This window comes from Salmo salar, chromosome 15, assembly GCF_965601325.2.
Source record: "Salmo salar chromosome 15, fSalSal1, whole genome shotgun sequence".
Lineage (NCBI taxonomy): Eukaryota > Metazoa > Chordata > Actinopteri > Salmoniformes > Salmonidae > Salmo > Salmo salar.
Genome location: NC_138305.1, coordinates 2,807,389 through 2,879,477, shown reverse-complemented (window position 1 = coordinate 2,879,477; position 72,089 = coordinate 2,807,389). Strand labels below are relative to the sequence as shown.

General features: G+C 42.3%; 1 protein-coding gene across 1 annotated transcript; it reads left to right on the top strand.

The window, feature by feature from the left end:
* Positions 1-26,050: 26,050 nt before the first annotated feature.
* Positions 26,051-55,791, top strand: LOC106570825 (uncharacterized). Its single transcript, XM_045695315.2, has 4 exons — positions 26,051-26,277; positions 37,446-37,597; positions 37,998-38,104; positions 55,124-55,791. Exons 1-4 carry the CDS (start codon positions 26,066-26,068, stop codon positions 55,313-55,315), a joined length of 663 nt encoding a protein of 220 aa, XP_045551271.1. The 5' UTR covers positions 26,051-26,065; the 3' UTR covers positions 55,316-55,791.
* Positions 55,792-72,089: the final 16,298 nt, after the last annotated feature.

The following is a 72,089-nucleotide window of genomic DNA, read 5'->3' as shown; positions in this document are numbered from 1 at the left end:
AAACCATCGGCACCTCACGTGGTTTAAAAAAAAGTATCTTTAAATGCTGTCCAAGGGCGTCAACTGTCTCTACCTCGCATCAGTCCGTATGTGGATTGTAAAGGGTTGTTTTCGGTGGAGGTCTGGTTTTCCAACCTTTCCCCGCTGCCCTCTGTTTCCTTGGGTTTGAACACTTTCTAGCGAAATGTCCCTCTTTTCCACAGTTGTAACAAGCAAAGTTAGGGTGTGGACAGACATTATCATCATCATCCCTGTCATCCCTGTTTCTCTATACACTCTATACGTCTATACACACACACACACACAGTATTTGCTATTTGAAAATAGTAATTTCTTTATTTTTTATTCTATGTAATGTTAAATGTTTTACCCACATGGTAGTTCCTCCTATGCACATTTCTGTGTAGGGTTTACATTTATAGCTGGTTTCACACCCAATCATAACCAAATGTTTTACCAGTACATTTAAATAAATAATTTTATTTTACAATGTTAATATTTTTTCCATAATTTTTATTTTTAAACTTTTATATTTGTTTTCCTGCAGGAATATAGAAAAAAATATATATCTAAGGATTGTGCCTTGGAATCCCATAAATCGTAACCGGGTCATATCATCCCATGGCTGCTTCTCTTCTTCATCAGAGAAACGTAAACCCTGTCTTTAACCTGGATACTTCTGCTTCAACAAAAAGATCCCAATCGGAGATGTCCCTTGCTCTTTCAGGGTCACCCTGGTTCAACAGGACGTTTGCCCTAGAATTACTTCTAGGACTTCCCCTATTCAGAAATAACTCTGCTGCAACAAAGTTTCTAACTAGGGGTGTCGTTGCTCCAACAAAGTTTCTACCTAGGGGTGCCGTTGCTGCAGCAAAGTGTCTAACTAGTGGTGTCGTTGCTGCAGCAAAGTTTCTACCTAGGGGTGCCGTTGCTGCAGCAAAGTGTCTAACTAGTGGTGTCGTTGCTCCAAAAAAGTTTCTAACGAGGGGTGTCGTTGCTACAACAAAGTTTCTAACTAGGGGTGTCGTTGCTGCAACATAGTTTCTAACTAGGGGTGTCATTGCTGCAACAAAGAGATAATGTGCACAACTTGTTCTTAGAACAAGATTTTCTATGATGTTTAAAAGAAAATCAGTCTCACAGTGAATTTATCTTATCTGTCCGGAATGACGTAACCACTCACTGACACGCCCGGCAGGTCCGAGGAGGGTCAATCTCTGGTCCATTTTACTCGTAGTGTGTGGGACCCTGAGCCACGTCTAACAGAGCCCCTGCTCACAGTTTAAACTCGGTCTCCTGGGAGCAATCAGCAAGTGGAGTTAGCATCCCACCGCTGCCACCAAATTGTCGTGGAATATCTAATCAAAGGGAAGAGAGAATGCAGATTCTTTCAAACAACACTTTATTATAAGATTTGCAAAAATGAAGCAAATCAACCATCACCAAGAATGGCTCAGAGTTGAAAAGCTTAACAAACACAGCCAGGTCTCTGCTTTTATAGAGAAAATACATACAACCCCTTTCTGTATCGGTGGCAGTCAGCAGATGGTGTGTAAGGTAATTGGTTGTCTGTGCAGACTAAAGACAACCTGAGGGCTCAACCATCTAACTGCATTCACAACAGTAAAACACTATATTGTGCTCCTTTCTGCAAGTTTCCATACATGGGACTTTCTGTAGACAGTAAACCCACAGGATGTCACACCCAAGCGGACCTTAGTCATCAGACTGGGTGTATAGCTAAGTCCCACAAAGAGTTTTTATCAGGTTAGAGAAAGACTAGCATATACCAAGAGACAATTCTTTAAACAGTAAAACACGGGATAGCGTGACTAATTATGTCATTTTCCACGATACCCCAAATCCAGAACAAATTCAAGAAAGTGTACAGTCTTATATAGAGCCATTATTGCAGAGAACTCTGTTCCATCTCATGTTGCTCAAGTGAACAGCTAACTTGGTTGAAAAAAACAGATGAGGCAACACCTCAAGGCCTCTCCCTTATTTGTCCTTGATAGTTAGTGTGTATGTATTGATATGTAGGCTACGTGTGCCTTTTTGTAATACAATTTTTTTAATGCAGTTCTGTCCTTGAGCTAGTGTCTATTAATGTTCTGTATTATGTCATGTTTCATGTTTTGTGTGGACCCCAGGAAGAGTAGCTGATGCTTTTGCAACCGCCAACGGGGATCCTAATAAAATACCAAATACATGAATGACTAGGGCATCACTACATAACTGAATGGTGGAATCTCACTGAATCCTATAACACCAGAAAGAGTGGGGCATAAATCTGAAGTAACATTAACTAGCGCCATCTTAACTAACTAAAAATCACAAACTCTTATAACTGCTCTAACACATTGAAAAGGCACACTAAAGTGGTATAAAAACCCAACTATTAACCCAACTAATAACCCAACGATTAACCCAACTAATAACCCAACTATTAACCCAGCTAACAACCCAACTAATAACCCGAACTTTGACCCAACTAATAACCCAACTAATAACCCAGCTAATAACTCAACTAATAACCCAACCTTTAACCCAACTAATAACCCAACTACTAACCCAACGAATAACCCACCTAACAACCCAACTAACATCCCGACTAAATTCCCAGCGAATAACCCAACTAATAACCCAGCTAATAACCCGACTAATAAACCAACTAATAACCCGGCTATTAACCCATCTAATAACCCAACTAATAGACCGACTAGTAGCCCAACTAATAACCCGCCTAATAACCCAACTAATAACCCAACTATTAACCCAGCTAATAACCCAGCTATTAACCCAACTAATAAACCAACTATTAACCCAGCTAATAACCCAACTAGTATACAAAGGAATACACAAACATAATACTCTGGGTGTGTAATACCTCCTTTATATAACTAAATGACTGCTATGACCGCTAATAAAGGACGCGGATGTTGTTGTTTTCACACTGTGGCAGGGATGTCGATCTATGAAGTGATCATGGACAGCATCTCTAAACCTGAGATCTCGTGAAGGGAAGGAGGGCTCGCCTAAGGAACACTAAATGTACATCTCCACTTTGTTCAGGAACTGAATGGGCATTCTTATGGAGAAATCAAATGTCTTACTCAACTGAATTAAGATCAAATGAATCTGTAATTGTTGAATTGCTCTGGCTACTCCCAGGTTTGAACAGGGCAGTGCATTTCCACAAAATCAAGGATGTCCCTGACAGTTGGAAGATGGACATGAGTGAAATCTTCAAATCTTCCTGCAGCAACGAGAAAGTCACGTAACGAAAGGAGAGTGAAGAAGAAGAGGAGGAGGTTTTAAGGATGGTCACACCATCGTGGTGTCCTACCTCTTCAACTACCCCAACAACATTCTGTTGGTCCCCATGCCAGACCTATCTCAGCCCACATCCCCTCCCATGACACCTCTCAGGTAGGGACCGCTGGTGTACTAACAGACAAACAGCTACTGTACTACAAAATTGTTTGTGCCTTGGAATCCCATAAATCGTAACCGTGTCATATCATCCCATGGCTGCTTCTCTTCTTCATCAGAGAAACGTAAACCCTGTCTTTAACCTGGATACTTCTGCTTCAACAAAAAGATCCCAATCGGAGATGTCCCTTGCTATTTCAGGGTCACCCTGGTTCAACAGGACGTTTGCCCTAGAATTACTTCTAGGACTTCCCCTATTCAGAAATAACTCTGCTGCAACAAAGTTTCTAACTAGGGGTGTCGTTGCTGCAGCAAAGTTTCTAACTAGGGGTGCCGTTGCTGCAGCAAAGTGTCTAACTAGGGGTGTCATTGCTGCAACAAAGTTTCTAACTAGGGGTGTCGTTGCTGCAACAAAGTTTCTAACTAGGGGTGTCGTTGCTGCAACAACGTTTCTAACTAGGGGTGTCGTTGCTCCAACAAAGTTTCTAACTAGGGGTGTCGTTGCTCCAACATAGTTTCTAACTAGGGGTGTCGTTGCTCCAACAAAGAGATAATGTGCACAACTTGTTCTTAGAACAAGATTTTCTATGATGTTTAAAAGAAAATCAGTCTCACAGTGAATTTATCTTATCTGTCCAGAATGACGTAACCACTCACTGACACGCCCGGCAGGTCCGAGGAGGGTCAATCTCTGGTCCATTTTACTCGTAGTGTGTGGGACCCTGAGCCACGTCTAACAGAGCCCCTGCTCACAGTTTAAACTCGGTCTCCTGGGAGCAATCAGCAAGTGGAGTTAGCATCCCACCGCTGCCACCAAATTGTCGTGGAATATCTAATCAAAGGGAAGAGAGAATGCAGATTCTTTAAAACAACACTTTATTATAAGATTTGCAAAAATGAAGCAAATCAACCATCACCAAGAATGGCTCAGAGTTGAAAAGCTTAAAAAACATAGCCAGGTCTCTGCTTTTATAGAGAAAATACATACAACCCCTTTCTGTATCGGTGGCAGTCAGCAGATGGTGTGTAACAGGAAATTAGTTGTCTGTGCAGACTAAAGACAACCTGAGGGCTCAACCATCTAACTGCATTAACAACAGTAAAACACTATATTGTGCTTCTTTCTGCAAGAGAGACAGACTCGTTAATGACCTTTAATTCTTTACTGAAGACTCATCTGTTATTATTTTTTGTTGTATTTTTCTTAACTTCATTGTTGGTTAAGGGCTTGTAAGTAAGCATTTCACTAAGGTTTGCATCTGTTGTATTCGGCGCATGTGACAAATATAATTTGATTTGATTCAGTAGGTCCTATGTTTGAGTGTAGTCTGGCCCAGGTGTGCGAAGGCGAACGGCAGGGTACTGGAGTGACGAACCGCCCTTCCCGTCTCTGCTTGGCCGGCTCCCCTCTCTCCACTGGGATTCTCTGTCTCTGACCCTATTACGGGGGCTGAGTCACTGGCTTACTGGTGGTTTTCCTTAGCTGTCCCTAGGAGGGGTGTGTCACGTCGTGCCAGGCTTTTTTCACTATACTCGACTTGAGTGGGTTGAGTCAATGACGGGATCTTCCTGTCCGGTTTTTGTTGATATCCCTCTAGTGGTTTGGTTGCTGTGCTTTGGTAAAGTGGTTGGGGTTATATCCTGCCTGGTTGGCCCTGTCCGGGGGTATCGGGTGTCCTCTGTGAACTTAAGTATTGATTTGATGATGTAACTCTGACATGGATGCTGGATGTATACTACCATTCAAAAGTTTGGGGTCACTTAGAGAATTCCTTGTTTTCCATGAAAACATACATGAAATTAGTTGCAGAATGAATAGGAAATATAGTCAAGACGTTGAAAAGGTTATAAATAATGATTTTTAATTGAAATAATAATTGTGTCCTTCAAACTTTGCTTTCGTCAAAGAATCCTCCATTTGCAGCAATTACAGCCTTGCAGACCTTTGGCATTCTAGTTGTCAATTTGTTGAGGTAATCTGAAGAGATTTCACCCCATGCTTCCTGAAGCACCTCCCATAAATTGGATTGGCTTGATGGGCACTTCTTACGCATCATACGGTCAAGCTGCTCCCACAACAGCTCAATAGGGTTGAGATCCAGTGACTGTGCTGGCTGCTCCATTATAGACAGAATACCAGCTGACTGCTTCCTCCCTAAATAGTTATTGCATAGTTTGGAGCTGTGCTTTGGGGTCATTGTCCTGTTGTAGGAGGAAATTGGCTCCAATTAAGCGCCGTCCACAGGGTATGGCATGGCGCTGAAAAATGGAATGATAGCCTTCCATCTTTAAGATCCCTTTTACCCTGTACAAATCTCCCACTTTACCATCCCCAAAGCACCCCCAGACCATCACATTGCCTCCACCATGCTTGACAGATGGTGTCAAGCACTCCTTCAGCATCTTTTCATTTTTTCTGCGTCTCACGAACGTTCTTCTTTGTGATCCAACTTAGATTTGTCTGTCCATAACACTTTTTTACAATCATCCTCTGTCCAGTATCTGTGGTATTTTGCCCATCTTAATCTTCCTTTCTATTGGCCAGTCTGAGATATGGGTTTTTCTTTGCAACTCTGCTTAGAAGGCCAGCATCTCGGAGTCGCCTCTTCACTGTTGACATTGAGACTGGTGTTTTGCGGGTACTATTTAATGAAGCTGCCAGTTGAGGACTTGTGAGGTCTTGTCGGGTATGCATGGGTGTCTGAGCTGTGTGCTAGTAGTTTAAACAGACAGCTCGGTGCATTCAACATGTCAATACTTCTTATAAAAACAAGTAGTGATGAAGTCAATCTCTCCTCTACTTTGAGCCATGAGAGATTGACATGCATATTATTAATGTTAGCTCTACAAGTACATTAAAGGGCCAGTTGTGCTGGTCTGTTCGGGCCAGTTGTAAAATCCCTCTTCATGGTACCTGACCACACAACTGGGCAGTAGTCCAGGTGAGACAAAACCAGGGCATGTAGGACCTGCCTTGTTGATAGTGTGGTCAAGATGGCAAAGCAGCGCTTTATTATGGACACACCTCTCCCCATCTTAGCTACTGCTGCATCAATATGTTTTTGACCATGACAGTTTACAATCCAGCATTACTCCAAGCAGTTTAGTCTCCTCAACTTGCTCAATTTCCACATTATTCATTACAACAGGGGCACAACTTTGGGTGTCTAGGGGAGAGAGTTGCAAAGAAAAAGCCATATCTCAGACTGGCCAATAAAAAGAAAAGATTAAGATGGGAAAAATACCACAGATACTGGACAGAGGAAGATTGGAAAAGAAGTGTTATGGACAGACAAATCTAAGTTGGAAGACAGAAGAAGACAGACACTGGACAGAGAAACTCTGCCTAGAAGTCCAGCATCTCGGAGTCGCCTCTTCACTGTTGACATTGAGACTGGTGTTTTGCAGGTACTATTTACTGAAGCTGCCAGTTGAGGACTTGTGAGGCGTCTGTTTGTCAAACTAGATACTCTAATGTACTTATCCTCTTGCTCAGTTGTGCACCGGGGCCTCCCACTCCTCTTTCTATTCTGGTTAGAGCCAGTTTGCGCTGTTCTGTCAAGGGAGTAGTACACAGCGTTGTACGAGATCTTCAGTTTCTTGGCAATTTCTGGCATGGAATAGCCTTCATTTCTCAGAACAAGAATAGACTGATGAGTTTTAGAAGAAAATTATTTGTTTCTGGCCATTTTGAGCCTGTAATCGAACCCACAAATGCTGATGCTCCAGATACTCAACTAGTCTAAAGAAAGCCAGTTTTATTGCTTCTTTAATCAGAACAACAGTTTTCAGCTGTGCTAAAAGAATTGCAAAAGGGTTTTCTAATGATCAATTAACCTTTTAAAATGATAAACTTGGATTAGCTAACACAACGTGCCATTGGAACACAGGAGTGATGGTTGCTGATAATGGGCCTCTGTACGCCAATGTAGATATTCCATTAAAAATCAGCCGTTTCCAGCTACAATAGTCATTTACAACATTAACAATGTCTACACTGTATTTCTGATCAATTTGATGTTATTTTAATTGACAAAAATTTTGCATTTCTTTCAAAAACAAGGACATTTCTTGATCCTAAACTTTTGAACGGTAGTGTAACTCTGAGCCAGACGTTGGATGCTGGATGTAACTCTGAACCAGATTCTGAATGTAACACGGAGCCGTATGCTCTGCAGGATGTGGTAACTCTGAGCTGGATCCTATACAGGATGATGTAACTCTGAGCTGGATCCTATACAGGATGTTGTAACTCTGAGCTGGATCCTATACAGGATGTGGTAACTCTGTGCTGGATCCTATACAGGATGTTGTAACTCTGAGCTGGATGCTCTGCAGGATGTGGTAACTCTGTGCTGGATCCTATACAGGATGATGTAACTCTGAGCTGGATCCTATACAGGATGTTGTAACTCTGAGCTGGATGCTATACAGGATGTTGTAACTCTGAGCTGGATGCTATGCAGGATGTTGTAACTCTGAGCTGGATGCTCTGCAGGATGTTGTAACTCTGAGCTGGATGCTCTGCAGGATGTTGTAACTCTGAGCTGGATGCTCTGCAGGATGTTGTAACTCTGAGCTGGATGCTCTGCAGGATGTTGTAACTCTGAGCTGGATGCTCTGCAGGATGTTGTAACTCTGAGCTGGATTCTCTGCAGGATGTTGTAACTCTGAGCTGGATGCTCTGCAGGATGTTGTAACTCTGAGCTGGATGCTCTGCAGGATGTGGTAACTCTGAGCTGGATGCTATACAGGATGTTGTAACTCTGAGCTGGATGCTCTGCAGGATGTGGTAACTCTGAGCTGGATGCTATACAGGATGTTGTAACTCTGAGCTGGATGCTCTGCAGGATGTTGTAACTCTGAGCTGGATGCTATACAGGATGTTGTAACTCTGAGCTGGATGCTCTGCAGGATGTAGCATCCAGCATCTAGCTCAGTTACAGCTCCTACTGAAAATCTGAGTTAGGTCATTGACGTAACTGTCGTGATTACCAGGCGCTTTAAGGCGTCACAGTATGAAGCAAAGGTACAGAGAGTTGGCTGGGATACCAGAGCCATGGGAAATAATCATTTATTTCATAGGCATGGAGCCCAGTGTAGTATTACTTACCCTTGAAATGTCCTCTCTCTTTCTCTCTGTATCTTTCCCCTCTCTTTCTCGGTTTATCTCTCCCCTCTCTTTCTCTCTGTATCTCTCCCCTCTCTTTTTCTCTGTATCTCTCCCCTCTCTTTTTCTCTGTATCTCTCCCCTCTCTTTTTCTCTGTATCTCTCCCCTCTCTTTCTCGGTTTATCTCTCCCCTCTCTTTCTCTCTGTATCTCTCCCCTCTCTTTTTCTCTGTATCTCTCCCCTCTCTTTCTCTATTTATCTCTTCCCTCTCTTTCTCTGTGTAACTCTCCCCTCTCTTTCTCTGTGTATCTCTCCCCTCTCTTTCTCTGTGTATCGCTCCCCTCTCTTTCTCTGTGTATCGCTCCCCTCTCTTTCTCTCTGTATCTCTCCCCTCTCTTTCTCTGTGTATCTCTCCTCTCTCTTTCTGTGTATCTGTTAGGAGAATAATGTTCTCAATGTTAACTTCAATTAAAATACTCAGTCTGCAACCCGGAATTGGTAAGATTCTGGTTGAATGAAACAGACAGAGTCCCAGTTTACAAGAGGCAGAATGTTTATTCACGAGAACGTTCTGAAGTCCATTGTACAGAGACATCATTTTTATAGGTCACTCCTTACTTACGCACACACACATACACACAAACATTAAGGCCCCAGATCTCTTAACACTGTTGATCATTACCCAGCCGACAGTTGCATTCCTCTGAGGTTAGGGAAACCTTGAGGGGGTACTCCCTCTCATATTTTAAACCCTCAGAGTTCAAGCTAGGGCAGGTCAACCACAGTTTAACAGTTCTTGGTGTTTACTTAAACACACAGACACATATTATTCTCGTTCCCAGTCAAACCTCGTTAGATTTATGCTTAACCCTTAACCTCTTACATCTAGACGTTCCGCTAGAGGAACACCTGCTCCAATATCCAATGATAGGCGTGGCGCGAATTACAAATTCCACAAAAATACAAAAACTAAAATTTTTCAAACATATGACTATTTCACAGCATTTTAAAGACAAGACTCTCCTTTATCTAACCACACTGTCCGATTTCAAAAAGGCTTTACTGCGAAAGCAAAACATTAGATTATGTCAGCAGAGTACCAAGCCAGAAATAATCAGACACCCATTTTTCAAGCCAGCATATAATGTCACAAAAACCCAGAAGACAGCTAAATGCAGCACTAACCTTTGATGATCTTCATCAGATGACACACCTAGGACATTATGTTATACAATACATGCATGTTTTGTTTAATCAAGTTAATATTTATATCAAAAAACAGCTTTTTACATTAGCATGTGACGTTCAGAACTAGCATACCCCCCGCAAACTTCCGGGGAATTTGCTAACAATTTACTAAATTACTCACGATAAACGTTCACAAAAAGCATAACAATTATTTTAAGAATTATAGATACAGAACTCCTCTATGCACTCGATATGTCTGATTTTAAAATAGCTTTTTGGTGAAAGCACATTTTGCAATATTCTAAGTACATAGCCCAGGCATCACGGGCTAGCTATTTAGACACCCGGCAAGTTTAGCACTCACCAATATCAGATTTACTATTATAAAAGTTTGATTACCTTTTGTTGTCTTCGTCAGAATGCACTCCCAGGACTGCTACTTCAATAACAAATGTTGGTTTGGTCCAAAATAATCCATCGTTATATCCGAATAGCGGCGTTTTGTTCATGCGTCCCAGACACTATCCGAATGGTAAAGAAGGGTCGTGCGCATGGCGCAATTCGTGACAAGAAAAATCTAAATATTCCATTACCGTACTTCGAAGCATATCAACCGCTGTTTAAAATCCATTTTTATGCCATTTTTCTCGTAAAAAAGCGATAATATTCCGACCGGGAATGTCCATTTAGCTAAACAGAAGAAAGAAAACAAAGCTTTCGGTCGACGCGGGCACGAGCCTGAGTCTCACAGTACTGTAACCAGCCACTACCCAAACGCGCTACTTTGTTTCAGCCAGAGCCTGCAAAGCCACGATTCAGCGTTTTGCCGCCTTCTGAGAACCTATGGCAGCCGTAGGAAGTGTCCCGGGACAGCTAAGATCCTCACTCTTCAATAAACAGAGACAAGAAGAACAACACCTTGTCAGACAGGCCACTTCCTGCATGAAATCTTCTCAGGTTTTTGCCTGCCATATGAGTTCTGTTATACTCACAGACACCATTCAAACAGTTTTAGAAACTTTAGGGTGTTTTCTATCCAAAGCCAATAATTATATGCATATTCTAGTTACTGGGCAGGAGTAGTAACCAGATTAAATCGGGTACGTTTTTTATCCAGCCATGAAAATACTGCCCCCTAGCCATAACAGGTTAAATTACTCATTCTACATGCTATATAGACCATTTCCCTAATATACTAATCAAAAAAATAAAGGGAACACTTAAACAACACATCCTAGATCTGAATGAAAGAAAAAATCTTATTAAAAACTTTTTTCTTTACATAGTTGAATGTGCTGACAACAAAATCACACAAAAATAATCAATGGAAATCCAATTTATCAACCCATGGAGGTCTGGATTTGGAGTCACACTCAAAATTAAAGTGGAAAACCACACTACAGGCTGATCCAACTTTGATGTAATGTCCTTAAAACAAGTCAAAATGAGGCTCAGTAGTGTGTGTGGCCTCCACGTGCCTGTATGACCTCCCTACAACACCTGGGCATGCTCCTGATGAGGTGGCAGATGGTCTCCTGAGGGATCTCCTCCCAGACCTGGACTAAAGCATCCGCCAACTCCTGGACAGTCTGTGGTGCAACGTGGCGTTGGTGGATGGAGCGAGACATGATGTCCCAGATGTGCTCAATTGGATTCAGGTCGGGAACGGGCGGGCCAGTCCATAGCATCAATGCCTTCCTCTTGCAGGAACTGCTGACACACTCCAGCCACATGAGGTCTAGCATTGTCTTGCATTAGGAGGAACCCAGGGCCAACCGCACCAGCATATGGTCTCACAAGGGGTCTGAGGATCTCATCTCGGTACCTAATGGCAGTCAGGCTACCACTGGCGAGCACATGGAGGGCTGTGCGGCCCCCCCAAAGAAATGTCACCCCACACCATGACTGACCCACCACCAAACCGGTCATGCTGGAGGATGTTGCAGGCAGCAGAACGTTCTCCACGGCGTCTCCAGACTCTGTCACGTGCTCAGTGTGAAACTGCTTTCATCTGTGAAGAGCACAGGGCGCCAGTGGCAAATTTGCCAATCTTGGTGTTCTCTGGCAAATGCCAAACGTCCTGCACGGTGTTGGGCTGTAAGCACGTCGGGCCCTCATACCACCCTCATGGAGTCTGTTTCTGACCGTTTGAGCAGACACATGCACATTTGTGGCCTGCTGGAGGTCATTTTGCAGGGCTCTGGCAGTGCTTCTCCTGCTCCTCCTTGCACAAAGGCGGAGGTAGCGGTCCTGCTGTTGGGTTGTTGCCCTCCTACGGCCTCCTCCACGTCCCCTGATGTACTGGCCTGTCTCCTGGTAGCGCCTCCATGCTCTGGACACTACGCTGACAGACACAGCAAACCTTCTTGCCACAGCTCGCATTGATTTGCCATCCTGGATGAGCTGCACTACCTGAGCCACTTGTGTGGGTTGTAGACTCCGTCTCATGCTACCACTAGAGTGAAAGCACCGCCAGCATTCAAAAGTGACCAAAACATCAGCCAGGAAGCATAGGAACTGAGAAGTGGTCTGTGGTCCCCACCTGCAGAACCACTCCTTTATTGGGGGAGTCTTGCTAATTACCTATAATTTCCACCTGTTGTCTATTCCATTTGCACAACAGCATGTGACATTTATTGTCAATCAGTGTTGCTTCCTAAGTGGACAGTTTGATTTCACAGAAGTGTGATTGACTTGGAGTTACATTGTGTTGTTTAAGTGTTCCCTTTATTTTTTTGAGCAGTGTAGTTAAGTTTCAGGGTAGAATTATTTAATCATTACATTCAAACAAGTTTCCCTCAGGATAGCTGGCGCTCGATGTCTCGCAGTTTAACATGTCTAACAGTATCTCTCGCCCTTTCTTTCTCTGTGTGTATCTCTTGCCCTTTCTTTCCCTGTGGCTTTCTCTCTCTTGGTCTCTCTCTCTCTTTCTATTCTTCATTCATCTCAGGTCAGACAGGATGCCTGGAGCAGGAGGGGGAGTGGGTGAGTAGGGGAGATACAGTCAGGTCCATAAATATTTGGACAATGACTGAATTATTATTATTATTATTTTAGCTTTCTTCCCCAGCCTATTGGAGTTGAAATTAAAAAATGAATATGAGCTTTAATTTGAGGGTATTTACATTTGAAGTCGGAAGTTTACATACACAATCACGCCACAAATTTCTTGCTAACAAACTATAGTTTTGGCAAGTTGGTTAAGTCATCTACTTTGTACATGACACAAGTCATTTCTCAACAATTGTTTACAGACAGATTATTTCACTTATCATTCACTGTATCACAATTCCAGTGGGTCAGAAGTTTACATACAGTAAGTTGACTGTGCCTTTAAACAGCTTGGAAAATTCCAGAAAATTATGTCATGGCTTTAGAGGCTTCTGATAGGCTAATTGACATCATTTGAGTCAATTGGAGGTACACCTGTGGATGTATTTCAAGGCCAACCTTCAAACTCAGTGCCTCTTCGCTTGACATCATGGGAAAATCGAAAGAAATCAGCCAAGACCTTGTACACTTCCACAAGTCTGGTTCATTCTTGGGAGCAATTTCCAAAAGCCAGAAGGTTCCACGTTCATCTGTACAAACAATTGTACGCAAGTATAAACACCATGGTACCACGCAGCCGTCATACCGCTCAGGAAGGAGACTCATTCTGTCTCCTAGAGATGAACGTACTTTGGTGCGAAAAGTGCAAATCAATCCCAGAACAACAGCAAAGGACCTTGTGAAGATGCTGGAGGAAACAGGTACTGAAGTATCTATATCTGTCACGCCCTGACCTGAGAGAGCCTTTTTATGTCACTATTTAGACTTGGTCAGGGTGTGATTTGGGTGGGCATTCTATGTTCTATTTTCTATGTTTTGTATTTCTTTGTTTTGGCCTGGTATGGCTCTCAATCAGGGACAGTTGTACTTCGTTGTCGCTGATTGGGAGCCATACTTAGGTAGCCCTTTTTCCCACCTGTCCGTGTGGGTACTTAAAAACCTCTTGACGGTCGCCTAGGATAGGGGGCGCCACAGCGCATTTTGAAAAAAATGTGTGCCCATTTTAAACGGCCTACTACTCAAACTCAGAAGCTAGGATATGCATATAATTAATACTTGTGGATAGAAAACACCCTAAAGTTTCTAAAACTGTTTGAATGGTGTCTGTGAGTATAACAGAACTCATATGGCAGTCAAAACCCCAAGACAGATCGAAACAGGAAGTGGAATTCTGAATTGCAGACTCAACTTCATCACGTTGCCTATTAATCACACCGTGAGCTATGGTTCATTGAGCACTTCCTATTGCTTCCACTAGATGTCCCCAGTCTTTACAAAGTGATTTGAGTCTCCTACTGTGAAAACTGACAGAATGACACGCTGTGGAACGTGGTCACACGGAGAGGGCCATCACCATTATGACGCCGGCGCCCCTGGCTACCCTCCCCTTTCGAAACGTTTATAAAGACAATGCAATCGTCCCCCTTGAATCTTATTGGAGCTCTGGTTGAAAAAGGCCCTAAAGATTTATGTTATACAACGTTTGACATGTTTGAACGAACCTAAATAAGAAAAAAATGCATTTTGTTGAAAGAGTAGCCCCGCGCACGTCGGAACTTTTGGTGCAGCCTTCAGAACGCGCTAACAACAACAAGCTAATGGAACATAAAGGATGAACTTTTTCGAACGAAAATACATTTGTTGTGGACCTGGGATTCCTGGAAGTGCCTAAGGATGAAGATAATCAAACGTAAGGGATTATTGACAATAGCATTCAAGACTAGATTTGATATGCGATTATTCCAAGATGGCGCTGACCTGTATTGCTAGCCTATTGTTCTGAGTATCGCATCCCCTTTTATCGCAAAGTGTGATTACCCAGTAAAGTTATTTTTAAATCTGGCATTACAGGTGCTTTCAAGAGATATTTATCTAAAAATCTTAGAATGACAATATTACATTTTTAAAATGTTTTCGAATAGTAATTTAGTAAATTGTAGCGCTGTTTCATCGGATGCATTTGAGGGAAAATAGTTAGTCAACGTTACGCACCGATGTAAAATGCTGTTTTTATATATAAATATGAACTTTATCGAACAAAAGAATGCATGTATTGTGTAACATGATGTCCTAGGTGTGTCATCTGATGAAGATTGTCAAAGGTTAGTGCTGCATTTAGCTGTTTTTTGGTTATTTGTGATGCATGTGGTTGGTCGGAAAATGGCTATGTGGCTACTTTTACGATATACTCCTCTAACATAATCTAATGTTTTGCTTTTGCTGTAAAGCCTTTTTGAAATCGGACAACGTGGTTCGATTCAGGAGAGGTGTATCTATGAAACGATATAATTAGAAAAAAAAAACGAAAAAAGAGGGAGGCCGCACAGGGGTTAACTTTGTTTGTGGCACTTTGCCCTGTAAGCTTCATGGTCATTTTGTAATGTTTATTGGTTTTGCTGGCGTTATTTCAATAAAGAGGAAAATGTACACTCACCACGCAGCACCTTGGTCTACTTCATCCGACGGTCGTGACAATATCCACAGTAAAACGAGTCCTATATCGAAATAACCTGAGAGGCCGCTCAGCAACGAAGAAGCCACTGTTCCAAAACCGCCATAAAAAAACAGACAACGGTTTGCAAATCCACATTGGGACAAAGATCATACTTTTTGGAAAAATGTCCTCTGGTCTGATGAAACAAAAATAGAACTGTTTGGCCATAATGACCATCGTTATGTTTGTAGGAAAAGGGGGGAGGCTTGCAAGCCAAAGAACACCATCCCAAACGTGAGGCACGGGTGTGGCAGCATGATGTTGTGGGGGTGCTTTGCTGCAGGAGGGACTGGTGCATTTCACAAAATAGATGGCATCATGAGGGAGAAAATTACGTGGATATATTGAAGCAACATCTCAAGACATCAGTCAGGAAGTTAAAGCTTGGTCGCAAATGGGTATTCCAAATGAACAATGACCCCAAGCATTCTTCCAAAGTTGTGGCAAAATGGTTTAAGGACAACAAAGTCAAGGTATTGGAGTGGCCATCACAAAGCCCTGACCTCAATCCTATAGAACATTTGTGGGCAGAACTGAAAAAGCGTGTGCGAGCAAGGAGGCCTACAAACCTGACTCAGTTACACCAGCTCTGTCAGGTGAAATGGGACAGAATTCACCCAACTTATTGTGGGAAGCTTGTGGAAGGCTACCTGAAACGTTTGACCCATGTTAAACAATTTAAAAACAATGCTCCCAAATACTAATTGAGTGTATGTACATTTCTGACCCACTGGGAATGTGATGATAGAAATAAAAGCTGAAATAAATAATTCTCTAGTATTATTCTGACATTTCACATTCTTACAATGAAGTGGGGATCCTAAATGACCTAAGACAGGGAATTTTTACTAGGATTAGATGGCTGTAATTGTGAAAAACTGAGTTTAAATGCATTTGGCTAAGGTGTATGTAAACTTCTGACTTCAACTGTCCATCCAAATCAGGTGAACGGTGTAGGAATTATAGCACTTTTTATGTGGTCCCCTCTTTTCAAGGGACCAAAAGTAATTTGACAATTGGCTGCTCAGCTGTTCCATGGTTATTTGTGTTAGTAATCAGATAAAAGGTCTAGAGTTGTTTTTAAGTGTGGCGTTTGCATTTGGATTCTGTTGCTGTTAACCCTCAATATGAAGGATAAAGAGCTGTCACTGCCAGTGAATCAAGCCGTCATTAGGCTGAAAAATCAAAAAAAAAACATCAGAGATATTGCAAAAACATGAGGTGTGTCCAAATCAACTATTTTAAACATTCTTCAAATGAAAGAACGCACTGGTGAGCTCAGGAACACCAAAAGGCCCGGAAGTCAATGGAAAACAACTGTGGTGGATGACAGAAAAATGATTACCCTGGTGAAGAAAAACCCCTTCACAACAGTTGTCCAAATCAAGAACTCTCTCCAGGAGGTAGGCGTATCTGTGTCAAAGTCAACATTCAAGAGAAGACTGCACCAGAGTAAATACAGATGGTTTACTACAAGCTGTAAACCATAAACCATTGGTTTCTCAAATGATTGCCTCGCCTGGTTCACCAACTACTTCTCAGAAAGAGTTCCGTGTGTCAAATCGGAGGGCCTGTTGTCCTGACCTCTGGCAGTCTCTATGGGGGTGCCACAGGGTTCAATTCTCAGGCCGACCGTCTCTGGATATATCAATGATGTCGCTCTTGCTGCTGGTGATTCTCTGATCCACCTCTACGCAGACAACACCATTCTATATACATCTGGCCCTTCTTTGGACACTGTGTTAACAAACCTAAATTCTAACCTGTGTTAACAAACCTTTAAATTCTAGTATAACTAAACGCATGCTCTTCAACCGATTGCTGGCCGCACCCGCCGGCCATACTAGCATCACTACTCTGGACGGTTCTGACTTAGAATATGTGGACAACTACAAATATCTAGGTGTCTGGTTAGACTGTAAACTCTCCTTCCAGACTCATATTAAGAATCTCCAATCCAAAATTGAATCTACAATCAGCTTCCTATTTCGCAACAAAGCCTCCTTCACTCATGCTGCCAAACATTCCCTCGTAAAACTGACTATCCTACCGATCCTGGACTTTGGCGATGTCATTTACAAAATAGCCTCCAACACTCTACTCGGCAAATTGGATGGAGTCTATCACAGCGCCATCTGTTTTGTCACCAAAGCCCCATATACTACCCACCACTGCGACCTGTATGCTCTCGTTGGCTGGCCCACACTACATATTCGTTGCCAAACCCACTGGCTCCAGGTCATCTATAAGTCTTTGCTAGGTAAAGCCCGCCTTATCTCAGCTCACTGGTTACCATAGAAACACGCACCCGTAGCACGCGCTCCAGCAGGTATATTTCACTGGTTATCCCCAAAGCCAACACCTACTTTGGCTGCCTTTCCTTCCAGTTCTCTGCTGCCAATGACTGAAACGAATTGCAAAAATCACTGAAGCTCCCTCTCTAACTTTAAGCATCAGCTGTCAGAGCAGGTTATCGATCACTGTACCTGTACACAGCCCATCTGTAAATAGCACACCCAACTACCTCATCCCCATATTGTTATTTATTTATTTTTTGCTCTTTTGCACCCCAGTGTCTCTACTTGCACATCATCATCACACATCTATCACTCCAGTGTTAATGCTAAATTGTAATTACTTTGAAATACTTATTTCCCTTATTAAAATGCAAATCAATTTATAACATTTTTGACATGCGTTTTTCTGGATTTTTTGTTGTTGTTATTCTGTCTCTCACTGTTCAAATAAACCTACCATTAAAATGGTAGGGAAAGGGGTTACATACAGTAAGTTGCACAACTGAATGCATTCCACCAGAAAGCAGTTGAAAGGTAAAACAAATCTTTTTTCACAATTTCCTGTGAATTAGTCACCACAAATGTCTTTGCTAGCAAGCGTGACAGTGTCTGCCAAACTGCAAGGTGTGTCCAGCAATGTTAACATTTTGACGTTCTATGATATCTCCACTTTCCAAGTGTATAATATGTTAGGTTCGAAATGAACCGAGTAAAAACTCACAGATGATTATTAAAGCTCAAACCAAGTTTATTCACCCAAAGGGCCAGACAGCTGAACAGACAATGACATGTTCCCACCAGCACAAGTGTGTGTGTGTATATATACCCTAATTTAGATGAAGTCTCCTTCCCTCTAAACAACTTCCTGTCTAGCAAGAAAGCTGTAAAGTGATGTGGGTAATAAACTGTTCCTTCTCTTACTGTGACCTGACCTCGGCCCAGATTCCTCACTAATCTACAGCTCTTCACCTTTATCAGTGACCGCAACCATGTGATTGCCTTTCCCTTACTCAGTAACATTCCAAGCCCCATATCCAACCTTAATTGACTCCACCTTATACATTCCTCCTACAGATACCCATTAACCTTTGGTGTAGCAAGTATTTCAAATTACAACCCAATAACTGATTGGAGTACTGATTGGGGTGGCAGGTAGCCTAGTGTTTAGAGCGTTGGGTAAGTAACCGAAAGTTTGCTAGATCGAATCCCCCGAGCTGACAAGGTAAAAATCTGTCATTCTGCCCCTAAACAAGGCAGTTCCTAGGCTGTCATTGAAAATAAGAATTTGTTGTTAACTGACTTGCCTAGTTAAAAAGGTTAAATTAAAAGTGTAATATAACTGAAACCAGACTGGTCCATAGTATAGTTCATATTTCCAGTTAAGAAGTCAGAATCCATCAAATAGAATATAGTATCGGTGGTGGTGTCATGAATGAGTTTACGACACCAGAACATTGTGATATCATGAAGAGATGGGTGGATATATTTGAATTGGGACCAGTAAATGGCGATGCACTTGAATGGACAGTTTACACCTTCTTTTTTTTAATGCCATTTAGCAGTGTGTGCTCACACATCTCAGTAGTTGACTATGACATTCTTTTACTTCCAGGTCAGTCTCCCGTAGCATCGGAGCAGGAGCCTGTAAGAGAGCAGGATGACGTTATGGAGCTTCACTCTACACCAGACCCCATGGCCACACCCACAGCCGTCAAAGCCCTGATCCGTGGTGACCGAAGAGGCTCGTCTGTGGTCAAGTACAAGATCACCGCCACTCCAGGGTACTCTATGCCGCCTGCTGCCTGGCCTCCTCCTGTTTTGATCTTTCTCTGATCCGGTTACCATCAGCCATTTTAAAGCTACAACCTGATATTTGAAAAACAAAAAGGCAGCCCCGTTACTTGTTTAGATATACAGTCATTTTAACTTAAGCAGAGGCTTGTATCTCTAGTCTGGCTGGTCCTTGCCTGCGTTAAACCCTTACACAAAGTAGAAATTGGCCTACAGTGCATTCGTAAGGTATTCAGACCCCTTCTTCTCTGCAGGTCCTCTCAAGCTCTGTCAGGTTGGATGGGGAGCATCACTGCAGAGCTATTTCAGATTTCTCCAGAGATGTTTGATCAGGTTCAAGTCCGGGCTCTGGCTGGGCCACTCAAGGACATTCAAAGACTTGTCCTGAAGCAGGTTTTCATCAAGGATCTCTCTGTACTTTCCTCTGTTCCTCTTTCCCTCAAGTCTGACTAGTCTCCCAGTGCTTGCCGCAGAAAAACATCCCCTCGGCATGATGCTGCCACCACCATGCTTCACCGTAGGGATGTGCCAGGTTTCTTCCAGACATGACGCTTGACATTCCGGCCAAAGAGTTCAATCTTGGTTTCATCATGGTCGGAGAGTCCTTTAGCTGCCTTCTGGCAAACTCCAAGCGGGCTGTCGTGCCTTTTGCTGAGGAGTGGCTTCTGTCTGGCCATTCTACCATAAAGGACTGATTGGTGGAGTGCTGAAGAGATGGTTGTCCTTCTGGAAGATTTTCTCATCTCCACAGAGGATCTCTGGAGCTCAGTCAGAGTGACCATCGGGTTCTTAGTCACCTCACTGACCAATGCCCTTCCTCCCCAATTGCTCAGTTTGGCCGGGCGGCCAGCTCTAGGAAGAGTCTTGGTGGTTCCAAACTTCTTCCATTTAAGAATGATCAAGGCCACTGTGTTCTTGGGGACCTTCAATGCTGCAGAACATAATTTTCTTTTGTACCCTTCCCCAGATCTGTGCCTCGACACAATCCTGTCTCGGAGCTCTACAGACAATTCCTTCGACCTCATGGCTTGGTTTTTGCTCTGACATGCACTGTCGACTGTGGGATCTTATATAGACAGCTGTTTGCCTTTTCAAATCATGTCCAATCAATTGAATTGACCACAGGTGGACTCCAATCAAGTTGTAGAAACATCCCTAAGGATGATCAATAGAAACAGGATGAACCTGAGCTCAGTTTTGAGTTTCATAGCAAAGGTTCTGAATACTTATGTTAATAAGGTTTTTTATTTAGTAAATTATGGAAAAATGGTAACCTGTTTTTGCTTTGTCATTGTGTGGTATTGTGTGTAGATTGAGGAACGTATATTTAATCCATTTTAGAATAAGGCTGTAACGTAACAAAATGTGGGAAAAAGGGTCTGAATTCTTTCCGAATGCACCGCAGGTATGCACCGTAGGTATTCCTCTTATCTAGTTGTGTGAGGGCAGTGTGGAGTGAAATTCAGATTATACCATCAATGGATCTGTTGGGGCAAGTATGCCTGTTGGAGTGGGTGAGGCATGATGGAGTTGTTTGCCATAGCCAGCCTCGCAAAGCACTTCATGATTACCAATGTGAGTGATGGGTCTAACTGGTTTCTCCAAGTGGGCTGACCCCATTTAGTCATCTGGTTTGATTGTTTGGTCGACCAAGGTTTCTTTAGTCGAGCAGTTGATATTATTATTTTCTTTTCTTTTTTCCCATTGTGCACAAGACACCTGTCTGAGTCGCGCCTGTCTCTGGACTATTCCATTGGAGGCCATGGGGATGGCACAGTCATCACTCTTTGACGTGATACTGAATCTGTGTTTGGTTGTGTAAAAATAATGGTGAAACACTAAAATCGAATATTATTTTATAATAAATACACTTTCTCCCATGTTGTTTCTGAACCGTGGACAGCGACCAATACAATCTTCAGTGTGCCGTTGCTATGTGCATAATAGTAAAATTAACCAGCATATTGGGATTGAGAACAGCCTTTGCTTTAAAATACCTATTCGGACTGGATTAGTTTTTCTGGGGGTGGTCTGGGGATTTTAATTATGTGTACAAACGCCACATCTGTAATTTTAGTCCCGTCCGAATCTGCCATGTCAGTAATTCGTACAGGGCAGGAGACTAACAATTCCAGCCAGAATAACCTGCTTTTTTTTGGAGAACTCTAAAGGTCCTCTCGACATCCTTGTGTTTTGAGAGAAATGTCTTTGACAGGTGTTGCTCACGGTTTGAGCAAGAAAACTATAACTGATTCCATAAATTGAACGAAGTGTTACCCATAGCCTATTCTGTAACCCTTGCTGTTAATAGATCGCAAAGCAGCATACAACTGACCTAAACGTTTGGAAATGATAAATTCACTTTCTCATCCATAGCCTTAAAACGCATCTCAAGTGTACTGTTTAGCTCACATCTGAAGGCTATGGGACATTTTTGACTTCTACTGCAGAGCACAAAAATATGCTAATGATTATGATCACACTTCCACAATTGAAATATAATGGTGACACTATAACAAAGCTGATTTTGGTGTGGTTTAGAAACTTGGGAACCAAGCTCGAGTTATCAGTGTAGCCCTGTTATTGTCTGGACTTGTTGAAATTTCTTCATGCCTAGAACGAAAAACTCCAGGCTTCTGTCATAACTGTCATGGAGGGAAAAAAATTAATTACAGGGTGCCGTTTCGGAAAAAAGAATCCCGTCCGTATCGTCCTCTGGAATAACAGACATTCTGGGGAATTAATTACATAACCAACGTTCTCCAGTAATACTGGTCCCGTGCGAATATGGCTTAGCCTTATTGTCTGAGAAAATTGAGGAGTGGGCAAACCAACTTAATTAGGTCTATAATCAATAACCTAACTGTTAAATGTGCCTGGCTTTTACAAAAAATCTATATATAGTACCAGTCAAAAGTTAGGACACACCTACTCATTCCAGGGTTTTTCTTAATTTTGTACTATTTTCTACATTGTATAATAATAAGACATCAAAACTATGAAATAACACATATGGAATCATGTAGTAACCAAAAAAGTGTTAACCTCTATGGGCTAGGTGGGACGCTTAGATTATGTCAGCAGAGTACCAAGCCAGAAATAATCAGACACCCATTTTTCAAGCCAGCATATAATGTCACCAAAACCCAGAAGACAGCTAAATGCTGCACTCACCTTTGATGATCTTCATCAGATGACAACCCTAGGACATTATGTTATACAATACATGCATGTTTTGTTCAATCAAGTTCATATTTATATCAAAAACCAGCTTTTTACATTAGCATGTGACGTTCAGAACTAGCATACCCCCCGCAAACTTCCGGGGAATTCGCTAACATTTTACTAAATTACTCACGATAAACGTTCACAAAAAGCATAACAATTATTTTAAGAATTATAGATACAGACCTCCTCTATGCACTCGATATGTCCGATTTTAAAATAGCTTTTTGGTGAAAGCACATTTTGCAATATTCTAAGTACATAGCCCAGGCATCACGGGCTCGCTATTTAGACACCCGGCAAGTTTAGCACTCACCATAATCATATTTACTATTATAAAAGTTTGATTACCTTTTGTTGTCTTCGTCAGAATGCACACCCAGGACTGCTACTTCAATAACAAATGTTGGTTTGGTCCAAAATAATCCATCGTTATATCCGAATAGCGGCGTTTTGTTCGTGCGTTCCAGACACTATCCGAAATAGTAAAGAAGTGTCGCGCGCATGGCGCAATTCGTGACAATAAAATTCTAAATATTCCATTACCGTACTTCGAAGCATGTCAACCGCTGTTTAAAATCAATTTTTACGACATTTTTCTCGTAGAAAAGCGATAATATTCCGACAGGGAATCTCCTTTTCGGCAAACAGAGGAAAAAATCCCAACGGCGGGGGCGGTCGGGGTCACGCGCATAAGCCCAGTGTCCCTTGATCGGCCACTTGAGAAAGGCGATTATGTGTTTCAGCCTGGGGCTGGAATGACGACATTCTGTTTTTTCCCGGGCTCTGAGCGCCTATGGACGACGTGGGAAGTGTCACGTTAGAGCAGAGATCCTTAGTAAATGATAGAGATGGAAAAGAAGTTCAAGAAATGGTCAGACAGGCCACTTCCTGTAAAGGAATCTCTCAGGTTTTGACCTGCCATTTGAGTTCTGTTATACTCACAGACACCATTCAAACAGTTTTAGAAAATTTAGGGTGTTTTCTATCCATATGTAATAAGTATATGCATATTCTAGTTACTGGGTAGGAGTGGTAACCAGATTAAATCGGGTATGTTTTTTATCCAGCCGTGTCAATACTGCCCCCTAGCCCTAACAGGTTAAACAAATCAAAATATATTTGAAATTCTTCAAAGTAGCCACACTTTGCCTTTGACAGCTTTGCACATTAACAGGTGTGCCTTGTTAATTTTTGGAATTTCTTTCCTTCTTAACCTGTTTGGGATAGGGGACAGTATTTTCACGGCCGGATAAAAAAACGTACCCGATTTAATCTGGTTACTACTCCTGCCCAGAAACTAGAATATGCATATAATTCTATAGTAGATTTGGATAGAAAACACTCTAAAGTTTCTAAAACAGTTTGAATGGTGTCTGTGAGTATAACAGAACTCATATGGCAGGCCAAAACCTGAGAAGATTCCATACAGGAAGTGCCCTGTCTGACAATTTATTGTCCTTCTGTGGCCTCTCTATCGAAAATACAGCATCTGTGCTGTAACGTGACATTTTCTAAGGCTTCCATTCGCTCTCAGAAGGCGCCAGAAAGTGGAATGAGAGCTCTGCAGTCTCTGGGCTAAGTACAGCAGCTCTGTTTGTTACTGGCCTGCCTGGGGACAGTGACACTGGAGATGCGTGTCCACGAGACTACTCCATTTTGTTCTTTCAGTCTTTGAATGAATACAACGTCGCCCGGTTGGAATATTATTGCTATTTTACAAGAAAAATAGCTTAAAAATTTATTTTAAACAGCATTTGACATGCTTCGAAGTACGGTAATGGAATATTTTGAATTTTTTTGTCACAAAATGCGCCTGCGCGTCACCCTTCGGATAGTGACCTCAACGCACGAACAAAATGGAGCTATTTCAATATAACTATGGATTATTTGGAACCAAAACAACATTTGTTGTTGAAGTAGAAGTCCTGGGAGTGCATTATGACGAAGAACAGCAAAGGTAATCACATTTTTCTTAACGTAAATCTGAGTTTGGTGAGGGCCAAACTTGGTGGGTGTCAAATTAGCTAGCCTGTGATGGCCGAGCTATTTACTCAGAATATTGCAAAATGTGCTTTTGCCGAAAAGCTATTTTAAAATATGACACCGCGATTGCATAAAGGAGTTCTGTATCTTTAATTCTTAAAATAATTGTTATGTTTTTTGTAAACGTTTATCGTGAGTAATTTAGTAAATTCACCGGAAGTTTGCGGTGGGTATGCTAGTTCTGAACATCACATGCTAATGTAAAAAGCTGTTTTTTGATATAAATATGAACTTGATTGAACAAAACATGCATGTATTGTATAACATAATGTCCTAGGAGTGTCATCTGGTGAAGTTCATCAAAGGTTAGTGCTGCATTTAGCTGTGGTTTTGGTTTTTGTGACATATATGCTTGCTTTGAAAATGGCTGTGTGATTATTTGTCTTTGTACTCTCCTGACATAATCTAATGTTTTGCTTTCGCTGTAAAGCCTTTTTGAAATCGGACAATGTGGTTAGATTAACGAGAGTCTTGTCTTTAAAATGGTGTAAAATAGTTGATTGTTTGAGAAAATTGAATTGTGGTATTTTAGTTGGTTTTGTATTTCGCGCCGTGCGATGCTGTTGGCTAGGGGTTCCGCAGGCGGAACGGCACCAGAAAAATTTAGATTGACAAACTCATCCTCCAGGTGTCTTTCAGAACTGTTTGTTTTACTACAGCTCGCCACTAAGGAATGTGACCATGCACTCGCTATTATTCTGACATTTCACATTCTTAAAATAAAGTGGTGATCCTAAATGACCTAAGACAGGGAATTTTTACTATGATTAAATGTCAGGAGTTGTGAAAAACTGAGTTTAAATGTATTTGGCTAAGGTGTATGTAAACTTCCTACTTCAACTGTACCTGCTTGTTGTTTTTTTATGTTGTAGTTTTTACTATTTTAGAGGCATGAATGATGTCGGTATTTATGTATAATAAATAATTAACTTTGGTAATTTCAGTGTCTGTCAGTTTTATAAGTGAAAGCATATCGTTAGTCCTAACCAGACTTGTGTTTTCACCTCACCATGAACGAAGGAAGGAGGCTTGTCCTAACCAGACTAATTGTCAAAATATGGAAGTCAATTAATTTGATGTGCTGATGCAAACAGAATGAATGATGGGGGAATTAGTGAGTTCTCACAAACTAACATACACATTTTACATTCCAAGGTTAATTCCAGAACTGATACATTTAGGACACACTGAATACATCATATTCCAGACTCGATTTCAGCCATGAATGCCATTCTAGATGACAATCATATATGTGTGTGTGTGTGTGTGTGTGTGTTGCAACTGTTTGACTCTAACCCAAGACAGGGCAAAACAAGACATTATCTCTTCATACTGTAATTTACATGCCAAACTACCTTCAGTATCAGGTCACTGTCCCACCCTTTCATATCAAATTTACTTTGAAGGCTCAGTATATTCTATAAATTATGATTCTGGTTTTATTTGTTACAGGCGATACTCACCAATCTGGGTGCCGTTTGCGTGGGAATGCTTTTGCATTCCGGTGTGCGCTCTATAAAATTGTTGGGGGGTGCGGTGAGCCTGCAGACATTGCAGATCCTACAACCAAGAAAGCACAACAGCATTGCCACACCAGACTTTTACAAGTCAGCATCCACAAGGCGAGGCAACGGAGAAAGTATGTCAATTCCTCTTTCTCTAACTTATTTCTTAACAAGTGTATTTTATTCGTTTAGAATTATTAGTTTTCATTTTGCAGAATGTGATATTTGCAGCATAGCATTGTCCTGTTTTAGACCCCAGGAATCCCAATGAAATACTAACAATTTCTAGACTTTTTTTAAATCAATTATTTTATTCAATGGATTGGATTCATTGCCATTTGTGTAAATGAAGAAATGTGTTATTAAGTCATATACGTTTATAAAGATTCTGAAATGTCAAGGTGCAATCTGTAATAGGGAGGGGCCATTGAACGCAAGCTTCGCAAAAATATAGAATGCTGTGAGTACATTATTTGCTCAGGGTGTTTAAAATGCTGAAACCAGAGAGGAAATTTACTTTTGGTCGATTAATAGACAAACAATAGACCATAGATAGATAGAGAGCTATAGTGGCCAAAATGACTCATTAGCATGGGCAGTGCCATTAAGGGCGTCCTACATTTTTGTATTTCATTTTGGCAACTGGGTGGGACTTCCAACATCATAAAGTTTTTAAGCTGGGCTGGGCTGTATGTTTTTAAGCTGGGCTGAATGTTTTTAAGCTGGGCTGAATGTTTTTAAGCTGGGCTGAATGTTTTTAAACTGGGCTGAATGTTTTTTAAACTGGGCTGAATGTTTTAAGCTGGGCTGCAGCGTGTTTGCATATACTTTTTCCCAGATAAAGAGTATTTATGCCTGCCTGCCTTTAAGGAGGTTGGCAGATTGCTACACTAGGCTTACGTTGCAGCATGAATGACCAAATCAAATCACATTTTGTCACATGCGCAGAATACAACAGCTGTAGACCTTAAAGTGAAATGCTTACTTACAAGCTCTTAACCAACAATGCAGTTGTAAGAAAAAATATGTGTTAAGTCAAAAATAGACAAGTACATTTAAAAAAAAATGAAAGTAACAAATAATTAAAGAGCAGCAGTAAAATAACAATAGCGAGGCTATATACAAGGGGGTACCGGTATAGAGTCAATGTGCGGGGGCACCGGTTAGTCGAGGTAATTGAGGTAATATGTACATGCAGGTAGAGTTATTAAAGTGACTACATAGATGATGATAACAGAGAGTAGAAGCAGCGTAAAAGAGGGGGGTGGGGCAAAGCAAATAGTCTGGGTAGATATTTGATTAGCTTATCAGTAGTCTTATGGTTTGGGGGTAGAAGCTGTTAAGAGGTCTTTGGACCTAGACTTGGCACTCCGGTACCGCTTGCCATGCGGTAGCAGAGAGAACAGTCTATGACTAGGGTGGCTGGAGTCTGACAATTTTTAGGGCCTTCATCTGACACCGCCTGGTATAGAGGTCCTGGATGGCAGGAAGCTTGGCACCAGTGATGTACTGGGCCGTACGTACTACCCTCTAGTGCCTTGCGGTCGGAGGCCAAGCAGTTGCCATACCAGGCAGTGATGCAACCAGTCAGGATGCTCTCAATGGTGCAGCTGTAGAACTTCTTGAGGATCTGAGGACCCATAACAAATCTTTTCAGATTCCTGAGGGGGAATAGGCTTTGTTGTGCCCTCTTCACGACTGTCTTGGTGTGTTTGGACCATGATTGTTTGTTAGTGATGTGGACACCAAGGAACTTGAAGCTCTCAACCTGATCTACTACAGCCCCGTCGATGAGAATGGGGGCGTGCTCGGTCCTCCTTTTCCTGTAGTCCACAATCATCTCCTTTGTCTTGATCACGTTGAGGGAGAGGTTGTTGTCCAGGCATCACACAGCCAGGTCTCTGACCTCCTCCCTATAGGCTGTCTCATCGTTGCCGGTGATCAGGCATACCACTGTTGTGTCATCGGCAAACTTAGTGATGGCGTTGGAGTCGTGCCTGGCCACGCAGCCATGAGTGTACAGGGATTACAGGAGGGGACTGAGCACACACCCCTGAGGGGCCCCCGTGTTGAGGATCAGCGTGGCAGATGTGTTGTTACCTACCCTTAACACCTGGGGTCGGCCCGTCAGGAAGTCCAGGCTCCAGTTGCAGAGGGATGTGTTTAGTCCTTAGCTTAGTGATGAGCTTTGAGGGCACTATGGTGTTGAACGCTGAGCTGTAGTCAATGAATAGCATTCTCACATAGGTGTTCCTTTTGTCCAGGTGGGAAAGGGCAGTGTGGAGTGCAATAGAGATTGCGTCATCTGTGGATCTGTTGGGGCCGTATGCAAATTGGAGTGGGTCTAGGATTTCTGGGATAATGGGGTTGATGTGAGCCATGACCAGCCTTTCAAAGCACTTCATGGCTACAGACGTGAGTGCTATGGGTCAGTAGTAATTTATGCCTGTTACTTTAGTGTTCTTAGGCACAGGGACTCTGTGGTCTGCTTAAAACATGTTGGTATTACTGACTCAGTCAGGGACAGGTTGAAAATGTCAGTAAAGACACTTGCCAGTTGGTCGGCGCATTCTCGGAGTACATGTCCTGGTAATCCGCCTGCGGCCTTGTGAATGTTGACCTGTTTAAAGGTCTTACTCACATCGGCTACGGAGAGCATGATCACACAGTCGTCCGGAACAGCTGATGCTCTCATGCATGTTTCAGTGTTACTTGCCTCGAAGCGAGCATAGAAGTAATTTAGCTTGTATGGTAGGCGAGAGTCCTGCTCCTGCATCCGGGATAGAGTCCTGCTACTTGAAAGTGGCAGCTCTACCCTTTAGCTCAGTCCGGATGTTGCCTGTAATCCATGGCTTCTGGTTGGGGTATGTACGTACAGTCACTGTGGGAACAACGTCATCAATGCACTTATTGATGAAGCCAGTGACTGATGTGGTGTACTCGTCAATGCTATTGGTAGAATCCTGGAACTTATTTTGCTAGCAAAACAGTCCTGTAGCTTAGCATCTGCTTCATCTGACCACTTTTTTATTGACCTAGTCAGTGGTGTTTCCTGCTTTAGTTTTTGCTTGTTAGCAGGAATCAGGAGGATATAATTATGGTCAGATTTGCAAAATGGAGGGCGAGGGAGAGCTTTGTACGCGTCTGTGTTTGGAGTAAATGTGGTCTAGAGTTTTTTTCCCCTCTGGTTGCACATTTAACATGCTGGTAGAAATTAGGTTGAACGGATTTAAGTTTCCCTGCATTAAAGTCCCCGGCCACTAGGAGTGCCGCCTCTGGATGAAAGGGGGATACCTAGTCAGTTGTACAACTGAATGCCTTCAACTGAAATGTGTCTTCCGCATTTAACCCAACCCCTCTGAATCAGAGAGGTGAGGGGGGCTGTCGTAATCGACATCCACGTCTTCGGCGCCTGGGGAACAGTGGGTTAACTGCCTTGCTCAGGGGCAGAACGACAGATTTTTACCTTGTCAGCTCGAGGATTCGATCCAGCAACCTTTTGGTTACTGGCACAACACTCTAACCACTAGGCTACCTGCCGTCCAAGCGCCTTCATGTTTGCTTATGGCCCTACACAGCTTGTTGAGTGCGGTCTTAGTGCCACCATCGGTTTCTAGTGGTAAATAGACAGCTACAAAGAATAAAGATGAAAACTCTCTTTGAAAATAGTGTGGTCTACAGGTTATCATGAGATACTCTACCTCAGGCGAGCAAAACTTTGAGACTTCCTCAGATTTTGTGCACCAACTGTTGTTTAGAAATATACATATACCGCCACCCCTTGTCTTATCAGAGGCTGCTGTTCTATCCTGCCGAACAAGCTTAAAACCCGCCAGCTGTATGTTATTCATGTCATCGGTCAGCCATGACTAGGTGAAACATAAGATATTACAGTTTTTAATGTCCCGTTGGTAGGATATATACGAGCTCGTAGTTTGTCTATTTTAGTATCCAATGATTGTTCGTTGGCTAATAGGACCGATGGTAAAGGCAGATTACTTACTCGCTGTCGGATCCTTACAATCACACAGACCTACGTCCCCGATATCTCCGTCTCTTTCTCCTGCGAATGACGGGGATGAGGGCCTTGTCGGGTGTCTGGAGTAAATACTTTGCGTCCGACTCGTTGATGAAAAAATCTTCCACTGCGGGTAATCGCAGAAACGTCCTTCACTGTCAACTGCATTTATTTTCAGCAAACTTAACATGTGTAAATATTTGTATGAACATAACAAGATTCAACAACTGAGACTTAAACTGAACAAGTTCCACAGACATGTGACTAACAGAAATTGAATAATGTGTCCCTGAACAAAGGGGGGGGGGGGGTCAAAATCAAAAGTAACAGTCAGTATCTGGTGTGGCCACCAGCTGCATTAAGTACTGCAGTGCATCTCCTCCTCGTGGACTGCACCAGATTTGCCAGTTCTTGCTGTGAGACGTTACCCCACTCTTCCACCAAGGCACCTGCAAGTTCCCGGACATTTCTGGGGGGAATGGCCCTAGCCCTCACCCTTCGATACAACAGGTCCCAGACGTGCTCAATGGGATTGAGATCCAGGCTCTTCGCTGGCCATGGCAGAACACTGACATTCCTGTCTTGCAGGAAATCACGCACAGAACAAGCAGTATGGCTGGTGGCATTGTCATGCTGGAGGGTTTTGTCAGGATGAGCCTGCAGGAAGGGTACCACATGAGGGAGGAGATTGCCTGCAATGACAACAAGCTCAGTCCAATGATGCTGTGACACACCACCCCAGACCATGACGGACCCTCCACCTCCCAATTGATCCCGCTCCAGTGTACAGGCCTCGGTGTAACGCTCATTCCTTTGACGATAAACGTGAATCCGACCATCACCGCTGGTGAAAGAAAACCGCGACTCGTCAGTGAAGAGCACTTTTTGCCAATCCTGTCTGGTCCAGCAACAATGGGTTTGTGCCCATAGGCGACATTGTTGCCGGTGATGTCTGGTGAGGACCTGCCTTACAACAGGCCTACATCCCTCAGTTCAGCCTCTCTCAGCCTATTGCAGGCAGTCTGAGCACTGATGGAGAGATTGTGCATTCTTGGTGTAACTCGGGCAGTTGTTGCTGCCATCCTGTACCTGTCCCGCAGGTGTGATGTTCAGATGTACCGATCCTGTGCAGGTGTTGTTACATGTGGTCTGCCACTGTGAGGACGATCAGCTGTCTGTGTCTGTCTCCCTGTAGCACTGTCTTAGGCGTCTCACAGTACAGACATTGCAATTTATTGCCCTTGCCACATCTGCAGTCCTCATGCCTCCTTGCAGCATGCCTGAGGCACATTCACGCAGATGAGCAGAGACCCTGGGCATCTTTCTTTTGGTGTTTTTCAGAGTCAGTAGAAAGGCCTCTTTGGTGTCCTAAGTTTTCTTAACTGTGACCTTAATTGCCTACCATCTGTAAGCTGTTAGTGTCTTAACGACTGTTCCACATGTGCATGTTCATTAATTGTTTATGGTTCATTGAACAAGCATGGGTTGTTGAAGTTATTTGGATTATTATGAATAATCTTTGAAAGACAGGTTCCTGAAAAGGGGACGTTTATTTTTTTGCTGAGTTTAGAAGCTATTTTAGATAATAAGAGACGGTGGCAGAAACACTATGTACAAAATAAGTAAAAAATAACAAGAAAAAGCACAATTGGTTAGGGGACCGTAAAACGGCAGCCATCTCCTCCGGTGCCATTACTAGGAGGGAATGAGTCATCAGAGCTTAGGCTATCAGATCTACGCAGAAACTAGTGCTCCTTTTTCTTCATTCTCCTGGATAGTCCCCAGTTGAAGTGTCCTGGTGGTAAGGAATGATAGTCCCCAGTTGAAGTGTCCTGGTGGTAAGGAATGATAGTCCCCAGTTGAAGTGTCCTGGTGGTAAGGAATGATAGTCCCCAGTTGATGTGTCCTGAGGTGAGGAATGTTAGTCCCCGGTTGAAGTGTCCTCGGGTAAGGAATGTTAGTCCCCAGTTGAAGTGTCCTGAGGTAAGGAATGTTAGTCCCCAGTTGAAGTGTCCTGGGGTGAGGAATGTTAGTCCCCAGTTGAAGTGTCCTGGGGGTAAGGAATGATAGTCCCCAGTTGAAGTGTCCTGGGGTGAGGAATGATAGTCCCCAGTTGAAGTGTCCTGGGGTAAGGAATGTTTTTTTTGTTACTCTGACTTATCTGTTCCTTCTCCTAGTGCTCCTGGTCAAAACATTAATAAAGGTTGTCTACTCCTGGTCAAAACATTAATAAAGGTTGTCTACTCCTGGTCAAAACATTAATAAAGGTTATCTACTCCTGGTCAGAGACAGAGTAGACCATATATTAGACATATATGGAAGTGCCTGTAACTTTGACAGTGAGAGGCGCTGCATTGTCAATCCGACCTCTGCATTGGCCGTGAAGTATTTACGGTGATACGGCCTTTGCAGAAGTCAGGTCATTCATACTGCTTGCGCTTCACGGAGCAGCGCAGAGCTGTTGTGAAGGAAGTTGTCAAGGATGTGAGTTTGTGTTTATATAGGACCTCCCGTCCTCACCTACCGTCAATGAGTCATGTCAATGCAGAGCTATACGGGAGTCCTCCGCATTGTTACAACATTTGGGAGGTGCAAGCAATATGGTACGGAGCTCAATTTGGTCTTGGCATGCCTCCGGAGGCTCCGCAATTGAATCACACTTGCTTTAAACATTTCAGGTTTGTGGAGGCGAGTCATGGTAGGGAGAGTGTAACCTAATGGGCCAATAGATGGCTGTGGTGTGCGTAGGAGAGAGTTAGAAAGTCTGGCTGTGAGCTGGGTGTACTGAGATAATTAAATAGCAATAACTTCAGTACAGATAACCTCTAACTTCCTTCATACTGGATACAGAGACATACGGATGGTATCCATGAGTCATCTGACTCTGGGGAAGTAGATGAAGGGCCTCATTGCCAAAATCCTGAAGTAAGTGGGGCGGCCCAATCTGGCGGCGCCAGTGAGAGCCGTGAATGTTGTGACGAGTAACATCTGGAGATGCTGGGGTGTTCATTTGTCAGTCAGAATGCCTGGTTTTAACGCTGGAATCCTTAATGGTGAAACTGACACATCTTTTTGCGATGTTACAACAAACAACGAACACTGTTTTTTTTCCCCCTCAGACATCATCGCTCACACAATAGAACAGCAGCGTCTGTACTGCAGTTATTTTTGATGTGCGACACTCCCCCAGCTCTCACTACCTTGTAAACTAAACAGTGACAGACAGTGACAGACAGTTATTTTTGATGTGCGACACTCCCCCAGCTCTCACTACCTTGTAAACTAAACAGTGACAGACAGTGACAGACAGTTATTTTTGATGTGCGACACTCCCCCAGCTCTCACTACCTTGTAAACTAAACAGTGACAGACAGTGACAGACAGTTATTTTTGATGTGCGACACTCCCCCAGCTCTCACTACCTTGTAAACTAAACAGTGACAGACAGTGACAGACAGTTATTTTTGATGTGCGACACTCCCCCAGCTCTCACTACCTTGTAAACTAAACAGTGACAGACAGTGACAGACAGTTATTTTTGATGTGCGACACTCCCCCAGCTCTCACTACCTTGTAAACTAAACAGTGACAGACAGTGACAGACAGTTATTTTTGATGTGCGACACTCCCCCAGCTCTCACTACCTTGTAAACTAAACAGTGACAGACAGTGACAGACAGTTATTTTTGATGTGCGACACTCCCCCAGCTCTCACTACCTTGTAAACTAAACAGTGACAGACAGTGACAGACAGTTATTTTTGATGTGCGACACTCCCCCAGCTCTCACTACCTTGTAAACTAAACAGTGACAGACAGTGACAGACAGTTATTTTTGATGTGCGACACTCCCCCAGCTCTCACTACCTTGTAAACTAAACAGTGACAGACAGTGACAGACAGTTATTTTTGATGTGCGACACTCCCCCAGCTCTCACTACCTTGTAAACTAAACAGTGACAGACAGTGACAGACAGTTATTTTTGATGTGCGACACTCCCCCAGCTCTCACTACCTTGTAAACAAAACAGTGACAGACAGTGACAGACAGTTATTTTTGATGTGCGACACTCCCCCAGCTCTCACTACCTTGTAAACAAAACAGTGACAGACAGTGACAGACAGTTATTTTTGATGTGCGACACTCCCCCAGCTCTCACTACCTTGTAAACAAAACAGTGACAGACAGTGACAGACAGTTATTTTTGATGTGCGACACTCCCCCAGCTCTCACTACCTTGTAAACAAAACAGTGACAGACAGTGACAGACAGTTATTTTTGATGTGCGACACTCCCCCAGCTCTCACTACCTTGTAAACAAAACAGTGACAGACAGTGACAGACAGTTATTTTTGATGTGCGACACTCCCCCAGCTCTCACTACCTTGTAAACTAAACAGTGACAGACAGTGACAGACAGTTATTTTTGATGTGCGACACTCCCCCAGCTCTCACTACCTTGTAAACTAAACAGTGACAGACAGTGACAGACAGTTATTTTTGATGTGCGACACTCCCCCAGCTCTCACTACCTTGTAAACTAAACAGTGACAGACAGTGACAGACAGTTATTTTTGATGTGCGACACTCCCCCAGCTCTCACTACCTTGTAAACTAAACAGTGACAGACAGTGACAGACAGTTATTTTTGATGTGCGACACTCCCCCAGCTCTCACTACCTTGTAAACTAAACAGTGACAGACAGTGACAGACAGTTATTTTTGATGTGCGACACTCCCCCAGCTCTCACTACCTTGTAAACTAAACAGTGACAGACAGTGACAGACAGTTATTTTTGATGTGCGACACTCCCCCAGCTCTCACTACCTTGTAAACTAAACAGTGACAGACAGTGACAGACAGTTATTTTTGATGTGCGACACTCCCCCAGCTCTCACTACCTTGTAAACTAAACAGTGACAGACAGTGACAGACAGTTATTTTTGATGTGCGACACTCCCCCAGCTCTCACTACCTTGTAAACTAAACAGTGACAGACAGTGACAGACAGTTATTTTTGATGTGCGACACTCCCCCAGCTCTCACTACCTTGTAAACTAAACAGTGACAGACAGTGACAGACAGTTATTTTTGATGTGCGACACTCCCCCAGCTCTCACTACCTTGTAAACTAAACAGTGACAGACAGTGACAGACAGTTATTTTTGATGTGCGACACTCCCCCAGCTCTCACTACCTTGTAAACTAAACAGTGACAGACAGTGACAGTGGCGCCGTTTCCCACTGCTGCTGATTCCATCTTAAAATGAAGATAATGTGGAGAGTATGTATGCACTCCTGAGTTCATAAACATTAAAGTGTTGAGATAGTGCTTTGTAATTGTGGTATGGGTAATGCAAGAACCTACTGAGAGTGTGGTTCTCCTGTGGTTATTTTGCATACAAACTTCCCACAACTTTCTGGGAATGGTGCAGGATAGTTTCTTGGCTTTGGAACATTCTCTGCACATTATTTATTTGTATTATTTTATACCTTTAATTTAACTAAGGACAAGTCAGTTAAGAACAAATTCTTATTTACAATGACGGCCTACCGGGGAACAGTGGGTTAACTGCCTTGTTCAGGGACAGAACGACAGATTTTTTTTAACCTTGTCAGCTCGGGGATTCGATCCTGCAACCTTTCGGTTACTGGCCCAACGCTGCCGCATTTAAGGAACTTGACAAAAAAAAAAACGTTGTTTTCTTGGTATTTCAATACTTTAACAGAACATTTCTTAACAGTTCAAACAAACATGGTTACATTTACAGTGCCTGTAGAAAGTCTACACCCACAATCGTTTTTCTCATCCATTTTGTTGCCTTACAAAGTGGGATTGAAATAGATTCAGGTGGGCTTTCCTGCGTCAACAAACAAAGGAAGGGAGGGGTGCTCAACAACAAAAGGACTAATTCAAGTTAAAACGGAGTTGGAGCACTCAACAAAAACAAGGAATAGATTAATGTATTTTTGCTCACGTTAATTCATTGTACAGGATGTGAACATGTGACTGACGTTTCGACGTCAAGCTGACGTCTTCTTCAGAGCGACCTGACCATTGCACATAGCTCCTATTTATAGCCTAGTGGCTCATTGAGACACAACCATGTAAATAAATACATCATTATAATATGTTCAGGTAATTTATAGCACAACTTAATAAAATAAATACTGTGTCTCGTTAATCAACAGGTCAAATTATACATAGCTGATATTTGGGTGTCTGTGAATCCGAAGAGACAGAGACCCCAAAAAACAAGGCAACAATATTATAGAAACAAGAACAGTGAAAAATCATAATTTAGCCCCTTTGGATCCACAGTGTCTGAGTACTGCCATAATGCCTCTTTGTTTTAGTTTATGTACTGTCAGTGGTGGCCCGTCTTTCTGGGCCGGTGGGGCAGTGCCCCACCTGTTTAGCTAAAATATGTGTGTATTACTATATAAAAAAAATTGCCTGTTTTTCATGTATCAGTTTGCAAACAATATAAAAAATCATTGAGTTAATAAAGCCGCATACAAACATGGTCTCTTTTTTGCTTTACTGAGTAAGGCAGCTCCAGAATGCAGGTGTTTCAGCCTAGCTCAGTGCTTTCTGTGGTGGTGGGGCAGCCAGTGGAAAATACAGAGCGTAGGGGTTAGTAATGTTCTCTAGCTGCGCTGTGATTGGCTCAGTGTTCTGTCACTCATGGGGACACTATGTCACGGTAACATCTACAGGGAGAGCTCGAAAATTCAAGTCCCTTGGATGCTGCCATAGATTTACATTATAAGTGCCCATCCAAGAAAGCTCAAGGTCATTGGCCACAGATAAAATGACATCAAATCACGTTATATCTACTGTAGCTTTGATTGGACTGATCAAGTGGGAACATTCTTCTGTGGGAATTTCAGTACTTCAGCCAGTGGAGGCTGCTGACGGGAGGACGGCTCATAGTAATGGCTGGAACTGAACAAATGGAATGGCATCAAACACACCATGTGTCTGATACCATTCCACCTACTCCACTCCAGCCATTATCACAAGCTTGTCCTCCCCAATTTAGGTGCCACCAACCTCCTGTGACTTCAGCATAACTTCCTATGTTTCCTCATGTGGTCATATTTAAAGACATGTTCTGAAATTTTCCCAAGAACGTTAGAAAACTTTGCATAAAGAACTTTAAAATGTTCTCTGAACTTTACTAAGAATGTTATTTTAAAAACATATACATTCCGTTCTCAGCATCAACAAAACGTTCTCTATCCTGTATCTTGTTAATTGATCGTTTGTTGTTCTACAGATCTACCATGTCAGGAGAAGAAATCATCTACACCACCTACAAGCACATGGAAGTAACAGGGAAGATGGCGTCAGTCCAAAAGTGCTTCTTTCTAAACAAACTAGTCCTCAATGTCAAGGAGATGCAAATAAATGAGAAAAACAATCATGAAGGTAGGAGGATAAATTAAATTGGTGCTGCATTTGTGTAATATTTGTGATTTCTGCAAGACCCATAAAGAATACTGTATTTCGTCCCTTTAAAGCAGGGGTGTTAAATTCAATTCCTGGAGTGTAGGTGGATTTTTGCTCCTGCCCTTGTACTTTATCATTGAATAGTTAGGAACTCCCCTTACATGGTTTTCTAGGTCTTAATTGAACACACATCGAAATGAGAAAAAACAGCAGACACATGGCCCTCCAGGAATTGAGTTGACACACCTGCTTTAAAGGCACATTCATTACTTAGTTGATTATTTTTTGTGGCAACAAGAAAAAATACAACCATTGGTGGAAAAATGTGCAGAACTTTATCACACCCTAGGAAGTAAAGATTGCTTATTTCGTTTTTCAGTGACCGTCTACCACTTGAAAAGGGATTCGAAATCTGTTGGATTGGCGTTCAGTTTCCTGCATAATAAACAGCGAGTTTTCTCTGTTGTCGACGGGGATGAATTGAAGGTAATAAATATATTTCAGAAGCTATGCATTTGAAAATACATTTGTTGCAGTCTCTTTTGGACTACAACAACTCCATAGAAGTCAGAGACAGTGTTATGGGTGGGACCTATGAGGCCTGGCCCGCCCTACCCCCTTGCCCATCCAAATAAAATATTGATCATTTATTTGACCGAAACGCACGCTGACATAAAGACTTAGTCTCAGATCAAGCATCCGATTGAGCAGAACAGCACCCCTCTGTCTCCGTAGACCATGTATCTGATGCTGTCTGGACAAAAGGAGTATGGCATGTCATACTTTTTCTGGCCAGACAGCATCAAATACATTGGCTACATATAGTAAGACAGAGGGGCGCTGTTTCACTCACTAATTTTAGCAGAGAGTAAGATGAGAAGCGAGATGGCTCACTCTTGCCAAAATCTATCCTGAATAATCCCAATGCGTTTATGGGCATAATATGCAAATCTAAGCTTGTCGCCTGCATTCCCACCTTTGGGACAATGACTCGCATTGTTAGGGCGGGAACATGAGCATCTCGTCATTATTTACAGATCTCTGGTTTCAGCTAAGCGAATTAGAAAGGAGAGTTGGCGGTTGCAATGCACTGTTTGGATGCTGGCTTCCCCTAAAGTAAATTGATGGTTTGCCAAAATTATATAATTACCCCCGTCCAAATAAAATCATTTAAAATACTTTACCAGAGAGCATGACATGGATCATTAGCTTCTTTTAAAAAAAATTAAAAGTTTCATATCACAGGTGCGTAGAACTATTTGGGCAGCGCACGTTGCCGATTATTGAGTTGTGGTTGTCAGTGAAAAGCATCTAATATGTGTGAAGATAATGTGTCTTGAGTACAATTTCAAACGTTGAGACAAGGGGAGGGGTGTGTAGCGAAGATATGGGCGTCTCTCACGAGAATGCATGCACTCCAGAATGTGCACCAATGTCTCCCGCCAATTCTTACACATTCATTGTGTGAATTGTTTGCCATTTGATTTTTATTGGATCAATTCCACCTTATATTTGAAGCCAGAACAACTAGTAAATGTACTGTCAATCCCCATCATTTGGTTACATTAATGGTGGTATTAGACATTTACCGTTCTTTAAAAATAATATATGTATATACCTCAGCAAAAAAATAAACTGAAAGTTTTGTTTCTGCCAATTTTGAGCCTGTAAACAAACCCACAAATGCTGATGTTCCAGATACTCAGCTAGTCTAAAGGCCAGTAGTTTTATTGCTTCTTTAATCAGAACAGTTTTCAGCCGTGCTATGTCACAAACCGGCTCAAAGTGCGTAACAAAAAGGCAGACAATGTGGAGATCAGGAATAACAAAATATATTTATAAACTAAAGTAAACTAAATATAATTAACAATGGTGTGTGTGTGTGTGTGTGTGTGTGTGTAGTCAGTAATAAGTAGTGTCAGTGAGTGGTTGCGTGCATAAATGTGATAATGAGGGGTGTTGAAAGATGCCACCACAAACAACCAAAATCTGTGTTTGCATGGAGAGAGTCTTCCCAATGAATGGGGAAGAGGTGCATTTACCCGAGCCCAGGTGTCCCATTTTTCTGACGACCCTCCCAGCTCCGCCCACCAACATCCTATTAAGGGAAACAAGAGCAAAGAGAAAGAATTTGGCAGACAGAGTGGGAGGGTCATCACACCTCCCCATAAAACCGGAGACCAACAAGGACCCTAGAACACCATACCAGTCACAAATTTACCTGGCACAGTTGGTGCTTTTCTCCGTTCCTGAGCGGCAACTAGATAGTTTTGCTCAGTGCACTGGCGTACAACCGTATATGGACCTTGAAACTTGGCTTGAAAAAGAGAACCAACAATTGGCAGCAGAGCAAGAACCTGGTCACCTGGACTAAAGTGACGAGGCTCAGTTCGCCGATCAAATATGCCCTTCATCCTCTTCTGTGAAGATGATAGCTTCTCTTTAGCCATTTCACCAGCGGCGTACAGGCGTCGCCAGAAATCACACAAGATAATAGGGACTGAGGGGGCTCGGGAGACTTCCAGTCATCCTGGAGAACAGAGAAGTCCACGCACCCTATGTCCAAACACAAGATCATTTGGACTGAAACCCGCACTCTCCTGTGAAACCTCCCTAGCAGCTAACAGTAACCAAGGCAACCCCTCCTCCCAATCCTTATCCGTCTCAGTACAATAAGCTCTCAGAGACTTAAGTGTTCGATGGAAACGTTCCAGTGCTCCTTGACTTTGCGCGTGATAGGCTCTAGACAAATTGTGTTTAATATGGAGCTGTTGGAGAACCTGACCAAACAGATTGGAGGTGAAATTAGATCCTTGATCACTCTGAATGACCTTAGGGATTCCAAACATTGAGAGTCAAAGCTTTTAGCACAGACTTAGTGGTGATAGACCGGAGAGGATAGGCAGCAGGAAACCTAGTGGTCTGACACATCACAGTGAACAGGTAACTACAACCCTTTTAGAACAAGGCAGAGGACCAACACAGTCAATAATCAGATACTCAAAAGGTTGGCTGAGTACAGGAATAGGAAACAGTGGTACTGGCTTAATAGCTTGATTAGGTTTACCAGTTAATTGACAGGTGTATCAAGTTGATGAAATCAGAAACATCGCTCTTTAATCTAGGCCAAAAGAAATGTCTTAATATGCGGTTGTAGGTTTTCCTCACACCCATATGTCCAACAACGTCGTTGTGGGAAGTTGTCAACACCAACTCACAAAGCTTAACTGGTACAACAGCCTGACTAATCGCCTTTAAAAGGCTTATTGATCATTAGAATCGGAGCGGGATACAGATAACGGGATAACAGGGAAAGCAGTGACAGACTTCTTTGTGGTATTCTCGTTAGTCGGCGCAGTGACCAGGTCGCCACGGCTCATAGAACGCATCACTGCACACGCAGAGAACACCTCTGGGGAAACTCCGCAGACTCTCATCAGGAATCCCTACAAATGACGGCTTAGCAGAAGCCACTAGAGATGGAAACACGACAGGCCATACACGCTCACCAGCCAAGTTACTCCCAAGGATAACATCGATACGCTAAATAAGCAATGAAGGACGCACCCCCACAACAACCTCACCTTTCACCAGTCCACAATCCAACATCAGTTTATGCAATGGAACTGACAGTGTTCAAATCTATTCCCCTAATTAGAACACTATTCCCTGAATCAGTCTCAGCAGAGAAGGGTAACATATTCCAACACAAACGATTCAGAGGCACCTGTGGATCTCAGAATCTTCACTGGCACTAGGTCCTTACTTCCTAACATTGACACAAAACCCTCTGTAATGAAAGGTAAATAGTCTGGGTCAATATGGACTTTCACATGTCCCTGGGCATGAGACAATGTGTCAGGAGTGAACTGATGTGGAACAGGCGCAGCTAACGCCGTAGGCTTAGATTTAATGTAAGCACAAGTACTGAATTTACCCCTAGCCCTGAGAACCAGACATTCGTTTTTCCAATGACCCGAACCTTGACAGTAGTGACACTTTGACCAAAGTCAGCTTTACCACTGGAGCACTCCGAATACGGGGCTCTGCAAAGACACGTGAGTCAAAACATACGGGTCCGCCAAAACCACAGCTTCAACGACAGTCTTTACTTTTCGTTCGTTAATGTACGTGGCTATACGATCAGGGATTGTGTCCTTAAATTGCTCTAGTATAATCAGATCACACTGCCCTTATAAAGTCATAACTGCAGAGGCGGAACACCAGCGATTAAACTGTGAAGATAACTCTCGCGCAAACTCAACATGAGTCTGTTTACTATCCTTTTTAACCTCTAGGGTAGGGGGCAGTATTTTCACAGCCGGATAAAAAACATACCCAATTTAAACTGGTTACTACTCTTTTCCAGAAACGAGAATATGCATATAATTGGTAGATTTGGATAGAAAACGCTCTAAAGTTTCTAAAACTGTTTGAATGGTGTCTGTGAGTATAACAGAACTCATATGGCAGGTCAAAACCTGAGAAGATTCCATACAGGAAGTGCCCTCTCTGACCATTTCTTGTGCTTCTGTGGCATCTCTGTCGAAAATACAGCATCTCTGCTGTAATGTGACAATTTCTAAGGCTCCCATGGGCTCTCTGAAGGCGCCAGAAAGTGGAATGAGATCTCTGCTGTCTCTGGGCTAGGTACAGGAGCGCTGTTTGTGAGTGGTCAGGCTGGTGGCTCAGAGACAGGAGATGCGCGGCCCCGAGAAGTGGCCATGTTTTTCTTTCAGCCTTTGAACGAAAACAACATCGCCCGGTTGGAATATTATCGCTATTTTACGAGAAAAATAGCATAAAAATTGATTTTAAACAGCGTTTGACATGCTTCGAAGTACGGTAATGGAATATTTTGAATTTTTTTGTCACGACATGCGTCCGCGCGTCACTGTTCGGATAGGGACCTGAACGCACGAACAAAACGGAGGATATTTGAACATAACTATGGATTATTTTGAACCAAAACAACATTTGTGGTTGAAGTAGAAGTCCTGGGAGTGCATTCTGACGAAGAACAACAAAGGTAATCCAATTTTTCTTATAGTAATTCTGAGTTTAGTGAACACCAAACTTGGTGGGTGTCAAATTAGCTAGCCCGTGATGGCGAGCTATGTACTCAGAATATTGCAAAATGTGCTTTTGCTGAAAAGCTATTTCATAATCTGACACCGCAATTGCATAAAGGAGTTCTGTATCTATAATTCTTTAAATAATTGTTATGTATTTTGTAAACGATTATCAAGAGTAATTTAGTAAATTCACCGGAAGTTTTCGGTGTGTTTGCTAGTTCTGAACGTCACATGCTAATGTAAAAAGCTGGTTTTTGATATACATATGAACTTGATTGAACAAAACATGCATGTATTGTATAACATAATGTCGTAAGAGTGTCATCTGATGATCATCAAAGGTTAGTGCTGCATTTATCTGTGGTTTTGGCTTTTGTGACATATATTTTAGCTTGAAAATTGGCTGTGTGATTATTTCTGGCTGGGTACTCTCCTGACATAATCTAATGTTTTGCTTTCGCTGTAAAGCCTTTTTGAAATCAGACAATGTGGTTAGATTAAAGTTGTAAATCGTTGGTGGTAAGCCTCAGGGACCAATTCGTGAATCTGTAACACAGCCGTTTTAACCTTATAACTGACACTGTCAGCTACACTAAGAGCTGAATATGCTTCCTGCGCTTCACCAGTCAACACACACTGCAACATTAAAGTACAGTCAGAATCAGGCCAACTCCTAGCGTCAGCAACACGCTCAAACAACGAGAAGAACGTCTCAGGGTCCTTTTCATTAAACTGAGGCAACAACCGTAAATTCCCAACAATGTCAAATGTGTCCGGGGCACGCCCAAAAGAGGAACGACTCCTAGGTACATCTGGGTCACCTTCCCAGAGAAAACTCTGCCCTGAGAGCTTTCCTTTCCTAACCAGCTCTAGCCACTCTTGTTGCAGCTTGACTTTAGCACTCTCCATATCCTGTTTAAATTCCAATTATTTTTCATACTTTACAAGATCATGCTCTAGCTGTAACAGAAGCAGTTCTTTCTGCTGTTCAAAAAGACTAACCGATGGAGCGGTCATTGTAACGTTACGGGGAGACGGCGAGTCCTCGGCAGAGGCTGCCCCCGTGGTAAACATCAAGAATACCACTCTCCATCAGATTGGCCTTCAATATCAACCTAATAGAATATTTTAGATGTTTATCACTAATTTCAACCTTGTGGTGTTCAGCAACCTTCAACAGCTGTTCTTTAGAATATAATTCTAACAGTTCCTCTGATGGAAAGCGAATGAACTCATCTACAATAGACACCATAGTCAGAAGTAAATACAAAAAAAAAAAATCTATTCCAAAATGAAACACGTCGCTAAGCCTGACAGGGGAAAAGGCTATAGCTCCGGGTAGTAAGCATCACTACTCTACCCAAATCTCCCACTGAAGTACACAGCCGACTGTACTCACCTCCTCGGACCGATGTCCCAACAGCGAGTAGAGCAAGAGTCTCCAGCCTGGGCAGGGGCCTGGAAACTAACCAATATACTCTCTCCAACACAGCACACAACCAACTATCCACTGCAGTGGCAAGTTTATCAAACAAATAAAGTCAACCAGTACTGGACACCAAACATTACAACTCAAACAAACTGTAACAAAAGATGCAAACAAAGCACCTACAGAGTTTAACATTAACTCCACGTTTTCTCCCAAACACAACACCTTCAAGATCCCAGACGAGCCCACACTTGTCACGAACCGGCTCAAAGTGCGAAACAAAAAGGGAGACAACGTGGAGATCAGGAATAACAAAATATATTTATTAACTAAAGTAAACTAAATATAATTAACAATGGTGTGTGTGTGTGTGTGTGTGTGTGTGTAGTCAGTAATCAGTAGTGTCAGTGAGTGGTTGCGTGCATAAATGTGATAATGAGGGGTGTTGGAAGGTGCCACCGCAAACAACCAAAATCTGTGTCTGCATGGAGAGAGTCTTCCCAATGAATGGGGAAGAGGTGCATTTATCCTGGGACACACCCCAGCCCAGGTGTGTCCCATTTCTCTGACGACCCTCTCGACTCCGCCCACCGACATCCTATTAAGGAAAACAAGAGCAAAGAGAAAGAATTCGGCAGACAGAGTGGGAGGGTCGTCACAGCTAACATAATTGCAAAAGGGTTTTCTAATGATCAATAAGCCTTTTAAAATTATAAACTTGGATTAGCTAACACAATGTGCCACTGGAACACAGGAGTGATGCTGGTAATGGGCCTCTGTACGCCTATGTAGATATTCCATTAAAAATCAGCCGTTTCCAGCTACAATAGTCATTTACAACATTAACAATGTCTACACTGTATTTCTCATCAATTTGATGTTCTATTAATCGACCAAAAATGTGCTTTTCTTTCAAAAACAAGTACATTTCTAAGTGACCCCAAACCTTTGAACGGTAGTGTATGTACAGTTGAAGTCAGAAGTTTACATACACTCAGGTTGGAGTCACTAAAACAAATTTTTCAACCACTCGACAATTTTTTAAAAAGAAATATACCACTAATACATACCACCAACTAATATTACACCTATATACCACTATTACATATCACCAACTAACTTTACACCTATATACCACTAATACATACCACCAACTAACATTACACCTATATACCACTATTACATACCACCAACTAACGTTACACCTATATACCACTATTACATACCACCAACTAACACCTATATACCACTATTACATACCAACTAACCGTACACCTACAGTTGAAGTCGGAAGTTTACATACACTTAAGTTGCCATCATTAAAACTCGTTTTAAAAACCACTCCACAAATGTCTTATTAACAAACGATAGTTTTGGCAAGTCGGTTAGGACATCTACTTTGTGCATGACACAAGTAATTTTTCCAACAATTGTTTACAGACAGATTATTTCACTTATAATTCACTGTATCACAATTCCAGTGGGTCAGAATTTTACATACACTTAGTTGACTGTGCCTTTAAACAGCTTGGAAAATTCCAGAAAATTATGTCATGGCTTTAGAAGCTTCTGATAGGCTAATTGACATAATATGAGTCAATTGGAGGTGTACCTGTGGATGTATTTCAAGGCCTATCTTCAAACTCAGTGCCTCTTTGCTTGACATCATGGGAAAATCTAAAGAAATCAGCCAAGACCTCAGAAAAAAATGGTAGACCCCCACAAGTCTGGTTCATCCTTGGGAGCAATTTCCAAATGCTTGAAGGTACCATGTTCATCTGTACAAACAATAGTACGCAAGTGTAAACACCATGGGACCTCGTAGCTGTCATACCGCTCAGGAAGGAGACGCGTTCTGTCTCCTAGAGAGGAATGTACTTTGGTGCAAAAAGTGCAAATCAATCCCAGAACAACAGCAAAGGACGTTGTGAAGATGCTGGAGGAAACAGGTACAAAGTATCTATAGCTACAGTAAAACGAGTCCTATATCGACATAACCTGAAAGGCCGCTAAGCAAGGAAGAAGCCACTGCTCCAAAACCGCCATAAAAAAGCCATACTACAGTTTGCAAATGCACATGAGGACAAAGATTGGACTTTTTTGAGAAATGTCCTCTGGTCTGATGAAACAAAAATAGAACTGTTTGGCCATAATGACCATCGTTATGTTTGGAGGATAAAGGGGGAGGCTTGCAAGCTGAAGAACACCATCCCAACTGTGAAGCACGGGGGTGGCAGCATCATGTTGTGGGGGTGCTTTGCTGCAGGAGGGACTGGTGCATTTCACAAAATAGATGGCTTCATGAGGGAGGAAAATTACGTGAAAATATTGAAGCAACATCTCAAGACATCAGTCAGGATGGTAAAGCTTGGTGCAAATGGGTCTTCCAAATGAACAATGACCCCAAGCATACTTCCAAAGTTGTGGCAAAATGGCTTAAGGACAACAAAGTCAAGGTATTGGAGTGGCCATCACAAAGCCCTGACCTCAATCCTATGTAAAATTTGTGGGCAGAACTGAAAAAGCTTGTGTGAGCAAGGAGGCCTACAAACCTGACTCCGTTACACCAGCTCTGTCAGGAGGAATGGGCCACAATTCACCCAACGTATTGTGGGAAGCTTGTGGAAGGCTACCAGAAACGTTTGACCCAAGTCAACACCTCTCTGGGCTAGGTGGGACGTTTGCGTCCCACCCTAGTCAACAGCCAGTGGAATCGCGTGGCGCGAAATACAAATACCTCAAATGCAAAACTTCAATTTCTCAAACATTTGACTATTTTACACCATTTTAAAGGCAAGACTCTCGTTAATCTAACCACATTGTCCGATTTCAAAAAAGGCTTTACAGCGAAAGCAAAACATTAGATTATGTCAGGAGAGTACCCTGCCAAAAATAATCACACAGCCATTTTCAAAGCAAGCATATATGTCACAAAAACCCAAACAGCTAAATGCAGCACTAACCTTTGATGATCTTCATCAGATGACACTCCTAGGACATTATGTTATACAATACATGCATGTTTTGTTCAGTCAAGTTCATATTTATATCAAAAAACAGCTTTTTACATTAGCATGTGATGTTCAGAACTAGCATACCCACCGAAAACTTCCGGTGAATTTATTAAATTACTCATGATAAACGTTGACAAAATACATAACAATTATTTTAAGAATTATAGATACAGAACTCCTTTATGCAATCGCTATGTCAGATTTTAAAATAGCTTTTCGGCGAAAGCACATTTTGCAATATTCTGAGTACATAGCTCGGCCATCACAGGCTAGCTAATTTGACACCCACCAAGTTTGGGGCTCACTAAACTCAGAATTACTATTAGAAAAATTGGATTACCTTTGCTGTTCTTCATCAGAATGCACTCCCAGGACTTCTACTTCAACAACAAATGTTGTTTTGGTTCCAAATAATCCATAGTTACAGTGCCTTGCGAAAGTATTCGGCCCCCTTGAACTTTTCGACCTTTTGCCACATTTCAGGCTTCAAACATAAAGATATAAAACTGTAATTTTTTGTGAAGAATCAACAACAAGTGGGACACAATCATGAAGTGGAACGAAATTGATTGGATATTTCAAACTTTTTTAACAAATAAAAAACTGAAAAATTGGGCGTGCAAAATTATTCAGCCCCCTTAAGTTAATACTTTGCACAGTGCTCCTTGGGATGTTTAAAGCTTGGGAAATCTTTTTGTATCCAAATCCGGCTTTAAACTTCTCCACAACAGTATCTCGGACCTGCCTGGTGTGTTCCTTGTTCTTCATGATGCTCTCTGCGCTTTAAACGGACCTCTGAGACTATCACAGAGCAGGTGCATTTATACGGAGACTTGATTACACACAGGTGGATTCTATTTATCATCATTAGTCATTTAGGTCAACATTGGATCATTCAGAGATCCTCACTGAACTTCTGGAGAGAGTTTGCTGCACTGAAAGTAAAGGGGCTGAATAATTTTGCACGGCCAATTTTTCAGTTTTTTATTTGTTAAAAAAGTTTTAAATATCCAATACATTTCGTTCCACTTCATAACTGTGTCCCACTTGTTGTTGATTCTTCACAAAAAATTACAGTTTTATATCTTTATGTTTGAAGCCTGAAATGTGGCAAAAGGTCGAAAAGTTCAAGGGGGCCGAATACTTTCGCAAGGCACTGTATACTCAAATACCTCAGTTTTGTTCGTGCGTTCAGGTCACTATCAGAAGGGTAACGCACGACGCATTTCGTGACAAAAAAATTCAAATTTTTCCATTACCGTACTTAGAAGCATGTCAAACGCTGTTTAAAATAAATTTTTATGCTATTTTTCTCATAAAATAGCGATAGTATTCCAACCGGGCAACGTTGTATTCATTCAAAGGCTGAAAAAAAAATTGAAGTCTTGTGAACGCGCATCTCAGTCTCACTGTCCCCAGGCTGACCACTTTTACATTTACGTCATTTAGCAGACGCTCTTATCCAGAGCAACTTACAAATTGGTGCATTCACCTTAAGATATCCAGTGGAACAACCACTTTACAATAGTACATCTATATCTTTTTTGGGGGGGGGGGGTTAGAAGGATTACTATATCCTATCCCAGGTATTCCTTTAGGAGGTGGGGTTTCCGGTGTCTACGGAAGGTGGTGATTGACTCCGCTGTCCTGGCGTCGTGAGGGAGCTTGTTCCACCATTGGGGTGCCAGAGCAGCGAACAGTTTTGACTGGGCTGAGCGGGAACTGTGCTTCCGTAGAGGTAGGGGGGCCAGCAGGCCAGAGGTGGATGAACGCAGTGCCCTTGTTTGGGTGTAGGGCCTGATCAGAGCCTGAAGGTACGGAGGTGCCGTTCCCCTCACAGCTCCGTAGGCAAGCACCATGGTCTTGTAGCAGATGCGAGCTTCAACTGGAAGCCAGTGGAGTGTGCAGAGGAGCGGGGTGACGTGAGAGAACTTGGGAAGGTTGAACACCAGATGGGCTGCGGCGTTCTGGATGAGTTGTAGGGGTTTAATGGCACAGGCAGGGAGCCCCGCCAATAGGGAGTTGCAGTAATCCAGACGGGAGATGACAAGTGCCTGGATTAGGACCTGCGCCGCTTCCTGTCTAAGGCAGGGTCGTACTCTGCAAATGTTGTATAGCATGAACCTACAGGATCGGGTCACCGCCTTGATGTTGGCGGAGAACGACAGGGTGTTGTCCAGGGTCACGCCGAGGCTCTTAGCACTCTGGGAGGAGGACACAATGGAGTTGTCCACCGTGATGGCGAGATCATGGAAAGGGCAGTCCTTCCCCGGGAGGAAGAGCAGCTCCGTCTTGCCGAGGTTCAGCTTGAGGTGGTGATCCGTCATCCACACTGATATGTCTGCCAGACATGCAGAGATGCGATTCGCCACCTGGTTATCAGAAGGGGGAAAGGAGAAGATTAATTGTGTGTTGTCTGCGTAGCAATGATAGGAGAGACCTTGTGAAGATATGACAGAGCCAAGTGACTTGGTGTATAGTGAGAATAGGAGAGGGCCTAGAACTGAGCCATGGGGGACACCAGTGGTGAGAGCACGTGGTGCGGAGACGGATTCTCGCCACGCCACCTGGTAGGAGCGACCTGTCAGGTAGGACGCAATCCAAGAGTGAGCCGCGCCAGAGATACCCAACTTGGAGAGGGTGGAGAGGAGGATCTGATGGTTCACAGTATCAAAGGCAGCAGATAGGTCTAGATGGATGAGAGCAGAGGAGAGAGAGTTAGCTTTAGCAGTGCGGAGAGCCTCCGTGACACAGAGAAGAGCAGTCTCAGTTGAATTACCAGCCTTGAAACCTGACTGATTTGGATCGAGAAGGTCATTCTGAGAGAGATAGCAGGAGAGCTGGCCAAGGACGGCACGTTCAAGAGTTTTGGAGAGAAAAGAAAGAAGGGATACTGGTCTGTAGTTGTTGACATCGGAGGGATCGAGTGTAGGTTTTTTGAGAAGGGGTGCAACTCTCGCTCTCTTGAAGATGGAAGGGACGTAGCCAGCGGTCAAGGATGAGTTGATGAGCGAGGTGAGGTAAGGGAGAAGGTCTCCGGAAATGGTCTGGAGAAGAGAGGAGGGGATAGGGTCAAGCGGGCAGGTTGTTGGGCGGCCGGTCGTCACAAGACGCAAGATTTCATCTGGAGAGAGAGGGGAGAAAGAGGTCAAAGCATAGGGTAGGGAAATGTGAGCAGGACCAGCGGTGTCGTTTGACTTAACAAACGAGGATCGGTGGCAAAGAGCTTCCTAGGGTTAGAGGCAGATGCTTGGAAGTTAGAGTGGTAGAAAGTGGCTTTAGCAGCAGAAACAGAGGAGGAAAATGTAGAGAGGAGGGAGTGAAAAGATGCCAGGTCCGCAGGGAGGCGAGTTTTCCTCCATTTCCGCTCGGCTGCCCGGAGCCCTGTTCTGTAAGCTCGCAATGAGTCGTCAAGCCACGGAGCAGGAGGGGAGGACCGAGCCGGTCGGGAGGATAGGGGACATAGAGAGTCAAAGGATGCAGAAAGGGAGGAGAGGAGGGTTGAGGGGGCAGAATCAGGAGATTGGTTGGAGAAGGATTGAGCAGAGGGAAGAGATGATAGGATGGAAGAGGAGAGAGTAGCAGGAGAGAGAGAGCGAAGGTTGCGACGGCACAATACCATCTGAGTAGGGGCAGAGTGAGTAGTGTTGGAGGAGAGCGAGAGGGAAAAGGATACAAGGTAGTGATCGGAGACTTGGAGGGGAGTTGCAGTGAGATTAGTAGAAGAACAGCATCTAGTGAAGATGAGGTCAAGCGTATTGCCTGCCTTGTGAGTAGGGGGGGACGGTGAGAGGGTGAGGTCAAAAGAGGAGAGGAGTGGAAAGAAGGAGGCAGAGAGAAATTAGTCAAAGGTAGGGAGGTTAAAGTCACCCAGAACTGTGAGGGGTGAGCCATCCTCAGGAAAGGAACTTATCAAGGCGTCAAGCTCATTGATGAACTCTCCAAGGGAACCTGGAGGGCGATAAATGGTAAGGATGTTAAGCTTGAACGGGCTAGTGATTGTGACAGCATGGAATTCAAAGGAGGAGATAGACAGATGGGTCAGGGGAGAAAGAGAGAATGTCCACTTGGGAGAGATGAGGATTCCAGTGCCACCACCCCGCTGACCAGATGCTCTCGGGGTGTGCGAGAACACGTGGTCAGACGAGGAGAGAGCAGTAGGAGTAGCAGTGTTTTCTGTGGTCATCCATGTTTCCGTCAGCGCCAAGAAGTCGAGGGACTGGAGAGTAGCATAGGCTGAGATGAACTCTGCCTTGTTGGCCGCAGACCGGCAGTTCCAGAGGCTGCCGGAGACCTGGAACTCCACGTAGGTCGTGCGCGCTGGGACCACCAGGTTAGAGTGGCAGCGGCCATGCGATGTGAAGCGTTTGTATGGCCTGTGCAGAGAGGAGAGAACAGGGATAGACCGACACATAGTTGATAGGCTACAGGAGAGGCTACGCTAATACAAAAGAGATTGGCATGAAAAATTAACTAAACAACTGGGGAAGCGAGAGAGCAGGGCCTCCCTCACTAACATTTCACTGAAACACTAAAATATAACTTTTCTAGCTACCACTAGAAATTAAAATTGATGTAAACTACAGTGGTTCAATATTTTCAGGAATAGGCTCAAACTTAGTTTATTCCGCTAGATAACTTGGTACAGTATTCTTCTGTGAAAACCCACCTAGTGCACCGTGTCCTATGACGCCATAGCTAACTAGCTAACTAGCATGCTAGCATCCTATAACATACGGTTAGCACCAATACTTGGTAACAACAAGCTACCAATGGATCATTCGTGTCCGTGTCTAGTTCATAACGCAGAAGTAATTAAACGTTGGCTAGCTAACACAGTCAGTCCTGCTAGCTACACAAGTGGACTACACATCTCGAATGTTCAGAAAGTTAAGCTTACGTTGCAAAAATCTTATTGACTAAAAATGATACAGCTAGCTGGTAGGGTTAGCTAGCTAGCAGTGGGCGCGTTGTAGACTATGTTAGAAAATGTAGCTGGCTAGCTAACCTCGATAGTTACTCTGTACTACGCCTTTATCTTGATACAAAGACAACTATGTAGCTAGCTAACATTACACTAGTCAAATCGTTCCATTGTAATGTATATAGTTTCTACAGTACTGCTAATTGGTAAAGTTGGCTAGCTAGCTGTGGTGTTATGGTGTTGACGCCATTTCGAAAACGGCGCGAATGAACGAATACAGCTGGCTAGCTAACCTTGTTAGTTCCTCAGAGCTACACCTTTATCCTTGATACAAAGACAGCAGATACAACTATGTAGCTAGCTAACAATGCACTAATCAAATCGTTCCAATGTAATGTAATGAAATGTAATTTTACCTGCGGAACGAGGTGCAGCACAACCACTCACTCCAGCATCCGCTGCTGTACTTTGCCCAGAGACAGCAGACACCCCATTCCACTTTCTGGCGGCTTTAGAGAGCCAATGGAAGCCTTAGAAAGTGTCACGTTACAGCACAGATGCTGTATTTTCGATAGAGATGCAACAGAAGGACAACAAATTGTCAGACAGGGCACTTCCTGTATGGAATCTTCTCAAGTTTTGGCCTGCCATATGAGTTCTGTTATACTCACAGACACCATTCAAACAGTTTTAGAAACTTTAGAGTGTTTTCTATCCAAATCTACTAATTATATGCATATTCTCGTTTCTGGGCAAGAGTAGTAACCAGTTTAAATCGGGTACGTTTTTTATCCGGCCGTGAAAATACTGCCCCCTAGCCCAGACAGGTTAAACAATTTAAATGCAATGTTACCAAATACTAATTGAGTGTATGTAAACTTATGACCCACTGGGAATGTGATGAAAGAAATAAAAGCTGAAATAAATAATTCTCTCTACTAATACATTTCACATTCTTAAAATAAAGTGGTGATCCTAAATGACCTAAGGCAGGGAATTTTTACTATAATTAAATGTCAGGAACTGTGAAAAACTGAGTTTAAATGTATTTGGCTAAGGTGTATGTTAACTTCTGACTTCAACTGTATGTATGTTTGTATTCATTCTCCATTCCATATGTAACTAGTCGGCATATCTGCTACACTTGAGAAACAAGTATTTGTTCATTTCATAACCATAATTTAAGAGTTTTGTCTCTTCATTATTTTATTTGGAGTGCTCCATGTGAGCAATGAGCATGTGTGGTTTCTCTGTCCTGATAACAGGTCCCTCTGATGTTGAGTTGATACGATGCACTTCACAAGCCATAGCTCAAATCAAGACATATTAGAAAGGGAGGCAGACAGGCAGAGTTGAGATTTAAAGAACCTGAATTTATCAGTATATTCTACATTTTTTACAATTTATTTTGGCTTTAGGCCTATGTATTTTACTTAGTTGATGATGGAAGTTGTAGGTCTACTGTTGCATTGGCCTATAGGCTGAGTTCCATGCACTAATTTCTTTAGATACCAATGGATCACGCTGTATCAATGTGTCCATATGTCAAAGGGTGTTGTTCTTGCATTAGTTGAATTTTAACTTTTAGATTTATATCATTTTAATTCATGTTTTTATTATGAACCACATGACAAAAATTTTGAGCAATGAAAACTTTATTGAAATGAAAATGTTCCACGAAAATGCGCATGTAAAAATTGTCATAACTGGCACACAGATTGGCAGGATAAATTGTAAGCTTCCCCAAACTATAAACTCAGGAGCTGCCTATGGTCTTTATTATAACGCCTGTTAAAAATGGGCCCACCTATATAAATCTAATGCCTGTCCAACTGATTCATTCTGGCCTGGCCCTGCCCTGGCTCCAGCAGTACATTGAAGCCTTTGGTAGCACCAGCATATCTAATCTACATTTCAGACGCACTAGTACCATCTCTTGGATTTAAGTAGCCCTCAGACATTGTTGCACTTGCAGTAGAAGAAGCACAATATGCACAGCATTTTTTTTTTTTACCATGCTACGGGAGAAAAACAATAATGGCGGCCAGTAGCCCTATTTCCCCTAACTGTGGATTCCATCTATAATCGAGGCTAACGATAGTTTAATGCGTGTGACTATTTTGATACAGCAGGAACGTGGCAGAAGTAGCGCTTGACAAGTCCTCCTGGAGCTAAAACTAAACAATAAACCAAATCACTAAAACTATACAATAAACCAAATCACTAAAACTATACAATAAACCAAATCACTAAAACTAAACGATAAACCAAATCACTAAAACTAAACGATAAACCAAATCACTAAAACTAAACGATAAACCAAATCACTAAAACTAAACGATAAACCAAATCACTAAAACTAAACGATAAACCAAATCACTAAAACTAAACGATAAACCAAATCACTAAAACTAAACGATAAACCAAATCACTAAAACTAAACGATAAACCAAATCACTAAAACTAAACGATGAACCAAATCACTAAAACTAAACGATGAACCAAATCACTAAACCTAAACGATGAACCAAATCACTAAAGCTAAACGATGAACCAAATCACTAAAACTAAACGATGAACCAAATCACTAAACCTAAATGATGAACCAAATCACTAAAGCTAAACGATGAACCAAATCACTAAAAATAAATGATGAACCAAATCACTAAAGCTAAACGATGAACCAAATCACTAAAGCTAAACGATGAACCAAATCACTAAAAGGAAAGAAAGGCCACATGACAAGCAAATGAAAAACTGTTTTTTTGTATTATCTCACTCCTGTGTGCTTGTCGTATGCCACTTGAATGATCGGTCCCCAGGATAAGAGTCGGCTGGTGGAAAAGTGTGTCAGCCTTGTCTGAGCCAGAAGGCCAGGATCCTGTTTCTGCAGCATGAGACAACTTGATATACAGGGCCTTACACCCAATCCATCTCCTGAGTGACAGTCTTTGGTAGGACTTGACCTGGATTGAACCCCCACCCTAGAGCGGCAGATACTCTTACCACAAGGCCACTGAATTCGTTGAGGTGTTTGTACTTATGCTCTCTCTATATCCACAGCTAGAGATGAAACCAGACGTGAAAACAGCCTGTTCAGACGAGAATTGCCTGTTCCAGTGGCATGAGAAGACAGGGGAGTGGGGCATCCTGAAATCTGTGGCGGAACCTCAAAAGTACCTCTGTATCGTCAACAACAAGGTCACCATCGGCCCAGAGGAAAAGAAGGGTACATTTCGGCTGACATCAAAGTGAATCAGTACATTAGACATCTTGACAGTGTCGGCATAGATAACCGGCTTGTCTTCTGGGGTCAGAAAAATACTTGTCTTTGTGAATTATCCCTTTAAATAGGATGATAAGCATCTTTCATTATTACAGGCCACTATTATATCCATGATTATGTGTATTTTAGTCGAGAAAAACCTGTTGTGGAAGGTGCTACCCTGCTTACAGACACCTGCACACTCAACATCAAGATTCAGTACATAGTTTGTCTGAGAATTGAATTCTGAATACAAGTTGAATTACTTTGTAAAAGGAATGATGGGAGACAGAGAGAGAAACACTGTATATAGACATAATTAATTTGAATGTCTTCATTCTTTTGGAAATACAGTGTCATTTTGTTTTTAACTTTTGTTATTGATTTCACTTCCTTTGGCATTGTGACCATATGTTTTCCCAAGGAGAGGGAGGGAGAGACTTTTATTAAAGAATGTGAAACAATATGTCTGTTTGCTGCATTTCATTAAAGAATGCAAAGCTGTCCTTTATATGGCCTAAAATAAATGTGTCCACAAGGGCAGAATATTATATACAGTTGAAGTCAGATGTTTACATACACCTAGGTTGGAGTCATTAAAACTCATTTTTCAACCACTCCACACATTTCTTCTTAACAAACAATAGTTTTGACAAGTCGGTTAGAACACCTACTTTGTGCATGACAAAAGTAACTTGTCCAACAATTGTTTACAGACAGATTATTTCACTTATAATTCACTGTATCACAATTCCAGTGGGTCAGAAGTTTACATACACTAAGTTGACTGTGCCTTTAAACAGCTTGCAAAATTCCAGAAAATTATGTTATGGCTTTAGAAGCTTCTGATAGGCTAATTGACATCATTTGAGTCAATTGGAGGTGTACCTGTGGATGTATTTCAAGGCCTATCTTCAAACTCAATTCCTCATTGCTTGACATCATGGGAAAATCAAAAGAAATCAGCCAAGACCTCAGAAAACAAATGGTAGACCTCCACAAGTCTGGTTTATCCTTGGGAGCAATTTAAAAATGCTTGAAGGTACCATGTTCATCTGTACAAACAATAGTACGCAAGTATAAACACCATGGGACAACGTAGCCGTCATACCGCTCAGGAAGGAGACGCATTCTGTCTCCTAGAGATGAACATGCTTTGGTGCAAAAAGTGCAAATCAATCCCAGAACAACAGCAAAGAACCTTGTGAAGATGCTGGAGGAAACAGGTACAAAAGTATATCGACATAACCTGAAAGGCCACTCAGTAAGGAAGAAGCCACTGCTCCAAAAACACCTTTAAAAAGCCAGACTTTGGTTTGCAAATGCACATTGGGACAAAGATCATACTTTTTGGAAAAATGTCCTCTGGTCTGATGAAACAAAAATAGAACTGTTTGGCCATAATGACCATCGTTATGTTTGTAGGAAAAGGGGGGGAGGCTTGCAAGCCAAAGAACACTATCCCAAACGTGATGCACGGGTGTGGCAGCATGATGTTGTTGGGGTGCTTTGCTGCAGGAGGGACTGGTGCATTTCACAAAATAGATGGCATCATGAGGGAGGAAAATTACGTGGATATATTGAAGCAACATCTCAAGACATCAGTCAGGAAGTTAAAGCTTGGTCGCAAATGGGTATTCCAAATGAACAATGACCCCAAGCATACTTCCAAAGTTGTGGCAAAATGGTTTAAGGACAACAAAGTCAAGGTATTGGAGTGGCCATCACAAAGCCCTGACCTCAATCCTATAGAACATGTGTGAGCAGAACTGAAAAAGCGTGTGCGAGCAAGGAGGCCTACAAACCTGACTCAGTTACACCAGCTCTGTCAGGGGAAATGGACCAGAATTCACCCAACTTATTGTGGGAAGCTTGTGGAAGGCTACCTGAAACGTTTGACCCAAGTTAAACAATTGAAAGACAATACTCCCAAATACTAATTGAGTGTATGTACATTTCTGACCCACTGGGAATGTGATGATAGAAATAAAAGCTGAAATAAATAATTCTCTCTAGTATTATTCTGACATTTCACATTCTTACAATGAAGTGGTGATCCTAAATGACCTAAGACAGGGACGTTTTACTAGTATTAGATGGCTGTAATTGTGAAAAACTGAGTTTAAATGTATTTGGCTAAGGTGTATGTAAACTTCTGACTTCAACTGTCCATCCAAATCAGGTGAACGGTGTAGGAATTATAGCACTTTTTATGTGGTCCCCTCTTTTCAAGGGACCAAAAGTAATTTGACAATTGGCTGCTCAGTTGTTCCATGGTTATTTGTGTTAGTAATCAGATAAAAGGTCTAGAGTTGTTTTTAAGTGTGGCATTTGCATTTGGATTCTGTTGCTGTTAACCCTCAATATGAAGGATAAAGAGCTGTCACTGCCAGTGAATCAAGCCGTCATTAGGCTGAAAAATCAAAACAAACCCATCAGAGAGATTGCAAAAACATGAGGTGTGTCCAAATCAACTATTTTAAACATTCTTCAAATGAAAGAACGCACTGGTGAGCTCAGGAACACCAAAAGGCCCGAAAGTCAATGGAAAACAACTGTGGTGGATGACAGAAAAATTATTACCCTGGTGAAGAAAAACCCCTTCACAACAGTTGTCCAAATCAAGAACTCTCTCCAGGAGGTAGGCGTATCTGTGTCAAAGTCAACATTCAAGAGAAGATTGCAACAGAGTAAATACAGATGGTTTACTACAAGATGTAAACCATAAACCATTGGTTTCTCAAATGATTGCCTCGCCTGGTTCACCAACTACTTCTCATAAAGAGTTCCGTGTGTCAAATCAGAGGGCCTGTTGTCCGGACCTCTGGCAGTCTCTATGGGGGTGCCACAGGGTTCAATTCTCAGGCCGACCGTCTCTGGATATATCAATGATGTCGCTCTTGCTGCTGATGATTCTCTGATCCACCTCTAAGCAGACAACACCATTCTATATACATCTGGCCCTTCTTTGGACACTGTGTTAACAAACCTCCAAACAAGCTTCAATGCCATACAACACTCCTTCTGTGGCCTCAAACTGGTTTTTAATGCTAGTATAACTAAACGCATGCTCTTCAACCGATTGCTGCCCGCACCCGCCGGCCATACTAGCATCACTACTCTGGACGGTTCTGACTTAGAATATGTGGACAACTACAAATATCTAGGTGTCTGGTTAGACTGTAAACTCTCCTTCCAAACTCACATTAAGGATCTCCAATCCAAAATTGAATCTAGAATCGGCTTCCTATTTCACAACAAAGCCTCCTTCACTCATGCTGCCAAACATTCCCTCGTAAAACTGACTATCCTACCGATCCTGGACTTTGGCGATGTCATTTACAAAATAGCCTCCAACACTCTACTCGGCAAATTGGATGGAGTCTATCACAGCGCCATCTGTTTTGTCACCAAAGCCCCATATACTACCCACCACTGCGACCTGTATGCTCTCATTGGCTGGCCCTCGCTACATATTCGTTTGCAAACCCACTGGCTCCAGGTCATCTATAAGTCTTTGCTAGGTAAAGCCCGCCTTATCTCAGCTCACTGGTTACCATAGAAACACGCACCCGTAGCACGCGCTCCAGCAGGTATATTTCACTGGTTATCCCCAAAGCCAACACCTGCTTTGGCCGCCTTTCCTTCCAGTTCTCTGCTGCCAATGACTGGAACGAATTGCAAAAATCACTGAAGCTCCCTCTCTAACTTTAAGCATCAGCTGTCAGAGCAGCTTATCAATCACTGTACCTGTACACAGCCCATCTGTAAATAGCACGCCCAACTACCTCATCCCCATATTGTTATTTATTTATTTTTTGCTCTTTTGCACCCCAGTGTCTCATCCTACATCAATCACTCCAGTGTTAATGCTAAATTGTAATTATTTCACCTCTGTGGCCTATTTATTGCCTTACCTCTCTAATCTTACTACATTTGCACACACTGTACATAGATTTTTCTATTGTGTTATTGACTGTATGTTTGTTTATCCCTGTAACGGCCGTCGAAAGGAGTAGACCAAGGCGCAGCGTGGTGAGTGCTCATCCTTAACTTTTAATAGAACACTTTCAACAAAACAAGAAAATGAACGACAGCTAAACAGTTCTGTCAGGAACATGAACTAAACAGAAAGTAACCACCCACAAAACCCAAAGGAAAACAGGCTGCCTAAGTATGGCTCCCAATCAGAGACAACAATATACAGCTGTCCCTGATTGAGAACCATACCCGGCCAAAACGAAGAAATACAAAACATAGAAAAAAGGACATAGAATGCCCACCCTAGTCACACCCTGGCCTAACCAAAATAGAGAATAAAAACCTCTCTATGGCCAGGGCGTGACAATCCCATGTGTAACTATGTTGTTTTTATCGCACTGCTTTGCTTTATCTTGGCCAGGTCACAGTTGTAAATGAGAACTTGTTCTCAACTGGCCTACCTGATGAAATAAAGGTGAAATTAAAAAAAGAAAAGAAAATTGGTAAGCCTCAACAGGAAGACCAAATTAGAGTTTGCCAAACAACATCTAAAAAAGCCTGGACAGTTCTGGAACAACATCCTATTGACAGACGAGACAAAGATCAACTTGTACCAGAATGGTGGGAAGAGAAGAGTATGGAGAAGGGAAGGAGCTGCTCATGATCCGAAGCATACCACCTCATCTGTGAAGCATGGTGGAGGTAGTGTTATAGGGTGGGCATGTATGGCTGCCAATGGAGCTGTTTCCCTTGTATTTATTGATGTTGTGACTGCTGACAAAAGCAGCAGGATGAATTCTGAAGTGTTTAGGGCTATATTATCTGCTCAAATTCAGCCAAATTCTTCAAAACCCATTGGACGGCGCTTCACAGTGCAGATGGACAATGACCCGAAGCATACTGCGAAAGCATCCCAATACTTGTTTAAGGCAATTAAGTGGATTGTTCTGCAATGGCCAAGTCTATCGCCTGACCTGAATCCAATTGAGCATGTATTTGTATTTGTTAGTCCAAACACACCAAAGCACCCACATTACATATAAAACAAAACAAAAGATAAAACATTGAAATATGTTTGTACTGAATGAGCTAAAAATAAAACAGTACATCATATAACATCCCTACACTGCATACATAGACACACTGGCCTTACTCAAAGCCAGTGGCATGTCGTTAGTAAAGATTGAAAAAGCAAGGGGCCTAAACAGCTACCCTGGGGAATCCCTGAATCTACTTGGATTATGTTTGAGAGGCTTCCATTAAAGAACACCCTCTGTGTTCTGTTAGACAAGTAACTTTTTATCCACATTATAGCAGGGGGTGTAAAGCCATAACACATACATTTTTCCAGCAGCAGACTATGATTGATAATGTCAAATGCTGCACTGCAGTCTAACAAGACAGCCCTCACAATCATTTTATTATCAATTTATCTTTGCCAATCATCAGTCATTTGTGTAAGTGCTGTGCTTGTTGAGTGTCCTTCCCAATAAGCAAGCTCCTAGTCTGTTGTCAATTTGTTTACAGTGAGATAGCATTGTATCTGGTCAAACACTATTTTTTCCAGAAGTTTACTAAGGGTTGGTAACAGGCTGATTGGTTGGCTATTTGAGCCAGTAAACGGGGCTTTACTATTCTTGGGTAGCGGAATGACTTTAGCTTCCCTCCAGGCCTGAGGGCACACACTTTCTAGTAGGCTTAACTTTAATATGTGGCAAATAGGAGTGGCAATATCGTCCTCTATAATCCTCAGTAATTTTCCATCCAGATTGTCAGACCCCGGTGGCTTGTCATTGTTGATAGACAACAATCATTCTTTCACCTCTTCCCACCTGTTACTTTACGGAATTTAAAAGTATCATTCTTGTATTTTATAATTTGGTCAGATATACTTGGATGTGTAGTGTCAGCGTTTTTTTTGCTGGCATGTCATGCCAAGTAGTTGGCAGTAACAGTGGGTTTTGTGAGAAATGAGCCATCTGATTCAATGAATGATGGTGCTCCAAAGCGTTTTACAATCATTCTTTATATAATTTATCTTTATTTCATAGTATAGTTTCTTTTTATTTAGTTTAGTCACATGATTTCTTCATTTGCAGTATGTTTGCCAAACAGTTGGACTGTCAGACTTATTTGCCATACCTTTTGCCTCATCTCTCTCAACCGTACAATTTTTCAATTCCTCATCAATCCAAGGAGATTTAACAGTTTTTACAGTAATTTTCTTAATGGGTACATGCTTATTAATAACTGGAATAAGCAATTTCATAAATGTGTCAAGTGCAGCATCTGGTTGCTCAAGTGCAGCATCTGACCTCCTATTCACTATATTAGGTCCAGCCTTTGGAACTTTGGTTTTCCTAGATATGACTATTATATTGTGATCACTACATCCTATGGATTTGGATACTGCTTTAAAGCACATTTCTGCAGCATTAGTAAAGCTGTGATCAATACATGTTGATGATTTAATTCCTGTGCAGTTTGTAACTACCCTGGTAGGTTGACTGACAACCTGAACCAGGTTGCAGGCACTGGTTACAGTTTGAAGTTTTTTCTTGAGTGGGCAGCTTGATGAGAGCCAGTCAATATTTAAATCACCCAGAACATATACTTCACCGTTATCTCATACATTATCAAGCATTTCACACATATTATCCAGATAGCAACTGTTAGTACTTGGTGGTCTACAGCAGCTTCCCACCAGAATGGGCTTTAGGTGAGGCAGATGGATGAACCTGTAGCCATATTACTTCAACAGTGTTTAACATGAGATCGTCTCTAAGCTTTACAGTTTTGCCTTCACTTGCTGCAGTCATTGACTGCAAAGGATTTGCAACCAATGTATTAAAACTCACAATTTCATTTCTGGTTATGTTATTTTGTCCAATTACTTATGAACCCCTAAAATTGGGGGGACCACATAAAAAGTGCTGTTATTCCTTCACCGTTCATCCGATTTGGATGTAAATATCCTCAAATTAAAGCTGAAAGTCTGCACTTTTCCGCACTTGATAGTCAAATCCATTGTGATGACGTACATAGCCAAAATGATAACTTGGTCAATGTCCAAATATTTATGGCCCTGACTGTGTGTGTGATTAAAGGGTCCACCACCCAAAGGACATCCAACCAGCTCTACAGACAATTCCTTCGACCTCATGGCTTGGTTTTTGCTCTGACATGCACTGTCGACTGTGGAGCCTTATATAGGCAGGTGTATGCCTTTCCAAATCATGTCCAATCAATTGAATATATCACATGTGGATTCCAATCAAGTTGTAGGAACATCTCAAGGATGATGAAAGGGAACAGGATGCACCTGAGCTGAATTTCGAGTCTAATAGCAAAGGGTCTGAATACTTGTGTAAATGAGCTATTTCAGTTGTTATTTTTAATACATTTGCAAACATTTCAAAAAACGGTTTTCGCTTTGTCATTATGGGGTATTGTGATGTCATTATGGGGTGTTGTGTGTAGATTGATGAAGAAAAAAAAATATTTTACCAATTTTAGAATAAGACTGTAACGTAACAAAATGTGGAAAAAGTCAAGGGGTCTGAATATTTTCCAATTGGACTGTAATTTATTATTTCTCTGGTAAATAGACAAAACAGAAAAACGTGTGGAAAAAGTTGCAGATCTTGACTTTATTACATCCTCGGAGGTATACATAATATTATTATTTTGTTTTTCAGTGAATGTCTGCTGGAATCTAGGGGATGCAAATTCTGTTACCATGTCTTTCGGTTTCCTGCATAAGGGGTAGACATTTTCCCCTGTTGTTGAAGGGGATGAAATTAAGGTAAATACATTTCTGGAACATTGTTGCTGTCTCTTGGAATTAAGTTTAGGAACACTGTCATGCAATTGTCTATTTAATGCTGAGAGGACGCTAGTCTATTGTAGGGCCTTATCCCCAATCTATCTCCTTCATGCTGAGTGCCAAGCAATGAGGCATCACATCCTATATTTTTAAGTCTTTGGTATGACTCAACCAGGGACCCCAAACGTTACAATCTCAGGGCAGACACTCTAACCGAATACTTAAAAAAATGCTCTCTCTATATTGTTTTCTCAGTTAGATGAGAAAACAGATGTGCAGACAGCCATACTAGACAAGAGATGCCTGTTCCAGTGGTATAAGAAGACAGGGGAGTGGGGCATCCTGAAATCTGTGGCGGAACCTCAAAAGTACCCCCGTCTCTTCAACAACAAGGTGTCATGACATTGCCCTCTGGGTTTTCTATGCACCATCCCCCGACCTCTATACTTCTGACACAAGGCTGTGTGAAGGCGGTCGTAAATTCCAAAGGGAATGTTCTGCCTAACAGGCCACAGTAAAGAGACAGAGTGTTTTCATGGAGAGAACAAAGGATTCTTCCACCTCACAGAATTGGAGAACCGAACGACATTTATGTTCTGGAGAAGGTATAAAATATAAAAGATCGGTGAAAAATCCAGCTATGAACTGGTCCGCTTGGTACAATTTTGTGAGGCTCATTAGAGACAATATGGCCATATTACCATACTAAGTTTTATATACTAGCCTCAGCGATGAGACTTACATCTAATGGTTGTATAAAATGATTTAATAACATTAAAGCTATTTGGAATATTTTGAGATGCTATGTACTGATGTTAATGTGATAGAATTGTATTTCTGTACAAAGCTTTACTCAGTCATCGGCACGCCCCCAGGGACACAGACAGGACAAGGCGTCATGTGACAGCCTGTTCTATGTTCAGTATTAAACCCCCACCTAGAATTTCTTTCAGCAGACCAGCTTACCTCAGAAGAGAGAGCCAAGGTTTGACCATGCATTCCTCTACTGAACTTTGACCATACCACGTGGTTAACCTGTTAGGGCTAGGGGGCAGTATTGACACGGCTGGATAAAAAACATACCCGATTTAATCTGGTTACCACTCCTACCCAGTAACTAGAATATGCATATACTTATTACATATGGATAGAAAACACCCTAAATTTTCTAAAACTGTTTGAATGGTGTCTGTGAGTATAACAGAACTCAAATGGCAGGTCAAAACCTGAGAGATTCCTTTACAGGAAGTGGCCTGTCTGACCATTTCTTGAACTTCTTTTCCATCTCTATCATTTACTAAGGATCTCTGCTCTAACGTGACACTTCCCACGTCGTCCATAGGCGCTCAGAGCCCGGGAAAAAACAGAATGTCGTCATTCCAGCCCCAGGCTGAAACACATTATCGCCTTTCTCAAGTGGCCGATCAAGGGACACTGGGCTTAGGCGCGTGACCCGACCGCCCCCGCCTTTGGGATTTTTTCCTCTGTTTGCCGAAAAGGAGATTCCCTGTCGGAATATTATCGCTTTTCTACGAGAAAAATGGCGTAAAAATTGATTTTAAACAGCGGTTGACATGCTTCGAAGTACGGTAATGGAATATTTAGAATTTTATTGTCACGAATTGCGCCATGCGCGCGACACTTCTTTACTATTTCGGATAGTGTCTGGAACGCACGAACAAAACGCCGCTATTCGGATATAATGATGGATTATTTTGGACCAAATCAACATTTGTTATTGAAGTAGCAGTCCTGGGTGTGCATTCTGATGAAGACAACAAAAGGTAATCAAACTTTTATAATAGTAAATATGATTATGGTGAGTGCTAAACTTGCCGGGTGTCTAAATAGCGAGCCCGTGATGCCTGGGCTATGTACTTAGAATATTGCAAAATGTGCTTTCACCAAAAAGCTATTTTAAAATCGGACATATCGAGTGCATAGAGGAGGTCTGTATCTATAATTCTTAAAATAATTGTTATGCTTTTTGTGAACGTTTATCGTGAGTAATTTAGTAAAATGTTAGCGAATTCCCCGGAAGTTTGCGGGGGGTATGCTAGTTCTGAACGTCACATGCTAATGTAAAAAGCTGGTTTTTGATATAAATATGAACTTGATTGAACAAAACATGCATGTATTGTATAACATAATGTCCTAGGGTTGTCATCTGATGAAGATCATCAAAGGTGAGTGCTGCATTTAGCTGTCTTCTGGGTTTTGGTGACATTATATGCTGGCTTGAAAAATGGGTGTCTGATTATTTCTGGCTTGGTACTCTGCTGACATAATCTAATGTTTTGCTTTCGTTGTAAAGCCTTTTTGAAATCGGACAGTGTGGTTAGATTAACGAGAGTCTTGTCTTTAAATAGCTGTAAAATAGTCATATGTTTGAGAAATTGAAGTAATAGGATTTTTAATGTTTTGAAAATCGCGCCACTGGCTGCAAGTGGCTGTTACGTAGGTGGGACGAATTCGTCCCGCCTAGCCTAGAGAGGTTAAACTTTCAGACTATCGATACCGACAGAATAATAATAATAATAAAGTCTTTGATATTAATTGCTAGTCTGCAGCTAGAAATTCGGTATCATTGAACGCGAAGACCGACGAAACATCCATTCTATAATGACATTAATGAATGTCGCTTTGAAAGACCCGTTCTAACCGAGAGAGAGAGAACGCGGACAAAAACTCTCCAACAGGACAAAAACCCTCCAACAAGGATCACTGAGCGTAAATATATATTGATTGCAATTGTTTCCGAATGAGTGAGCGTTCATGTGCAAAGGATTAGCATATCAATTGTTAATATTTATCAACTCTGTTGTGCCTTCTCCGCTGACCCCCCACTACTCTTTTGTTTAACAAGCCGCCATGCCGGTTTAGCCCACTCGGGCACATTCCTCTACCATTTTGTAACGATAACTACTGTTTGTATGCTTTCTGTGAATTACTTAGTTTAGTAAATAAATTATTTTAAGACAATTGATGTATGAATGACTTAGTGAAGACTGGGTTCGTGCAGATAACAACAATTTACGATGTTTGGAATGAGACTGGACGAGGTAAAGAATACACCATTTAAACCAGAAGATAATCGGTCAGTTGCTATATAATATAATATTTAATGTTATAATATAGGAAAGTTATATTAGGAAAATTATAACTTTGTAATCTGAATATTTTCCTTGGTGCCCCGATCTCCTAGTTAATTACAGTTAAACGAGTAATCAGTTTAATCGCGTAATAATAATTTCAGGGAGTTATTTGATAAACATGTCTTCAGTTTAATGGTGCCCAAAGACACGACAAAGGTCACCGTCGGCACACTTTATCAGGCGTTTCAATTTCGGCTGAAATCAGTAAATTAGACGTCTGCATAGATAGACGGCTTGTAGGCTTCTGCGGTAATTAAGACTTAAAAAGGGCAAAGTTTTAGAGAATTATCCCTTTAAGTAAGATGAGAAGCTTCCTTGGTTATGCAGGTCACTGTCATATCCGTAGTGTATATGGTTTTCACTACCATTATGCTAACAGCTATTCTATAGTCGCTGATGTGCCACTGCCATGACATCATGGCTGTGTCCCAATTGACACTTGATTCCCAACAATATGTAGTAATGCTTGCTTAATTTCAAACACATGAATTCTAGCCAACTCTTATTCAGCAATTGCATAAGTGGACAAATAATACTTCCCTTTTTCATGATTGTGATTCATTCATAAGGCTGGTATCAATAAATAAAGCACAAACTATTTGTTTCGGTGGTAAAAAAAAAACTAAACATTGCTCAAGCTGTTAAAATTCCAGAAATCTGTTAATTGCGTCACAATGGAAGTTCATGTGAAATGTCAAACTACTACTGAAAAGTAAGAAATGTTCATCCCTTCTGTCTGCTCAACTTTTCCCAGTCTAGGCCGCCTGCCCAAACAACTCTGCTGCATCATCACAAAAATGCTGCTGCTGGATGACATGTTAGGCTACACCAAAATCCCTCTGAGATGACTGTACCCCTTGGTACAGATCTAGGATCAGCTTGCCCTTCCCCAATCCTAATGTAAACCATTAGCGCGGAAATTACTAAATTGACCAAAGATCAGCGTCTAGGGACAACTTCACTCGACTCCCACCAAATGTCACATCCCATGGCAGTCATCACAACAGTAGGAAAGTTGATCCCCAGTGTCTAGGCTAAATTCCTAACCTGATCCCCTCACTATCATGAACATCTAGTCATCCATATTTTGACAATGCCCCCATCTGACAATGATATATTTCTGATGGCAATGAGCGTTCAAGTACAATATTTCAAACACGTCAAATATGAGTGAACTAAACCACAACTTCCCCCCATCATCAAGTATCAGAACACCCTTTACACGCAGAACTGTCTGAGTAATCAAGTCAGGGGTCAGGAGAGAGGAGGGCCTGTATGTTTGTATCCCATATGGCACCCTATTCCCTACATAGTACACTCATGTTGAGCAGTAGTGGTCAAAAGTTGTGTGCTATATAGGGAATAAGGTGACATTTCGGACACAGTTTTATATAGCCTGTATTTAATGCTTTACCAGCAGTATCCCTTCCCCTCTGTCCCAAATGGAACCTGATTCCATACCTAGTGCACTACTTCTGACTAGAGCACTTGTAGGGAGAACAGTATCATTTGGGACACAACCATTGATGAGGGAGAGGTACAGCTGACTGATGTTTGATCTCCCTCACGCCGTGACAACCACAGACACAACCCAGCAACCCTTTGCATCTGACCCCCCCTGATGGTCATCAGTGTCCATGGTGTCTCTCTCAGGGGCCTGGTTCACAAATAGCCTCTAGATCCTACCCCTTAAACTAGGGCCTAGCCACTGTAGATCTGCCAGGAACAGAATATTCCACCTATCAGAAGGCAAGATGGGTCTACAGCCACGCTGTTTACACCTATCCAATCATTTTAGATCTAATTAAAGTACGTAGTGTTGTTTCTGGACAGGGATTAGTTATCATATTGTGGTAATATTGTCAATCTTATCTACTTATCCTGAGTCCCTAGTTTCAGGTATAACATACTCCTTCTCTTTCCTCAACCCTACCTTTCAACCTTACCTTTCTCACTACCTTTCAACCCTACCTCTCATCACTACAGACCTCTCATCCCTACCTCTCATCCCTACCTCTATCTACCTCTCATCCCTACCTCTATCTACCTCTCGTCCCTACCTCTGGAGGTGTTGTCCCTGTTTGAAGAGGCTGTACGAGTGGTAGAGGTGTATATATATCTCTCTCTGTCTCTCTGTAATATAATGGTTTGGTATAGATTTCCTCTCCCCATCCTCTCCTTCAGCCAATGGATGAGCTTCTAACTGTTGTGTTTGAGATGCTGAAAAATAATGAAGAGACACAAGGTAATGAGGAAACTAGAAAGGCAGCAACATCCCTAATAAATGGCTCTGTCTCGATTAATCTCGATTCCTCACATCCTATCTCCTTGCCTCTTTCGCAAAAGGTATTGGAGAAGAAGGTCAGAGGGGGGGGACCTTGGACCTTCTCCTCCAATATGGTTGAAAAGGAAGCAAGGAAAGACAAATTGAGATAGAAATTTGAACCAGTCTGTGTTTGATTCCCCATCTGAACTTCATGCCCCTACAAGGCCTGTCTCACTAATGTGGCAGTTTTTACACTTGTTTAGGATACTTTGTTCCTGCCAAAACCAGCACGTAGATCTAGGAAGACACACTGCTGTCAATGGCTTTCAATGCTGTCAATGGCTTTCTCTTTCTGTTGGCCGTACCAGGGTCACGCATCTTCAAAATGTTCAAATCAGTTTGCTGCTGTATTTTCTGTTATAGAAAATATTAAGTAAAGATTCTTTCCACTGTCAAGATTTGTGGAAGGAATCCAACTGAGGCTCAAATCCTAAAAGAATGTATTATGGCTATTGCCATGCTCTTCCATGTGTTGAGTCAGTTCCAGTATTCTGATCATATGTTAATAATTTTGTCATCATGGATTTTGACTGCTAAGTAATAATGGGGGAAAAGTGTCCAGACGTGCAGTGAATCGTTGTGGTTGATATTACTGAACATCTGCTGAAAGCCCCGAGACGTTTGATTTCACAAGAGAGCAGGTTTCTGACTCATGTTACCAGTTACTAGTAAATAATAAACTCAGCAAAAAAAGACTTGTCCTCTCACTGCCAACGCCATTTATTTTCAGCAAACTTAACGTGTAAATATTTGTATGAACATAACAAGATTCAACAACTGCGACATAAACTGAACAAGTTCCACAGACATGTGACTAACAGAAATGAAATAATGTGTTCCTGAACAAAGGGGGGGGTCAAAGTCAAAAGTAACAGTCAGTATCTGGTGTGGCCACCAGCTGCATTAAGTACTGCAGTGCATCTCCTCCTCGTGGACTGCACCAGATTTGCCAGTTCTTGCTGTGAGATGTTACCCCACTCTCCACCATGGCACCTGCAAGTTCCCGGACATTTCTGGGGGGAATGGCCCTAGCCCTCACCCTCCGATCCAACAGGTCCCAGGCGTGCTCAATGGGATTGAGATCCGGGCTCTTCGCTGGCCATGGCAGAACACTGACATTCCTGTCTTGCAGGAAATCACGCACAGAACGAGCAGTATGGCTGGTGGCATTGTCATGCTGGAGGGTTTTGTCAGGATGAGCCTGCAGGAAGGGTACCACATGAGGGAGGAGATTGCCTGCAATGACAACACGCTCAGTCCGATGATGCTGTGACACACCGCCCCAGACCATGACGGACTCTCCACCTCCAAATCGATCCCACTTCAGAGTACAGGCCTCGGTGTAAGGCTCATTCCTTCGATGATAAACGCAAATCCGACCATCACCCCTGGTGAGACAAAACCGCGACTCATCAGTGAAGAGAACTTTTTGCCAGTCCTGTCTGGTCTAGCGACTGTGGGTTTGTGCCCATAGGTGACGTTGTTGCCGGTGATGTCTGGTGAGGACCTGCCTTACAACAGGCCTACAAGCCCTCAGTCCAGCCTCTCTCAGCCTATTGCAGACAGTCTGAGCCCTGGTAGAGGGATTGTGCATTCCTGGTATAACTCGGGCAGTTGTTGTTGCCATCCTATACCTGTCCCGCAGGTGTGATGTTCAGATGTACCGATCCTGTGCAGGTGTTGTTACACGTGGTCTGCCACTGCGAGGATGATCAGCTGTTCGTCCTGTCTCCTTGTAGCACTGTCTTAGCAGTCTCACAGTACGGACAATGCAATTTATTGCCCTGGCCTCATCTGTAGTCCTCATGCCTCCTTGCAGCATGCCTAAGGCACGTTCACGCAGATGAGCAGGGACCCTGGGCATCTTTCTTTTGGTGTTTTTCAGAGTCAGTAGAAAGGCCTCTTTAGTGTCCTAAGTTTTCATAACTGTGACCTTAATTTCCTACCGTCTGTAAGCTGTTAGTGTCTTAACGACCGTTCGACAGGTGCATGTTCATTAATTGTTTATGGTTCATTGAACAAGCATGGGAAACAGTATTTAAACCCTTTACAATGAAGATCTGTGAAGTTATTTGGATTTTTACAAATTATCTTTGAAAGACACGGTCCTGAAAAACGGATGTTTTTTTTGTTGCTGAGTTTATAATTGAATACACATGGAGAGTGGATAAGCATGGATGTGCTTACCACGGATACGCTTGGATGTGTGTTAGCGTGGTTGTCAGTAAATTCGACGTCTGCATAGATAGACGGCTTGTAGGCTTCTGCGGTAATTAAGACTTAAAAAGGGCACATTTTTTGAGAATTATCCCTTTAAGTAAGATGAGAAGCATCCTTGGTTATGCAAGTCACTGTCATATCCGTAGTGTATATGGTTTTCACTACCATTATTTATGCAGGTAAATCTATCAAGACCAGATAACAATAACAGTATTACAGAACTATAGAGATGGCCCCATCTCTACTGAAGCCATCCTATTACAGAACTATAGAGATGGCCCCATCTCTACTGAAGGCATCGTATTACAGAACTATAGAGATGGCCCCATCTCTACTGAAGGCATCGTATTACAGAAGTACAGGAAGAGTCTTTGGTTTCTGCCTTTCGATGCCACAATTAAAACCACACTTCCATGTCACACTACTACTGTCTGTATTCTACACTTTTAGAAAAAAGGGTTCCTTGGCTGTCCCAATAGGAAAACCCTTTTTGGTTTCAGGTGGAACCCTTTTGGAAATGGTTCTACATAGAACCAAAATAGGGTTTTTCAAAGGGTTCTCCTATGGGGACAGCCGAAGAACCCTGTTTGGTTCTAGATAGCACCGTTTTTGTAAGAGTGTATTGTGAAAAATGAGAGAAGGTGATCCTCTGTCTGACGACTTGTAGATGCAGAGGCCCAGCGTGATGACTCAATCACAATGTCTGGCATTGTCTGGATGGCTGACCATATGGAGGCTATCACAAGATACAGTGCCTTGCGAAAGTATTCGGCCCCCTTGAACTTTTCGAGCTTTTGCCACATTTCAGGCTTCAAACATAAAGATATAAAACTGTAATTTTTTGTGAAGAATCAACAACAAGTGGGACACAATCATGAAGTGGAACGAAATTGATTGGATATTTCAAACTTTTTTAACAAATAAAAAACTGAAAGATTGGGCATGCAAAATTATTCAGCCCCCTTAAGTTAATACTTTGTAGCGCCACCTTTTGCTGCGATTACAGCTGTAAGTCGCTTGGGGTATGTCTCTATCAGTTTTGCACATCGAGAGACTGACATTTTTGCCCATTCCTCCTTGCAAAACAGCTCGAGCTCAGTGAGGTTGGATGGAGAGCGTTTGTGAACAGCAGTTTTCAGTTCTTTCCACAGATTCTCGATTGGATTCAGGTCTGGACTTTGACTTGGCCATTCTAACACCTGGATATGTTTATTTGTGAACCATTCCATTGTAGATTTTGCTTTATGTTTTGGATC

Coding starts and splice junctions, on each gene's coding strand:
- LOC106570825 (XM_045695315.2), top strand. CDS start 26,066: ATGATTCTGGTTTTATTTGTTACAGGCGATACTCACCAATCTGGGTGC. Junction 26,278..37,445: donor AAGGCGAGGCAACGGAGAAA/GTATGTCAATTC, acceptor GTTGTTCTACAG/ATCTACCATGTCAGGAGAAG. Junction 37,598..37,997: donor TGAGAAAAACAATCATGAAG/GTAGGAGGATAA, acceptor TTCGTTTTTCAG/TGACCGTCTACCACTTGAAA.